Raw genomic sequence first — 72,089 nt, 5'->3', positions numbered from 1 at the left:
GGGCAGAACATCTTTTGATTTATTATGCTAATTAAGAAGACTGTTTGGGTCAAGAAGGAGCCTTTTTCAGATTCATTTTCCTCTTCTTTCATGTGTTTAGAATCAGGATGTTGTTGTTGGCATAAATATAAATGTGTTTTGTTTTGTGCATATTGATAACAAACAGTTTGTGACTAGTCTTGGTTATTCAAATATAATTTGTTGCCATGGTTAATTCATGAGCAGTTGCTGATTCGAAACCTTGTTAAACATCAGTTGCAAGCATTATTTGTATGGAAAGGAATGTGTATTCCTGTATGAGTGATTCAATTGCAATTAAGATTTAATATAGCCTTGTTCATATGTGAACCAGTAATTGATTCATTTGGACTTGGAATCCATATATGATGTTCAATCTCCTTTTGTTAGGCTCTTGCAAGATAGATTAGAATAGTAGGGACTAGCATAAGTAGTTAGAATTAGTGTAGATAGGATTTGATACATATAGGTTAGCTATTTCTTTTGTTGATTTAATTGAAGTCTTCCTCCAAGAAGCAATGTTTCAACACCTATAATAGTTTATGGGATCCTTTAAAACTTGTCGGAACTAGCCATTCCAAACGAAATCAAATCTAATTGGGGTCTGCAATCGGGTTAGTTCCCCTTGTTGGCATAGCGAACATTCGTTGCGTCAACAAATTGGCGCTAGAAGGAGGGCTTGAACTGCCATCCACAGTTTTTTATGATTTCATCTATAAATGTCGTGCATGGATTCGAAAAGATTAATGCATGGATCATAAAGGTCGAAAAGATCCTTCCTCCCATTTGGAAAAGCCTCATTTCGAAGAAACAGAGATCCCTCTAAGTCTTGTATTTGGGTCACCCAAAGAAGAGATATTGTGGGAGTATCCTGTCACTCAGGAAAAACCAGTCAGAGTACTTACTCAATTTTACGCTCGTTCCCTCTCTCAACTCCCCATCTTTCACTCTTTACCTCCAACAAATAAAAGAAAGCCAAGGATCTGTCCCATAAATGAAGAGACATCTGCAGCCCCTTCTCTTGAAGATATGGTGCTAGAATCCTTGCAAAGTATTGACACCCCTTGGGAAGAAATTCCTAAGGATCCACTCTCTAAAGGTAATCCCTGGCCCAATTTGGGAAATCCTAATAAAGAACGCCTCGAAGAAACCTTCAACTAGAACCTCCCTATCCATAATATGGCTAACTTTCCTCTTCGCTTCTACTAGGTGGGAACCAACCCCCACCTCCTCCGGGAGCACTCCTTCCCTAGCTCGCTCAGGATGTCGTAGTGGTACCTGGGCAGCAACATCCCTTACCCAAGAATGCATAAAGAGTACTGCCTAAATTCGACCCTGAGCGGGGAGACACTGCTGATAACCATATTCACTCTTTCTTCCTGGTCGTGTGCATGTTGGGGGTAGCCGATGAAGATGTAGTATGTTACCTATTCCCTTTTACTTTGATTGGTGTGGCCTCCACATGGTACATTATCTTGAGAATAGGATCGATCACCTCATGGGTTGCCTTTCAAGAGGCCTTTTTAGACAAGTTTGGTGATGACAAAACACCTGCGGCCTTAGTTTTAGAACTATCTCATTTGAAAATGGAAACCAAAGAAAAGGTCAAGGATTTTAACATCTGGTTCAACACTTTGTTCAACAAAATCTCAACTAACGCTAGACCTACTAAGGAGGTGCTCATGGAATTCTACATCACTGCTCTCCCTGTCCCTACTGCGATGTGGGTCAAAAGCAGTAACACACAAACCTTACAGGGTCCTATCAATGAAGCAGTCAAAGTTGAGAATGAAATGATCAGTCTCACAGCATGTCATCATACAACCAAAGAAAAGAAAGCCTCTCAATCATCCAAGAATAATAATGAGAGTAGTAACAAAGGGGTTGAAATCAAAGAAAAGGATACCACAGATGTGGAAGGTTTGCACCGGATCAATAAGAAATTGACAAACACAGTCATTGATATGAAAAGGAATTCTGGAGAGAGTACAAGTGGTAATGGAGGAGATTATAACAACATAAAATCTTTCAAACCTTTCTATCATAAGAAGACAGAAGGTGGTCATGGTCAACTTGCATTGCGTGCTCCACCCAATGAAGGGAATTTAAATATGGAAGAGCTGGCTCTTATCAGATCGCTCCTTAACAAGGAAGAACCTATAGTGGAGTTGGAGCCAAAACAAGAAAATAAGAAAGAATACCAAGTAGAAGAGCCCTTGCACGAAGAATCTCAAATCAATGTACTGTGGGATTTCTATACAAATGAGAAAAGTGATGACGAAGGAGATAGTATGACAGAAATCCACACTAATGAAATCCACACACGAAGTAAAGGGCCACTTGTAGGCATGATGAAGCCTGTAGACCAGACAAAGAAAGATGTTCGCCCTTTGAAGGCATCCGCCCCCAAAGTTCCTGTTGAGAATGGTAGACCTAGTGGTGATTCCAAGAGTACTCTAGTTGCAAACTATCCAAAGAAAGATAATACACCTCCAACTGCAATGAAGGTGACTCAAAATGGTAAACTCCCACCTAAGAACAGAAAAACTGGCATGTTTACTCTACCCTACCCTGTTTATAACATTGACTACAACATTCTGGATGATCTTAAGAAATCTCAAGCTAATATCACATACTTTGATTTGCTAAAATTAACGCAGCAAAGAGATCTGCTCTTGAAAGCTATGAATGAATGGAATTGTAAATCTCCCACCATTCCGAGCAACCAAACCAAGAAGTTAGCATCCAGACCTGTTAATACCCCTAGTACAACCCAAACACCATCGGCTATGGAAGCCACTTTGTCTAAATTGAATCGAACCCCCCAAGATGTCAATGCATCCATGATAGGAAGGAAATCAAAATCCATGACTCCACCTTTCCTTATCACATTTGAGATCTTCAACATGAACGTACACAATTTCCTGGTAGATTCTGGTGCCTCGTCCACTGTTATGCCTTATGTTGTTGCTAAAAGACTTCATGCGATACCCGAGAAAACTGGAACTCGAATTATGCAATTGGACAGAACAAATGTGAAAGTAATTGGGGAATTGAAATATGTGTTGGTTCATATGGCTACCAAACCACAGTACGCACAAGTCATTGACATAGTGGTAGTCGACATACCCGAGGCTTATGGAATGCTGCTTAGTAGGGACTGGTCAGCAAAACTGAATGGATATTTCTCAACTGACTGGTCCCATCTATTGTTGCCTTAGAAGGGAAAAGGTGATATGTTGAGGGTTGATCGAGAAATATACATGAAGTATGTGGTGACAGAACTAAATGGCCCCAATGAACCTATAATGTTTACCAACTCTATCCTTGGGAATTATAGTTTCTACATTTGTGCCATAGAAACCTATTTCGAAGAATTCCATGCAGAGACAGTTGAAGAAACTGTGACAAACACACAGTTGGAAGCTCTCCCCTGCAATCCAACTAATGAATTATCCTGTATTATAGTAGATGATAGGACTAATTTCGTAGAAAGCAGTTCAATTGATGTAACATTAGATTCTATATTTTGGACACTCTATTTTGATGGCTCTAACTGCTTTGAAGGTGTAGGTGCTGGGAGCATTCTCATTAACCCGCAAGGGAACCAACATTTGATGGCCAGCCGGTTGGAGTTCGCGTGCACCAACAACACGGCAGAATATAAAGGCTTGTTGCAGGGCCTGAAGAAAGCCATTGATATGAAGGTGAAAAATCTTAAAGTTTTTGGTGACTCACATATAATTGTTGACTAGGTCAGGAAAAGCATACATTGCAATTCGCCACACCTAGTAAGATACCAACATGAGGTATGGAGCTTAATTGACAATTTTGATTCTTTTAATATCACATACATACCTCGAGGGCAAAACCGAGATGTCGATCTGATGGCTAGTATGGCTTCAAAACTTTTGCCTGATCTTAGATTAAACAAGAATAAATATTATGTTGAATTGATTTTCAGACCATCCGTGCTTGATAACATCTCAAATTGGCAGGTGTTCGAAGATGACGAGAAAATCCTTGAGTTCCTGTACTACGAGAAGACATTTAAAAATGCATTCATTGATGAAAAAGAGCATGATAGTCTTATGAATGAGAGGGAAGATGAGGAAAAATATCAGTCCAATATAATTCCCAATTTAGTTGTCAAGATGCACTTGTATGATCTGCATGATAAATTCAAGAAGACGATTAATTGCAAAACGCATAGCTCATCCATGAAGTATGAATCGGTCAACCTTGGAACCAAAGAAGACCCAAAAATTGTTAATTTGGGCTTAGGATGCTCTCCACAAGAAAGGGTTGTGTTTGTTAAGCTGTTTAAAGAGTACAAGGATGTCTTTGCATGGACATATGGTGACTTAAAAACCTTTGATACCAGCGTTATGCAGCATGTGATTCCGTTGGAGAAGGATGTTAGGCCATACCAACAAAAGCTTCGCAAGATACATCCAAGCCTAGAACCATTGGTGAAGAAAGAATTAAACAAAATGCTAGACGCCAAAATCATTTTCCTTGTCAGGCACACCCGCTGGGTAGCCAATCTCGTGCCAGTAAGAAAGAAAAATGGAGACATCAAGTTATGTATCAATTTCAGAAACCTGAACAAAGCATCGCAGAAAGATAATTATCTTGTCCCTTCTATGGAAAACTTTCTTCAATGTGTTTATGGGTCTGAAATGTTGTCCTTATTGGATGGTTTTTCGAGATATAATCAAGTGTTGGTGGCGAATGGAGATCAGCTCAAGACAACCTTCAACAATAAATGGGGCACTTATGCATATCGTAAAATGCCTTTTGGACTTATTAATGCGGGCACCACATTCCAGAGAGCTACGAACATAGCTTTCCAAGGATCGATTAACAGATCAGTAGTAGTGTACATGGACGACATTACTGTGTATTCGTATCACAAAAGGGATCATATCTATCACCAGAAACAAATTTTCAAAAGATGTCGAAGGTATGGAATATCGTTGAATCCCAAGAAGAGCATTTTCGCAGTTACAAAAGGGAAAATACTGGGTCACATCCTCCTAAAGAAGGGATTGTTATTGATCCCGAAAGAATAGAGACCATCATGAGAATACAACCACCTCCAAATAAAAAGGCAATGCAATCTTTCTTCGGGAAAATTAATTTCGTTAGGAAATTCGTTTCAGGTTTCGCCAAAATAGTGTGTACCATCCAGCTAATGATGAAGAAAGACGTTGTGTATAGGAGGAGCGATGAAGCTAAGAAATCGTTTCAACGAATTAAGGAGGCCATCGCAGAAGCTCTTGCGTTGGTTAGCCCCAATTTCGACAAGGAATTCTTATTGTACACTTTCACTTCTCATGTTTCATATGCCGCAATCCTCACCCAAAAAAATGATGATGGCAATGAAGTACCTATCTCTTAGATGAGCTCCAATCTTCAAGGAGCAGAACTGAACTACCCAGATGTGGAGAAACAAGGTTTTGCAGTTTTTAAAGCCGTAAAACATTTCCGCCCTTATCTATTAAAGGCCAAGACTAAAGTAATCATTCCCCACCCTATTGTAAGATCCCTTTTCGTGCAGAAATAAATGGGTGAACGGAGAGGGAATTGGATAACCCCCCTTCAGGAATACAACCTCGAGATTAAGCCAGCGAAGATAGTTCGAGGGCAGGGATTGTGTGAGCTCGCGGCAGAAGCCTTGGCGGATAAAGAAGGGGCGTCCGAAGAACCAGAAGCGCAGAGCATACAGAATGCACAAGTAGACTTCAGGGAGGAGCCCCTGTGGATTAATGAGATGCTGATGTGTGAGCACGAAACGTCGGAAGTCTTTTTGGATCCTGAGTCGTGGTATTACGACATACACTTTTATCTAACATGAGGATCATGTCCTGAACACATGGATGCATCACGAAGGAGAGCGCTAAGATTGAAATCTAATCAGTATCACTTAGCCAATGACACATTATACATAAAAATTTATGATGGAATCTGACTAAGGTGTTTGGAAAAGGATTATGTTGATCATATCTTGAAAGAAATGCACGACGGCCTAGCAGGTGGTCACTATGGCGGAGAGACCACTGCTCACAATATATTAAGAGTTGGATATTATTAGCCCATAGTGTTCAGAGACTCACATGCCTACGCTCGGAAATGCAAGTTATGTCAAACTTCCACAAGACAAGAAAGAAAGCCAGCCGTTCCCCTCAGGCCCGTTATGATTTATCACCCGTTCCAGCAATGGGGCCTAGATGTCATAGGCGAGATCACTCTGAACTCTTCACAGCAGCATAAGTATATACTCACGGCAACTGAAGACTTCACCAGATGGAACGAAGCCATCCCGCTTCGGAAGGTAAACAAAGACGAGGTAATATCATTTATTGAGAAATTTATTATCAGCAGGTTTGGCATCCCTGACACTCTCATATTTGACAATGCTTCTCACTTTTCATCACTGAAATTGACTGAATTTTCTATTGGTAAATCAATTCACATAAGGTATGCATCAAACTATTACCCCCGGGAAAATGGAGTTGCAGAGTCCTCAAGTAAAAACCTCATCCACATAATCCGTAAATCTGTCGCCGACAACCATAGGAATTGGCACAATGCTCTAACAAACACCCTTTGGGCCGATAGGGTCACCCCAAAAGTAGCATTAGGAAACTCCCCATACTTCCTCGTCTATGGAAAGGAAGCCATCCTACCTCCCAAAATTACCCTTCCCTTTACAGCTCTACCAAGCTTCAAGAGGGACCCCTTCAGCCTTACTTCAAAAAAGGATCAACCAACTGGTGGGGTTGGAGAAATTGAGAGATAAATCCAGAAATAAATTTAGAAATCACCAAATGATTGTGAAGAGATGGTTTGATCACCATCTAGCAGGAGATAAAGATTACCAAGTAGGAGAGCTAGTCCTGAAATGGGACCAGTTGAGTGAGCCAAAAGGTAAGCACACGAAATTCCAAAACTTATGGTTGTGCCCGTTCCGAGTTGAGGAAAAAATTGGTCAGGGAACTTACAGATTGAAAACTTTACAGGGAGAAACTAAAAAACTCCATGTTAATGGCAAACATCTTAAGAGATACTTCTGGTAGAGACCACATGGTGGTTACCTCCTAAGTAGGTTAGGATTCATTTTTTTTATTTTTTTTGTTAGCATAGTTATATTTGCATCCTATCCGTTCTTGTTTTTTCCGCAAAGTTTATTTTCCTTCTGTTTTGAATTTCAGTCCTTTTCAGTCAATTGATTCTGGTCCTTCAGTCTCGTCTTCATCTTTATAACTCTCTTCAGATCGCCCTCATTCGCCACCTTCAGCTTTTGCCTCCCTCATTAACTTGTTGATGAGTCTGCCAATCCTAAATTCATCGTTACCATGCAAATCAAGCAAACTTTCAATGAGCCTATGAGAACTGGAAAATCAGTGGTGGAATTTAAATCGAAGCCACTCATTAGCATCTGTTGGGAACTAGGTAGGATCTGTTAATAACCTGGATACCTGAAGCATGTAGGGGCATCTTTATAAAACAAAAAAATGTGTAACCACAGCTGGACTGGCATGGCAGAACGCTGCATTTTTTAAATCCCACTCAAACCTAGCCTATACTTGCCTGTAAGGTTTGCAGTTATTCTCCATTGGTCCCGTCCACCACACTAATTTTTCCAATACCTGTCATCTACAAGTAAACCTCCTTTCATGGGCTAAGCTCACTGTCATATACCCTATGGCAAATCCAATTGTGCTCTAGTCCTTGTGCCTGAAACTGGAAGGACTTATGTAAGAGAAAATGAAATGTTGAGTCCTTGTACCAATCTGGAAGGGCAGGTTGTTTGGGAAGCCAGTTAGAGTAGGGACTATTGCTGGACTCAGAGTACCGGCTGACACAGCAAACCCAACCTTGCTTAAGCGGTTTAAAAATATGGCATGATCCATGACAGCGCCCCATTCAATCCACAAAAGTATAACACTAAAGTTCTTACATAAAGTGCGGATAAACATATCTACATCAAGTTTGATGAGAAATAAAGAGCTGAGGTACACACCTAAACAGGTATTGGCAGACCGGTGATGGCCCTGAAAGGATTTTGAAAGTAGAAAACAGGTAAAGGAAGGTCAATAAATCCCCATAATATGACCATTGGAGAATGCCTGACAAAACCCTATCAGTAAGTAGAAGCTATTTGTCTTTATTCCACCTAAAGCTATTAAATGCTGAAGTGGAACCCATGCCTATCCGTCTATACAGTTTGCATTTCAAGTTTATCTTAACACCCTAATGTTCTATTGATCCAAAGTTTATTTGGTAATAGAGATAACTGGTTCGCCCAGCGGTTCGCCATTTGTTGTGGCCACAACCACCACCCTATTAAAACCTGCTATGGCAGCAAATTTGAATGGGTCCCCTAGAAGTTTGTTCTTTCATTTCTCTGAATGATTTGGTTTCATCCCAGGGATTTCAACTCTGTGCCAAGTCAAATATTCAATTCTTAATGGTTAAGATGCTTTGCATGATTCATTTATAACCCAGTCTAGCCCTTCATTCATATCCTTCATTGGGACTTTTTCAATCCTCATAAACCTTCATGGTGCCCTATGCCCACACATATAACCACCCCCACTCTTTACCCCTCAAAACCTTCCATCGCATCCTCATTCCTATTATAAATCTTTTATAATAGAAATGCTTTGCAAAGCACGCATGACTTAACATCTCCGCACATCCTCGTTGCATACCTTTATTGTATATCGCAGGTCGCATTGATCAAAGGGCAAGGCCTATCTCTCATGAATAAATGCGATGCGATCAGGCCTCCAATCACAAATCGCAATCACACTTTACTAAGACCCAAAGCCTTCAACATTCTGCAAATGGCAGACTTGCCAGGATTATCAAGCATAATACATATATTTTTGGGTCTGCTTCCCCAATCGCGTATCGCAATCGGTGGAACCCAAGGTTTATATATAAGGCACACCGCGATATACCGAACCCGCCGAAACTATTAAACGTAGCATATATATTTTCGGGTCCAGCTTGTCGTATATCGCAATCGGTGGAGCCCGAGGCTTATACATAAGGCGCGATGTGATTAGCGGACTTGACGATAACTATAGACTTAGGTGCATAATATTTGAAGTCCGGCCTTATGGTCCAGCCACGGGTTTTCCCGTGTTTCCCCGTGTATTCCGATAAAATGTTATGGTCCAGTTTTTTTAAAGGAAAATCCCATATGGTGGACCCACCGGCATTATTAACCGCAACGCATATATTTTTCAGGTCCGGCCTATCGCATATCGCAATCGGCAGAACCCAAGGCCCATACATAAGGTGCTCCGTGATCTGGCAGACCCACCAAGATTATTAAGCACAACATAATATGATTTCGGGTCTGCTTCCTCCATCGCAATATCGGACTTCGGCAGTTCAATAAGCCCGGTTCCTCTCCACTGAAACGATGCGATGTGACAATGTTTCGCGGACCCGATAGGGTATGGGTTCCCATCTATAATATTTCAAGTCCGGATTTCGGATCTGGTTCTATGTTATGCACCGATTTTCAATGTAAATCGGATTTATGCTTGCGGGACTTAATCAATGCATGAATTAAAAACCCAGGGTTGACCCGCTGTTAACACAACTTAAGAAATAAAAGGAAACATGCCAAATCTATTAAAACTCAGAGATTTCAAAGGCAAACTGATGTTCCTCTAATACACAACGCGATGCAATATGGCGGACCCGCAGGGATTATTAAATGCAATACATACATTTTCGGGTCCGGCCAATCGCAAATCGCAATCAACGGGACGAGGGGGATGTTGCCTATGACTACCTGCTGCGATGTGCGATTGCAACTTGATCGCATCGCAACCTTGGCTGAACCAGGGGCCGATTCTTTCACACTTGTTCCTTTTGATTTTATAAAAGTGTTATTGAGAGCAAGATTTGTGTTTTTAGGCATGCTTGTCATATTTCTCTTAATCATAAGCTAATATGAACTATTTCGACAGGCGAGGACCAAGAGAAGAGAGGCGCGTTCGAGTGGACCGGTAACAGATGAATGTGATTTATATCAATACGACACCTCTGCACCACCGATGTTGATATTGCAAAAACATACTCTGCAAGGAAGGGATACGAAGCGCCATAGTGCATAATGGAGGCACGCTCTATGTTCAGTGGAAGCACTCATGATAGCGCTAATCCATCAAGATGTCATTACCTCCATATACACCTTAAAACATGCCAAATGTGGGATGATGAGCGCAGTGTCTTTAGTTTCCTTCAGGAAATGATAGGGAATAATGTTCGCTCCATACAGGTGCAGAGAGATGACAAACAATCACACTCTCTTAATCGACATCCTTTCATTTTCCCCAGAAAATAAAACGCCCCAACAAATGTAGCCTCAAGGTGTCAGCAGTTGGATGGCCATTCTACATCCATATGTTTAATTTGTATATTGAATAATCCGGGAAGATGGAGGGTCAGGGGGAGACAGAGAGTCAGTTCCTTCTGCATAAGTATTACCTCCAGAGATGAGGGGAGGACTTTTTTTGTTTGGCAGAACAGCTTTTGATTTATTGTTCTAATAAAGAAGACTGTTTGGGTCAAGAAGGAGCCTTTTTCATATTCATTTTCCTCTTCTTTCATGTGTTTAGAATCAGGATGTTGTTGTTGGCATAAATATAAATGTGTTTTGTTTTGTGCATATTGACAACAGACAGTTTATGACTAGTCTTGGTTATTCAAATATAATTTGTTACGATGGTTAATTCATGAGCGGTTGCTGATTCGAAACCTTGTTAAACATCAGTTGCAAGCTTTATTTGTATGGAAAGGAATGTGTATTCCTGTATGAGTGATTAGATTGCAATTAAGATTTAATATAGCCTTGTTCATCTGTGAACCAGTAATTGATTCATTTGGACTTGGAATCTATATATGATGTTTAATCTCCTTTTGTTATGCTCTTGCAGGATAGATTAGAATAATTAGGACTAGCATAAGTAGTTAGAATTAGTGTAGATAGGATTTTATACATATAGGTTAGCTATTTCTTTTGTTGATTTAATTGAAGTCTTCCTCCAAGAAGCAATATTTCAACACCTAACATTTTACGAGATCCTTTAAAACCCGTCGGAACTAGCCATTCCAAACGACAACAGATCTAATTGGGGTCTGCAATCAGGTTAGTTCCCCTTATTGGCATAGGAACATTCGTCGCGTCAACAGATCCTTGAAGTTTGGCTCCCCATGATCTGGATAACAGCATGCCATACTTTGGTGGGATGTCAACAACCACAATATCCATGAGGATGCTTTTGGCATGATATTGGACTAAAGTGACACATAGGTCTTTAATCAATCCTAGACATTGTACCTGACTGGAGTCAAATGAGAATAAGTCTTTGTAAGGCCTTGTAATGTCTAGGTTTAATTTCTCCATCACTGATTTGGGCATTAAGTTGTGATAGGCCCCAGAATCAAACATTGCATTGTGTAGAATTTTATCATGGATGCTAAGGCTGATATAAAAAGGTGGAACTCCTCCTTCTAATGGTCTGCCATTAACATCTGGACCAAATATGAGTTCTGGTTGGGCATCAAACAAGTTGACAGAATCCTCATTTTCAGCAGTTTAAGGTCTGGTTTATCTGTGATTTGTATGTTTCATTCTTGATTAGTTCTGGTGAAGGAACTGAAATCTTTAGTTTTTCTATCTCTACTCCTAGATTGAATGGCAAAGAGACTTTTTATGTTTGAAGGTTTTGAATTTTTGCGGCAGGGACTTGAGTAGACTTATCTTCTTTTCCTTTATTGGGGATCTCCTTATGTGGATTTTCAGATATGATGTTTTGAGCTTTGTCCACTAGTTCCTTAGGTGGAATTGAAGTGGATGGCAGATCAACAAAAGGTTGATCAGAGGTTATATCTACAATGGTGGGGCCAGAAGGATTTGGGTTCTGCCTAGAGAGAATTCGGAGGATTTTTGAAACATGGGCTTCTTTTATTTTCTTGGGTTGAATTTGTACTGTTTTCTTGGTTTGGTCAGGGACATCAACATTCTTTTTGCTTCTTAGATTATACTGTTTATGTACTTCAAAAATGGCAGAATCATATCCTTGTTTGTAATCAAATGATTCTCCAGACTGTATTTGTAATTGTTGCAGCATATGCAGTTCCTACTCATCTTGGTTTAGAAAAACAGTGTCCTCATCATTTATCCCCATTAGGTTAATTTGTGTATCTTGTTCTGAATCTTCAGGATGGAATGCCTCTGCATAATTTTCTTGAAAATGCGACCTAATGTTCTGATCCAATCCATTTTTCTCAATGTTTTGGTTTTGGATTTTTCTAAAATTTGGGTTTCTAACTGGAGGTGCTTGTTGGTTATCCCACTGGGGTTTCCTTTCTATGTTATCTATTCTATCCATTAGTTTTTCCATACTTTTGGCTAAGTTATCTATTTTAATGTCAGAGGGTGAAGCTTCTTCCTTTGCAGTTCCTCTTCTTTCATTTCTGACTCTAGCCCTTTTAGCTAATAAATTAGCTTCAACACTAACAGCTACACTTTGCATTTCTTATAATGTTGTGGGATTTCTTTCCCTAAGTTGGTATGTCATATCTATGTCAAAACCATCAGGGAAATTTATTAATGCTAAGTCAGGTGGGGGTCTAAGATTAATTGGGATGGCGTTATATATATTATTGAATCTGGTGCAGTAATCTTGAACAATTTCATTAGGTCCTCTTCTAATATTCTCATATTCTGAAAGGATTTGTAGGGGGTTCTTTTTCTTTTCCCATTTGTTCAAAAATTTCTGATGAAGTGCATCTAAACTATCAATACTATTAACAGGCAATGCTCTAAACCATTTCTTAACATCACCAGCTAAAGTCTAGGTAAAGAGTCTTATTTGAACATTATCTATGTCAATTTCGTGCAACTCCAAGTAATCTGTTATCTTGTTGACATGTTGTTGTGTAGTGTAATTTCCTGTGCCAACAAATTGAACAATTTTGCTTTGGTAGTCTGCTGGCATAGCACCAAGTTGGGCAAGTAAAAAAGAGGAGAATATCTATTTACCATTGCTCTAAGTTGGGAAGGGCTAAGAGGTGGGGTTGAGGTACTCGGAGATGATGCAGTAGTGGATGAAGAACTAGGACTAGTAAGTGATGAATGGGTAATGATAGGTTGGTGAGGGAGAGTAGGTATAAATGGTGGTGAAGAATGGACTTCAGAAGGTATTATCGATGAAGTTGAAGGGATAAAGGTGAACTCAAAGTAATGGATGATTGTTCAGAAAGCTCAGGGGTTGTGGCAGTATTAATGGATGATTGAGGATATTTCAGAATGTATTCATCAAGGTCTGCAATAAAATGAGGATCTAGAACAGTTTCACTGAGTGCATTTTCGGATTTTGTTCTAAATAATGAAAGATCAAAGGGCACATCAAAGGGAAGTTCTTCTAAAGATAACCACTCATCAGGACATGAATTAGCGTTAACTAATGGTATCTGGCTAACTAAACTTTATTTTTTTGGATTTTATTGAAATTAGGTTGGGTTTATCAACTACTGGGGCAGGGTTTGGGTCTGGATTAGCCCTAGTAAAATGAGTCTTCCTGGAAGCCAAAATTTCAATTTTTTTAGTTGTTTTTATGAGATTTTTCAAGATAACTTCTAACAAATGACTTTAAGAGGCTCAAAATGAAGATTTAGAATTTTCTTAAAGCTTTATTAGGACTGAGGATTCGATGTCCCGAGTATGGTCTCCACTATGTTATCACTCAGAATTTTCTCTAAAAGTTATCAGAAGAAAGAAAATGACTGAGGTAACCAGAAACCAACTTTTAAGCATAGGCTCTAGCTAACCTATGGCTCAGAGAAGGCTCTCTCTATATGATTTAGCTTTATTTGTTGGGATTTCAGGTTAGTTTTGAATGTTCAGGGGGTTTTTTATTTATATTTAAGATTGGATGGTGGAATCCTTAAAACAGATGGATAGAATGATGCCTTTAGACCATTGGGCTACGGAGTCAACAGAAGGGCAGCAGAACTGGAATTAACTCACTAAAGGGAATGTTCAAAGGGAAAGATAACATAGTAGTGCAGATCTTTGGGCCAGAGGGGTGAAATGGTTTGAATCAAGGTGAGAGAGCAATCAAGAATTCTCAGACCGGGACTTAGACGAGGAACAGAGGGTAATCAGAAAGAAAGGGCAATTAAGAATCCTTTGCTATAGATTATAAAGAGACAACCGAAACTAAGGAGAAATTAAGAATTCCTTAACTTAGATATAAGTAGAAAACATTCAAATGCATAACAGTTAAAACAGAGTGCAATTAAGCAAATTTTGAGATATCATTCCATGTTATAGCATTCAAATTCAGATATACATTGTGGAAAACTTTTAAGAAAGAAAACAACAACGTGAAAAAATACTTGTCTGCACTTCGCTTTACACATGAATCCTATGAAATATCTTGTCTTTATTCATCAATCCAGCTTGCTGGCCCAATCAGTGATACAATAGCTTTACAATCTTTTGATCAAGAAGTCTATAGAAATGTCTAGGAATCCACCTACATACTTCGAATTGTGAAGTATTTATACTAAATTTTTATTACAAAATATCTCAAACTAACTTGAGATTTAATCTAGGAAATACAAATATCTTCTTGCGGGACAATAGAAACAGCTAGTAAACTACTTTCATGTTGTCCCTTTTATTGTGGTACTATTGGCCTTTATGGTTTGGTTTTATCCCTTTATGCTCTTTGCTATTTGAACTTTCACGCTGGAGGCTTTAGTTACCTTTTGCTTTCATCTGACACTCTTTTACACTGATACTCTTTGACTTTGATGACGTGTCTTTATCCTTTACTGTGTTTTTCCTTTTGCCGTACATTTTAACTGTTTATTGTGTGTTTCAAAAGTAAATTCTTCAGTTTTTATGTGTATCAGCATCTGGTAAGGGATATTGGTCAAGTTTCTGTGTGTTTTATCTGTTTGTCTTCTAACTGTATACTCTGTCTGGTCCCTCTGTTTTGACAGTCAAGGCTTCTGTGTGAATGTTTTCTTCTCGGCTATGTGTGTAATTATGTTCTTCTATGTTCTTTGTATAATTGTCTTTTTCTTCTCAATATAGGTTTTTGAATAGGTTTCATGTCGAGTCTTGAAGTAAACAAGTTTTATGACTAGTATCAGAGTTGTTCATCCAAGCTCTGGTCTTCGACTAATTACCTGCAAAATGCAACAATTATTAAGAAAACACAGGTTCGCAGGAAAGGAAATTGATGGCTTTTTTGCACAGGGATGTCTGGGAAAGGAATTGTGGCAGTGTTTTGAACGTAATTGGAGGTTGAATTACGTCGTGGAGGTTCAAGGTGGTGCTGAAAGGTTTAATGGGTTTAACTGTGAAACGAGGCGAAAAGCATGAAAACGAGGGTTTTCATGGTTTTAAGTCATAACGAGTAACTTTTTAAATACGACACTGAAATTCATATGTACGGATAATAGGTGGTTTATCAGGTTGGCAGGGAGGTGGTATTGGAGGTCGTCGCAGCACTTATGAGGCGAAGGTAGTATTTAGGGAGGGGTCACCCGATATAATCCAAAGCATGACACGTAACAAAGGAGGGGTCAAGCAAAACCACTTTATCGGGCAGGTAATGTTCGTCCATCAAGCGCGGCCGATATGGCTGTGGACCGTTGGATGAGCGGGAAGTTGATCTAACGGCAGTCGGGTGACAAACTTGCGTGGAGGAAATGAACCGGAGTTTGGGGGGGGCCAGGGGCCTTAATCACGGCGATTTGTGATTAACGTGGGGTTAATCACAAGGTTAGGGGATCGAGTGGAATTAAATACGGGGTTTAACTGAGGTTTACCAAGATTTGGTAAATTAAGTGGGTTTTGTCGAGATATGGGGTAAATGTATTAGCTTTTATTAAAACTAAGGGTTGGGGGTATTTACATAGGGATTTAGTTAATATACAGGAAAAGGGTTTCATAAGGGAGTTACATAATAAAGCTAATAATTAATATGAAATGTGGCAGAGTGGGTTTTTCCTTAAAAAAGGTAAAATGTATTTTTAGCGCACATGTGCTCAATACTTAGGATAAAAGGTTTTTTGTGGGTTTTTTGGAGAAAAGGGATTTACATGGAGTTGTTTTTACTTTTCCTAGGCAAAAGAGTTTAACCATAGGAAAAGGGGGTTTTATTAGGGAAATGAAGGGGGAATGGATTTTATGAAGGGGATTCTAGCACTTGTGTCCATAAGTCATTAAGCCGAGGGTCCAGTCCCACCAAAAGTCAAAGAAATGCTCCGAGCCTCTTTGGCTTGTACGATTTAAAGTAATAGAACATACTTGCGGATAGGAAATTAGTAAGTAAATGGGAAAATTGAATAAGGGGAGTTAATCACATTAACCTGCAAACCTTTGTTTTTGCTTTCACAGTTGATCATACATATTGAAATATGAGTGTAAGCATGATGCATGTATTTTGATCCAATTAACTTTATACTTCAGCAACCTTTCTTCTACTTACCCATTTCTTACCCTAACATTTTTTCTTCATTTATTTGGGTGCATTTAGGCTAGCAAACCCTTATTCTATCTTTTCTTTGATAAAACAAACTATTTATTTCTAATCTTATATCATCCAAGGGCTCAGATTAAATTCATGAGCTCCTTTTATTTTCCCTACCTATCTAAGATCTGCCAAGATTAAACTATTTGGTCAGATTTTATTCTCTAACTATAAACATAAAATTCAAAGCATGATATAATCAAGATTAAACAGTTTGATTACCATGGATTGTGGCATGAATAACAAGTTGCACACAATCATTATTATGCATAAAAGTAAATAGTAATGGCATTTAGACTTGCTTACTTTCATGGTCTCTTTTTGTTTTTTGGGGTTCATATATTTTGATTTTTTGACCTTTTCTCATTCTTTTTTGTCTTTTGATTATTCTTTTAGGACATACCCTCTTTACATTTTTATTTTTACTTTTTTTTAATATGGAAAACATTTGCAGAAAGCAAAGGTATGTACAATATTACAAGGCTTATCCTTAGTCATTCAATATTATGACTCCTATTGGTATAGGAACCTAACAACTGGTGTATTTCAGATTTTAGGTTTCTGCGATCTTCAGATTTGTGTACATCTTCTTCCGGATTCATCTCGCATTAGGTTTGTAGTTGTGATCGACGTTTCGAACCATCAACTGGTGTATTGATCTGTGATCTGTTTGTGAGCGGTGTCCTTTGGTGTTCTATTTGAGGAACTTACCCTATAAATTCCTACATGGTATTAGAGCTATTTGAGGGTCGCATCTGTTGGTGATACAATCTGAAGCTAGTACAAGTGCATGTGATTGTTGTTACCTAAATCTATTGTTTTTTACTACTTCTAAGCCGAGAGGATTGCTCTATTGTGTTAGGAGCATCTGTTCCATGAGGAACCCCTTTTGTTTCACACGAAAATGTTTCTGGTAGCCCTAATTACATCATTTTTAAGATCTGGAGGTTTATTTGCAGTTTTAGTTATTCATCTCTATGTCTATTTCGATTTATTTAGCTCTCTGTTTTTTTTATTACCGAATCTATAACTTTAATTTCTGCGTATGCTCTTTGGCCTGCGAGTTTGTGCGATATGGGAAAATCAGAAACAGAAAGGAAGGATTTTTCTCATGCGTATGCGCCTTTCTGTCGTGCCTTAGTGTGATCTCAGAAAATCAGAAACATGGAGGAAAATATTTAGTTTCTAATGAAAGCTAACTTCAAGCCATAAGGTTTGGTTTTTTTTGTATGTTCGTGTTGGGTTGTGTGGTTTTTTTGTTTTGTAGGTGAAAAGGGATTTTTCAAGTAGGCACGCACCCCAAAGCTTTAGTGACTAAAAAAAACCCTTTCTCTTTGCCAAAAATTACTAACCTTTTAAATTAACTCACTTGGTCCAAAGTTTCTTTATGAGAATAGAGGTCTTGAGTTCAAGTCTTTCTTTTTGTTGAGTTAATTTTTTTCAAAAAACACATGTAACTTATGTTTTAAAGTTACTTTACGTAAAAGTGCCCTCACCCATTATAAAAAGTGAGTCACTTATAATTCTAAAGTCTCTTTATCTTTTATTTAAGTTACAATTTAGTGGGTAACTCATAAAGTACCATTATAAAAGTGACTTTCACTTATTTATAAAAATGGGTCACATATATATATATATTTTTTTTAAGTGAGCTAATTATATTAAGTTTGGAAAGGGGGGAGAGGGGCGTAGGGGGTTTAAATATAACATTGTCATTCACTTCCGCACATTCACACACTTCGTCGACATCTTCAACAACTTTTCTTCAAAAAGCCATAACTTCTTCATCCGGAAGTCGTTTTCAGGCCCGGTTTTTTTTTAATTGGCCTAATTTTTCGAGATCTTTCCATTGAAACACTTAGTTAAAATGGAAAGTCTATGCCAAGTTATTCTTAACAGCACCAACTACTTCCAATGGCGCTCCTACATTGTGGATTTATTTAGAAGTAAAGGTCTTTACAGAATAGCCTTAGGCCAAGAAACCAAACCTAAAGATGAAGATAAGGTAGCCAAATGGGAAAATAGGCAAGATCAAGCATGTGGGTTGATATGGATGTCTATTTCTCCAGACCTTAGATTCCATATCTCAGAACTTGATACCCGAAGCAATGAAACAACTCACTAAATTTTTTGGAATTAAAAATTAAATTAGAGTCCATCAACTCGAAAATGAGTTGTTTACATTGGACCCTAATAATTTTTCTTCCATTGAAGATTTTTTGTCCAAGTTCAAGACCCTTAGACTTCTCTTGGAAGGTGTTAAGGTTAAGAAAGAATATGGTAGCCTTATCTATTCCATTCTTACTAAGTTGGGACCAGCCTACTCTGTGTTTGTTTCCACCTTCCATTCTTCTAGAGAAGTCTTTATTTCTCAAGGGCAAGACTACAAGTCCCCCTCTTTTGATGCCTTTTATGATTCTTTAATAAGAGAACAAGAAAAGCTCTTACATCTTGGTCTTCTTAATCTTGGAAACCCTTCTATGAAAGCCTTAGTCGTCCAACAATAACCAAATTCAAAAATCCTAAGAAGCAATATCCTAAAAAGAATGGTCCTAAATCAAACAAGGGTCCTAAGCAATTTCAGTCTCAAAATGAAAAATCAATTCAACAAAATGATAAGGCAAATAAAAACAAAGGGAAGAATACCGACACACATTTCAACTTTTGAAATTGAGATGGCCACTTAGAATCCAAATGCTTTAAGAAGATGGAAGCAGCAATGAAGAAGCATAACATCCATTTGAGCACTCTTCAAATTCAACTTCATCTTCAGGAATAACACTTTCTACATGTGGTTGTCAAGCATATCGGTATGGTTATGCACTAAATGTATCTTCTTCTTCTCATTCTAATGAGTGGCTCATTAATTCTGGAGCTTCTTATCACATGGCCAAAAACAAAGCAATGTTTTCTTCTTTAAATGATTGTAACACCAAAAATATATATGTTGGTGATGATAGATCTCTTAGTGTTGTAGGGATTGGAACTATTCATCTAGACAATGGTCAATTTAATGATGTATTATGTGTTCCAACCTTATCCTGCAACCTTCTATATGTATATCAATTAACTCATTCAGGTGAAGGTAAAACTGTTGAATTTTCACCTCACGATGTTGTAATTAAGGACCTAAGTGATCCTACACAGATTTTAGCTATTGACATTGTTGATGATTCTACAAGGTTGTATAAGTTTAACAACTTTGGGTCATCAAGTCTTCCCTCGGTGTTTGTTGCTCATAATGATGAAGTGAGAAAACTTTGGCATGAGCGATTTGGTCACTTAAACTATCGCTCCCTTCAAAATCTATGTAAAGAAAATATGGTGACAGGTCTTCCTATGGTATCTTTCAGAGATGGTGTTTGTTCTGGATGTGTACTCAGAAAACACCATCGAGATAGTTTTGAAAAACGTGCCTCTTGGCACGCCTCAGCCCCTTTACAGCTTGTGCATAGTGATTTATGTGGTCCACTTCCAGTTGTTTCATTCTCTGGATACAAGTATTTCTTAACTTTCATTGATGATTTCTCCAGACGCACTTGGGTATACTTGTTAAAACTCAAGAGTGAAGTATTTAACATGTTCTTGGCCTTTAAGACCTTTGTTGAAAAACAATCTAGACATCAAATCCTTAAGCTAAGATCTGATAATGGTGTAGAATATGTTAACAACAAATTCATCAACTTTTACACTAAGCATGGGATTCAAATGTAACATATTGTTCCATATACTCCACAAAAGAATGGTGTAGCAAAAAGGAAGAATCGCACCTTAAAGGAAATGGCTAATTGTATGCTTCATTCTAAAGGACTTAGTCTTAATTTTTGGGTGGAAGCAATTAATTGTGCAAATTACATAGTAAATCGCACTCCTACTAAGGTTTTAAAGAATATCACTCCAGAAGAAGCATGGAGCTCAATTAAACCAGATGTCGGCCACTTTCATGTTTTTGGAAGTGAATCATGGGCCCATATTCCAGATGAGAAACATAAAGCCTTAGAACCTAAGAGTGAAAAATGTATTTTTGTTGGATATTCTGAAGATGTCAAAGGATATAGACTTATTCCACTTAAGTCCAAAAACGTTATCACTAGAAGAGATGTAAAGTTTGTTGAAAATATATCGGCCTACGAGCCTAGTTCGGTGGATGTGCCACCTCTTTCTATCCCCTCTACTTCTGAAAATATTTCTTCTTCAAATGATGAAAGCGAGGATGACAATCCTCCCCCACCTTCTCAGGATCCTCCTTTAGCTCCTCATCTTCCAAAATGGGTTTGTGCTACTCGGGATGCAGCATCTACTCTTCCAGGTGATCCTATAGATCATCGATGTACATGTTCTCAATTCGATAGAGCCTCTTCTTTACTGGCTCAAGCTTCAACGAATTATGATCCTGACACCTTTGCAAAAGCTTTAGGCTATCCAGACTGGCACGCAACTGTCAATGAAGAATATCGTTCATTATTGGCAAATGATACATGGGATCTTGTTCCTCTTCCGAAGGGACGAAAACTTGTTAGATGCAAATGGGTTTACAGAACCAAGTTTGGACCAAATGAAAAAGTTGATAAACATAAAGCTCGTCTTGTTGCTAAGGTTTTTTCACAAGTTGAAGGCATTGACTATACTGAAACCTTCTCCCCTGTTGCCAAAATGAACTCTATCCGCCTTGTTCTTTCCCTTGTTGCCTCTTTCAAATGGGAAGTCCATCAGATGGATGTTAAATTTGCCTTCTTGCATGGGTTCTTGCATGGGTCCTTGCATGAAGAAATCTATATGGAACAACCTCCTCGCTTTATAAAAATAGACTCCAGCCTTGTATGTCAGCTTAAGAAATCCTTTTATGGTCCTCAAGCAAGCCCCTCAGGCTTGGTATGCCAAAATGGATAGCTTTCTTTTAGATATCGGCTTTTCTAGGTGTCATTATGATAATATTGTCTACACCAAGAAAGTGGGTAAGTCTCTTATCATTCTTGTTCTTTATGTTGATGATATTATCCTTACTAGTAGTGATCCCAACCTTATAAACCATGTGAAGTCCAGCCTTAAAAATCAGTTTGAAATGATCGACTTAGGACACTTACATTATTTTCTTGGTCTTCAAGTCTTGCAATCCAAGGAAGGTATTTCCCTTTCCCAGTCCAAGTATGCCTGTGATCTTCTACGCCACTTTCACATGGAAGACTGTAAGCCAGCCCCTTCTCCCTTTCAGTCTGGAGCCAAACTTTCATTCACTTGTACTTCCCTTGAAGCTGATGCTACCTTATACTGTCAACTTGTAGGAAAACTTTTGTATCTAACCCATACTCATCCTAGCCTTTCCTTTGTTGCTGGCCTTATTTCGTGGTTTATGCAAAACCCACATGAAAGTCATTGGAAAGCAACTAAAAGAATACTTTTTTATGTTCGAGGTACAATTCAATTTGGGATTCATTACAGTGTAGAAGCACCTCCTCTATTGGTTGGTTTCACTGATTCTGATTGGGCTGGTGACCCTGATGATCAAAAGTCTACTGCAGGTTATGTATTCACTCTTGGTTTTGGACCTATTACATGGACTTGTAAGAAACAAAGTGCCATTTCTCTTTCTTCAGCAGAAGCAGAGTATTGTGGCACCGTAGAAGCTAGTAAGGAAGCCCTATGGCTTCGTTAGATCCTATCAAATTTTGGCTTTCAGCAGCAGCATCCGACTACACTTTGGTGTGATAATCAAATTGCCATTCAACTATGAAAACATCTAGTCCAACATCAGCGCAACAAACACATTGAACTACACATGCACTTCATCAGAAAGCTCATTCATGACCATGTTCTTGAAGTGAATTATTGTTCAAATGATGATCAAGTTGCAGATATATTTACAAAGGATATCACAGAGGCGAAGTTTACTAAACTTCGATTTATGGTTGGAGTTCAGGAAGTTGTCACTAAGGAGGGATCAGCTCTAATGCTTCCTTCCTTCTCCTATTGTGTCATATTTGTACATTCTTCAATCCTGTCCCAAGTTGTTCTTAAGGGGGGATGTTAGGATATTCCGACATATAGGCAATAGTTAAGTATAACTTGGTCTAGTGTAGAGTTAGGTAAAGTGTGTTTCTTTACTATATACGTTTTTAACTTACAATCTAATAGTCATGATGGGTTCTAGACATTAAGTGATCTGATGGTTCATTCTCTCCTCGGTATTACGACACTTGATCTGTGGCTTGACACTCGATTGGTCCATGATCTCTATTTAAAGAGCATGGAGGGTCATTTGTAGGGTGACTCTTCATGAGAGAAGCTTATGTAAATTTTCTTTCTTTTATTAATAAATTGCCTAAAGTGGTCGTGTTGGCTCAGGAGGTGGACTGTTTCCCTCTTTGAGGGTTTTAACCACGTCAAGAATACTGGTGTATTAATTTGTGATCTATTGTGAGCGGTGTCCTTTGGTGTTCTATCTGAGGAACTTACCCTGTAAATTCCTACACTGTGAGTCTAGAGGAAGTTTTCTAGATCCTAAGAGTCAGAAATAGAAGGCTGATATTTTTCTAAGAGTCAGAAATAGAAGGCTGATATTTTCTATAGCCAAGCAACGCAATCACTGTGCAATTTCTTCAGAAGAGCAATTTGATCTAGCTGAAGAGGAAGAGGTATCTAGTTCTAAAGGTCAAGAAGAGGTTCCAGAGGATCGGAAAAGAATTTTTCTAGTCAGCAACAGGCATGATGACTAAATTGGCAGTTGATTCAGGCATAATGTTTGAGGGATTGCGCTAGGGTGATGCAAGGCCTGCACAAATCTGATTGGTCGGCTAGATTTTCAGAGGCAGTCAAGTGTTGAGATTTCTTGGAGAGAGCATAAATTCCCTAAAAAAAATGCCAGTATTTCTCTTGGATACGTTCACTAGTTTGATGATGTTTATTGTATTGAGAATTTCTCACTGCTGCCTAATAATAGAAACCCTCAACTGCTGCACCGATTTTCCCACATTGGGTTTTTCCAGGGACTTTTTTCCAAAAATAATTGTGTCATATTTCATTTATGTGTGCTAGTATTTCCTCATTTTCTAGTTTAACTTCTACAATATTTTATTGGTGAAGGTTGTAGTGTGATTTCTTCGATATTTGTCGTAGCAAATAAACTGTTAATTAATTTATAGTTAGAATCAGTAATTCCAGTTATTGTAATAGGATTTTAATGGAGAATTTTTCACATCCACCCAGTGAAGTAAATCCAAAGTCTACTGAGAACTGAGGTACTAGAAAGGAAGACTAGTCCAGGGATTTTGAATATCTCCTACCTCCACCCACTAGCCAATGAGGGACTCTAAAAGCAAGGACCTCTGCCCTCAATCAATTTAACATAGTAGTCCCACTTAAAGACCACAAGCTAGAATATTGATCTTTAGGACCAATCGTTTAACTATTCCACTAATCTGACCAACACTTCTTCCACTACGCTAGTATATGTAATAACATTTGATTATTGCACTACTTTGACCAGTGTGGCATTCCACCTCTGCGTTGGCACTTCTCAGTTTGTCTAAACTCTTCTTAGTTGTTTCTCTTCATATTTTCTCTCTATAATAATATTGCACGGGTCTACACTGCATTCCTCACATACTGGGCACACAATCAGGTACCTCATACCTCTCTCTAGTTGCAAATACACTCCTCATTCTACTTTTCGAGTGCCTTCCTTCTTCTCCTATTTGGTTTCCTCTGTCTTCCTCGATTTTTTTGGCTTCTTGTTTTTTTCGTGCCCTCTCTCAGCTCGATTTCCCACCTCATTTATACTATCGAACTCCGCATGAGGTTAGTTAGGGCCTAATCTGTCCCAACTCCTCTGTACCAACAAAAAGTGCCCCACCTATCCTTAGTCTTCATATTTTATGGTGATTGGCCCTGACATTCATGTAGACCAATCAACCTCATGTCATTTGGCCTTTTGCCACATTTTCCTTCCATCTTTCAACCTTCAATGCTTGTCCTAAAACAAATGAATATGGCTATGTAGAAAAAAAATATTCTCAACCCTAGAATTAATTATCCCTTTTCCCTTAGCCCATGTGCCTATATTATTCTTTCAAAATATTTACCACATTTATGAAGGAGAATGGTAACCAGGGTGTCACAATGTGGGTCACAATCATAATTGTGCCAAAGAAGGATGAGGCTTGGAAAATTTACATTGATTATAGGGTGTTAAACAAAAGTATGCTCAAGAACAAGTACCCCTTATCGAGGACCTTTTGGACCAATTGCAACAACAAAATTACGCCATCAATATGATCATGAAATAGGGGTATCACCAAGTTTGAGTGAGACAAGAAGATACTTAGAAAACCACCTTAAATAACAAACAAGGCTTGTATGAGTGGTTAGTCATGTCATTTAGTCCATGTAATGCGCCAAATACATTCATAATATTTAATACACCCTTTTGTAGGTTCATTTTCTATTGTTTATTTGGATGATATATTTTTATATAATGCTACTTGGAAGGAGCACATCTCACACTTGATGCAGGTGCTAGAGACATTGAATAATCACCAACTGTTGGAAAATCTCAAGAAATGTGAGTTTGCACAAACATCGTTAGTGTATTTAGAATATGTGATTGGTGGAGGAGAGTTCAATATAGATCCTTGATGGTGGGCATCATGTAGTGGCCAGTGCCTACAAATGTTTATGAGGTAAGGAGTTTCGTTAGGGCAACATAGTACCCTAGGAAATTCATAGCCTCATTTTCTATAGTAGCATAACCACTCCACGCCATAACAACTAGTGGCAAGAGTTTTGGGAAAGGTTCAACAAAAGGCCTTTGAGGAATTGAAGATGAAACTTACTTTAGATATTTGTTATGTTCACCTTTGGATATTGCATATGGACAACAAGGTAGACTTGAGGGAGGATGTCATAAGGGATGCTTTAAGGAAGAACTTTTTTCTCTAAAGATCAGGTAGATCCAACTATGGGAGACACTAAAGAAGTCACAAGAAAAATACAAGGTTAGGCATGATAAAAAAAACAAGTTATTCAAAGTGGGAGAAAAAATATGGTTATAGTTGAACAAGGAGAGGTTACAAGGTCCTAGTAAGAAATTCATGGCCTTGTGATATGGTCCTTTCAAGATACTAGAAAAGGTGGGAAACAATGCCTAGAAACTCAGTGGTGAATGGAGAAAATTCTAAAATTTATGAGCTTTCTATGTTGGATTAAGAAGAGGACTAGGCCATACCTTCCAGAGAGGATTTAGCACCAATTTCTTAGTTAGAATTGATGGAGGATCCAATTTTACAGAAGAAGTCCAGAACTGCAAGACGGGGGCAACACGATCTTTGGTAGATTAGGTTGAAAGGGTAATTTCTAGGCCATGTTAAATGGTTCTCTAGGGAGAACATATAGGAAAAACTCCCTTGCCTCATTTAGTAAAAGCTTTAAGGGAGAAAAATCCTCCCAAAATAGGGAAGTATGATTCAAATTTGATCATTACTTTGTTTGTCATCCATCTTGATGCTTTAAGTGTGGGAAAATTTGATCTAAGTGGATATTGGTGGCCACCCACCTATTCCACCGAGACCTCCAACTGGTTTGATGAGTTTCCTTGATTATAGCATAATTTACTATTTTTAGTAGCTTTTCGAGTCTTGGAATTATGGATTTGTTTTGACCCCCCTAAACGATGTTCTTTTGAGGTCCGCAGCAAACCCATAGCCAACTACAGTCCCTACCGCAAATGTTGTAGTACTCAAAGATATCTTTCTAACAAGGTACCATACGCACCAAAAGAAGATCATATAACCAAGTTACGACCTCAGGAAGTTGGTTGTCCAACTAACCCCAACAGGGCCCCGAAAATCTTGGCATTCCATCTCCTAGGGTTAGGCTTTTGGTTGTTTAGGGTTTCCCTTTGTTGTTCAATAATAAAAATGCCCTTAAGCCTCATTGTAACACAGTTCAGAGGTATGTGGCCACCACATCTCTTCTCAGAGATAAGCTACCATCATCCGAGCTAGTTTATTTCCATTCTATATGTAAGCATATTTCAGTTCTTTGATATTAATGAAATGAAGATTTATTTCTGTTGCATCTATATGTTTATGTTTATTTCGGTATTTCATTTCGTTCCTTTATAAATCTGGATCAATGGTATCAGAGCAGTCTGCTCTTTCTCTATTTTTCTGTGCATGTCCCTGTTGGAAATAATACTAAGAGGGGAGGTGAATCAGTATTATCAACTTACTAACTTTTTATTTTCATAATCAAATTTATATACGCTACTTCAGTGAAGGGAACTCACGTGTGCATGCAACTGTTCTTAAGGCAACCAACGTATATCCACTGAACTTATGATTCAGTTAATTCGTCATCTGTTGATCTTTAATCAGTGCATCAATACTTAATTAACCATTTAAACAGTAACCATCTGCAGTAATAATAGAATAAGAAATCACACATAATAAACACACATGAACACCAAGATTTAAGGTGGAAACCCAATGCGGGGGAAAAACCACCTGCTGTTGTCGTCCCTATCTTCTTTTAATATAAGAAAAACTTGTTTACAATCTTGTAGTGGTGCAGAATCATACCAGTACGCAGGAACCCACCTGCAGAAGGCTACAACCTTCTCTCATTCTCCAACTTCTACTAGAAGGGAGCTACAACCCCCTGGCTCTTGTACTGGTCGATAGGTTTACCAGTACGTAAGCTCCGACCTATAAAAGTCTCCAACCTTCACTCGTTTTCCAGCTACTACTAGAAGGGAGCTCCAACCCCCTGGCTCTTGTACTGGCCGACATATTTACCAGTGCGTAGGCGCTGACCTACAGAAGGCTACGACCTTCTCTCTTCCTCTAGGGACCATGTTTCATAAATTTTCAGACTGGATACTCCTGGTACACAACAACACAATATGAAGGCCACGTTTCATCCAATTTTCATATTGGACCCATCAGCAACATTGAAGCTCAAAATCAATCACCACTGCAATACAACCAATCACTGAAAACCCATCATCACTGAAGCAAATCACAATCAATCAACCTAAAGATTCAGAACACTATCACCAGAGCACAGTCACTAGAACACAGAGCAAAACCCAGAACTCTGCATCAAAAACCAGAACCAACTGCAACTTCAAACATCATATTTCATAATGTATACGCTACTTCGAAGTACCGAACCAGCGTGTATACATGCCTTCACCAAGGCAAACCAACGTATAGATCTGCAAATACTAACTTAAAACTTCATAGTTGTTCCAAACTTCAGTCATACCCAGATCATAACATTTACAGAATAAAACATGCGTTAGCAATCAGATCTAGCCCAACCAATATTAGATCATTCAATGACAAGTCATTTCAAGTCTCATGATCCTGATCCAACATTGAATTCAAGGTGCACAAAATATTTCAGATCATATCATAATCATAGCCCTTGCAACATAAAATATACTTCATATAGAAGTATTCCTGAGAAACCCTTACACTTGCACACCTGGCCCTTTGATCTTCTCCTCCTTATACAGTTTTTGGCCTTTCTCAATACCTCGCACCAAAACAACACTTAGAACATGTGGTATTCTTGGATGGGATCAAATAGTTGTTACTCCGCTCAATATTGTGGGCTAATACCATGGTATTGACCCTTGGTATTCTTTCCTCTTAATTTTCCTTGATTTTCCAACTCATACGTGCTTTTCCTCTTGTGAAAGTGTGTGCATACGTATACATGCCTTTTGTTCTGTGGACCCGCATGTATAGGCTACTTGGACAAAGTAAAACAACGTATACTTCTTAAACCATTCTCTTTCTTCAATCTCTGGAGTTTTATCTGTAATCCTTTGTTGTCAACCTGTTGCACTGTGAACTAGCATCTATGTGAGTTGCCATCAAGGAAAACACCTGTATCATAATGCCAACAATCTCCCCCTTTGGACTTGATGGCAACCACAACACCAAGATACTCTCCCCCTTTGACATCAAGGGCAAAGGGCAGACCAAGATATTCTCCCCAGTAGGGATTCTCTGCACATGCTGAATTCTCTAATCATGCTCCCCCTGAGATTTTACTGGAATCTCTGATGGATGTGAAATGAAGTACATGACTCTATCACTCAAATAAGTGAGTATGACCTTCCTATCATCAATGACTCATACATACATCAATCACCCAACCAAGTGGGGATATACCAAATGTTCATACATGATTAAAAAATTTGCAATTATTACATCATCCTTCCCATGCATAGTGGGGTTACATCATAGGTCTTTACATGACCTTTACATCAAATGATATACATGACATTTATAACAAGGACTAACAATCTAAACAAGACCATGATAGTCATCAGCAACTATCATACACCATATATGATCTGCACCATAAGCATCTGTCAGCAACATCAAGATCAACAACCTGTAAATGTCCATCATCAAAAGAGTCATCTGAATCAAAACAACTATGTGGATCAAGCAATATAAGCATCATCATGTACCAAGGTCTTCTAATATAATGCCAACAATGCATTATTAGAAGCATATGCTCCCCCTAAGCCTGTGCCAGTCGTTCACTATCAGAGTTGATCATTGCATTTGTTAGTAAGAATCATCAAGGCATCATCATCAACCAATTATTCATCAAATTATTAACAACTTATGAGGGCCAAAAACACTTCCACATATCATCAACAGACTGTAATCATCATCAATCAGAACAGAACAAATAATTGATAATTGACTAAATCATATCAGACCCCTTTTCCTGAGTCTGTCCCACATCTTTTTCCTCAAAACACCATATACGTGACTGTGCAACTTCTAACTCGCGTATATACATGACTTGTCTTCATAATAACTGCATATGAGAATTGGAATACTGAAGTTTTACACTTTCAACTCCCCCTGGGTCTGTTATGTCTATATACTGAGCTATGCCACATCTTTCTGACAACAATTCCTTCTTCTTCAATACCTTGGATTGTGATGATGTTTGCTCCTTTTGGTATGGTGGCCGAAATTTGCTCCTGCATTCCTTTGCTATATGTCCAAACTTGTTACATGCATAACATCTTACATGTTTCATATTCCTTCTATCGCAATCAATAGCTTTGTGACCAAACATATTGCAAGAAAAACAATATCCCTTAAAGTACCTGGAAACTGATGATCTTTCTGTGTGATGGTCTTGAACCATTCTACTTCTGCATCTAGCTGCAACATGTCCAAAATTATGAAATTTAAAACATTCAATGTTATTTGTCAGAGGAAAGAACCGATTATCCCTTCCATAGTTAGGAGGAAATGATTTTCTTTGAAGTCTTTCTTTCCTTGGTTGTTGATGGGGCTGACCTCTTATCTCCTTGTTGAGAATTTCATAATTTGCATTAAAGTTCCTTGCCTCATCTTGTGATATAGATTCACCTTCAACAGTTTCATGAAAACCAAGACCAGTCTTTATAAGAGGAGAATGCTGAACTTTGATGATTTCATCTAACGTTTCCGATCCTTTAGCAAATCTAAGATTCAGAGTTTTTGTCTTCTCAAGTTCTTTTCTTAGACTTACTACTTCACATTCTGACACTTCATTGTGCTTGTACTTTTCAGTGAGTTGATGTGTCACTGTGTTTATGATTGTATCCTTTCTGCCAAACAGATTTTGAGTTGAGTGATTTCTTTAATGAAATCTTCCTTTTCTAAGGTATCAGTTTCATATGTCATGAGTAGTTTAATATCTTGATCATCTTCATCACTATTAGACACACCATCACTATCTTCATGAATATAATAACTTATATTACCTTCTGCATAAATATTTCCTTTGTCATGAGGGCATTTAGCAGCGTAATGACCAACTCTTCCACAAGCAAAACATTTGAAGGGAAGCTTACCTCTGGATCTTCCGAAACCCCGCTGAAGTTTCTTCACAAAGTTTACCTCTTATTCTTCTGATATATATCCTGATTCTTTGTTAATTTTAGGTATGTTCTATGCTTGAGCAATTTATTTCAATTTCTTTTCCACATTAGCAATCACATCATCATAAAGTAAACTGTAGATAGAACATAAATATAAATCGCAGAAGACAAGCCAAGATGAGAGGACACAAGATGTGGTGCTAGCTAGGGACAAACCCCACAATGTGGGGAAACCCTTGATCAATTCTTCTTTTATGTTCTTCAAGTTCAGTAGAGAAAGTGAGAGAGATAGTACATTTACAATAGAAGTCAATCACTTTGACTTTCGATATTGGCTTGAGATCATTTGAAGACATATTTCTTCAACTGATTCTCTAAGGTGACTCGTTCACCTATCATAGTGTTGCATCTCATCTATTTGATGCACATTACCGTGTGACACCTTGCTGTACTGTGACATGTGTTGAACCTTGATGACTGCGCTGCTCTCATCTTCATGCTGCTCATCATGTTGCATCTTCCATGGTATTATTCATCATCAAGTTGCCCATGCTCATGATCTCATTCATCATTATGCTGCCCATGCTCATATCATCATGCATCATTATGTTGCCCATGCTCATATCATCATGCCGCTTATTATGCTGCCCATGATCTCATATATCATGATGCCCATACTCATATCATCATGCATCATTATGCTACCCATGCTCATATCATCATGCTGCTTATTATGTTGCCCATGATCTCATACATCATGTTGCCTTCCTTTGGAGATAGATGCTCCGGCTGTTTCGGCAATTCCCGGTAGTTCCGGCATTTCCAGCAGTTCCAACAGTTCCAGCATTTTTGGTTTTCCCAGATTTTCCGGCATTTCCGGCTTTTCCGGTAGTTTTGGTTTTTTCGATAGTTCTGGCTTTTCCGGCAGTTCCGACTTTTCCGGCTTTCCGACAATCTGGCTTTTCCAGCAGTTTTGGATTTTTCGAGTTTTCCGGATTTTCCGGCAGTTCCAACTTTTCTGGAACTGCTGGAAAAGAAATTGAAATAAATTTCTCAAGCATAGAACATACCTAAAATTAACATTCTTTGAGATCTCCCTTCTCTTTTCCTTTTGCAGAAGCTTTGAAAGCGACTTCTCTGATTTCTGATGGACCTCCTTTCCTCATTTCAAAGGTAGTTAAAATTCCACGAAGTTAAACAATAGTAACATATTGTAGATCTTGCTTTTCTTCAATGGAAGATACTTTTGACTCAAATTTAGAAGACAAAGATCTCAACGTTTTCTCAACTATAGTAGCCTCCTTTATTTCTTCACCCATATTTCTCATATGATTTACAATCCCATCTACTCGTAAGAAATAACTAGAAATACTTTCATCACTATGCATCTTGAGAGTTTCGTACTGTATTATGAGAGTTTTGAGTTTAACATGTTTTACCTGCGGGTATCCTTTGTAGCTTTGAATGATTCTGTCCCACATTTCCTTGGCTATGTTGAATTGCATGACTTTGACGAATTCTGATTCTGATAGACTTCCTAATAAAGCATTCACGGCTTTGGCATTGATTTCATATGATTTTTTTTTTTTTTGGATCCTTGGGGACTGCTGCTGGATATTGGTATCCTCTTTACACAATTGCCCAAACATCAACTCCAAGTGAGTGAAGATAAGCTCTAGTTCGTGTTTTCTAATATACCAAGCTGTTCCCATTGAAGATTGGTGGTCTGATAGATCCCACGCCTTCGTGATTATTCATCTTGAAAGATCTCCCTTCAAGCGGTCAAGCTTCTTCTTAAGGACCTGCTCTGATACTAATTGTTGGAAATAGTACTGGGGGGGATGAATCAGTATTATCAACTTACTAACTTTTCCTTTTCATAATAAAATTTATATACGCTACTTCAGTGAAGGGAACTCGGGTGTGCACGCAACTGTTCTTAAGGAAACCATCGTATATCTAGTGAACTTATGATTCAGTTAATTCATCATTTCTTGATCTTTAATCAATGCATCAGTACTTAATTAACCATTTAAACAGTAACCATGTGCAGTAATAATAGAATAAGTAATCACACATAAGCAACACACATGAACACCAAGATTTAAGGTGGAAACCCAATGGAGGAGAAAAACCACCTGCTGTTGTCGTCTCTGTCTTCTTTTAATATAAGAAAAACCTGTTTACAATATTGTACTGGTGCAGACTCATACCAGTACACAAGCACCCACCTGCAGAAGGATACAACCTTCCCTTGTTCTCCAGCTTCTACTGGAAGGGAGCTACAACCACCTGGCTCTTGTACTAGATGATATGTTTACCAGTACGTAGGCGCCGACCTACATAAGGCTCCAACCTTCACTCGTTTTCCAGCTGCTATTAGAAGGGAGCTCCAACCCCCTGGATCTTGTACTGGTCGATATGTTTACCAGTACGTAGGCGCTAGCCTATAGAAGGCTACGACCTTCTCTCTTCCTCTAGGGACCACGTTTCATAAATTTTGAGACAGGATACTCCTAGTACACAACAACACAATATGAAGGCCACATTTCATCCAATTTTCATACTAGACCCATCAACAACATTGAAGCTCAAAATCAATCACCACTGAAATAAAACCAATCACTGAAAACCCATCATCACTGAAGCAAATCATAATCAATCAATCTGAACATTCAAAACACTATCACCAGAACACAGTCACCAGAACATAAAGCAAAACCCAGAACTCTGCATCAACAACCAGAACCAACTGCAACTTCAAACATCATATTTCATAATGTATACGCTACTTCGAAGTACCAAACCAGCATGTATACGTGCCTTCACCAAGGCGAACCAACGTATAGATATGAAAATACTAACTTAAAACTTCACAGTTGTTCCAGACTTCAGTCATACCCAGATCATAACATTTACAGAATAAAACATGCGTTAGCAATCAGATCTAGCCCAACCAATATCAGATCATTCAATGACAAGTCATTTCAGGTCTCATGATCCTAATCCAACATTGAATTCAAGGTGCACAAAATATTTCAAATCATATCATAATCATAGGCCCTACAACATAAAACATACTTCAGATAGAAGTATTCCCGAGAAACCCTTACACTTTCACACCTGGCCTTTTGATCTTCTCCTCCTTATATAGTTTTTGGCCTTTCTCAATACCTCGGACCAAAACAACACTTAGAACCTGTGGTATTCTTGGATGGGATCAAATAGTCGTTACTCCGCTCAATATTGTGGGCTAATACTATGGTATTGACCCTTGATATTCTTTCCTCTTAAATTTCCTTGATTTTCCAACTCATACGCGCTTTTCCTCTTGTGAAAGTGCATGCATACGTATACGTGCCTTTTGTTCTGTGGACCCATGTGTATAGGCTACTTGGACAAAGTGAAACAATGTATACTTCTTAAACCATTTTCTTTCTTCAATCTCTGGAGTCTGATCTGTAATCCTTTGTTGTCAACCTGTTGCACTGTGAACTAGCATCTATGTGAGTTGCCATCAAGGACAACACCTTTATCATAATGCCAACAATCCCTTATGAGGTCAGGGTATAAGGAGTTAAGGATTGAATTGGTTGAAACTTTGCAAGACCAACCTTGCCGACCCGATGACCTCCCATGGCGAAAGAAAAGAAAGACGAGGGAGCGAGAGATACTTTCAAAATATTACTCATGGAAGACCTCAAGCAACAAAGGAATGTGATGATGGACAACTTTGCCCAAATCCTTTTGCGGATACCCATAAGAAATGCATCTTCATCCAACAACCACCCTGGATATGCCACTCCCTTTAAGGTATGAGTCAACTTTGACATTCCCTTATTTGAAGGCCAGATAGATGCATATGTCATAGATAAATTGGTTAAATATGTTGGAAGGATATTTTTCGATTCATGAATTTTCCAATAGGGAGAAGATTACTTTTGCACTCCTCAAAGCCACCTCCCACGTCAAGGACTGGTGGGAAACCTACTATGAGCAGAGGGACGAGAGGGAACCCTTTTTGTTTTTAGCTGCACCCACTTGGAATGCTTTTCGAGACACCATCAAGGAATAATATTACCATATTGGGAGCTAAGGCGACAAGTACATACAATGGACTACACTGCAACAACAAAGGGATCAAGATGTGCATGAGCTGATGAATCTTTTCCATACCTTGCGCAAAAAGTTGGGTATCAAAGATTATGAGAAACATCTGGTGCTCAAGTACCGCAGTTGTTTGCACAAATACATTCAGGAGGAAATGGAGTTCCTGGACATCTCCTCACTTGGTGCAACATACCGATATGCTTCCAAGATTGAGCATAAATTCAAGCAGAAGAAGCAATATTTTGGATCTATGAACCCAAAGCAGAGCAAAGGTGCTCCCAAGCCACAAAGAAGAGGACAGAGCCAGGCCATGAACCCCCAAGACAACTCCTCAAAGACACAAGCCAAGAATAACATGAAGGCGAAGAAGGACATTGGTAAGTGGTATGAGTTCCATAAAACTCCCACTCACAACACGAACGAATGTCACACAAATCAGGCGCTAGTGGCTAAGCTAAAAGACTCAAAGACAGATGCATGCTCTAATTCTAAGCCGGAATGTGACAGGAGAACTGACAAGGGAAAGAAGATCATTGACGCAGAAACCATTACGATGGTAGCCACCACCAAGATCCAAAAGGTGGAATTTGAGGATCCAGAGGAGGGGGAGTGCCTCTTCCACTCATATACGTGGGTAAAGGATTTTCCAGTGCAGTTCATCATTAACAGTGGGAGCCGGAAGACTTTGATCTCAGCCGAGGTCGTTAAGAGATTGAAGCTTCCAACGACACCGCACCCAAAACCATACACCATCAGGTGGCTCCACCAAGGGCGAGATTTCTATGTTAGCCAACAGTGTCACTTGCCTTATATCATTAAGCTCATTAAATATGAGGTATTGTTCGATGTTCCCCCTCTAGAAATTTATGATGTTTTATTAGCTCAACCATACTTATGGAAGCGTCAAGCTGCATATGAATCTAAGCCTCATTTTGTTATTATTACTTTGTGTTAGAAATTGTACAAGATACTAGAGGTAGAGCCACCTATCACATTTTCTTTGATATCTGCTAAACAATGCAATAAGAACATTTCCCAGACAGGGAAAGTTGTCTTCCTTATGATTCGCCCTCAAAGCAAGAGGAAGATTGTGACCACATCCATAACCTCCAGACTAGGATCCTTCGCATGACAACAACATATGGATAAGATCATGGAGGAGTACAGGGACATCTTTACCTCACCCACAGGGGTACCCCTACACTGTCATGTCAAGCGCTCCATCGATCTGACCCATGGCATGCCGCTACCCAATGGGCCGATCTATTGAAGCTCTGTTTTGGAGAACGATGAAATCAAGAGGTAGATTTAGGAGCTGTTGTAGAAAGGGCACATTGGGTCAAGTTCATCACCTAGTGGGAGCCCATTCGTGTTGGTACAAAAGAAGGACAGAACCTGGATGCTTTGAATTGACTATCGGGCGCTAAATAAGATCACTGTATGGAATAGGTATCCAATCCAAAGGATTGATGACCTTTTGGACCAGCTCAAGGGGGCCAAATATTTCAACAAGATTGACTTGAAGTCTGGTTATCACCAAGTACCAATTAAACCCTCCAATGTGTGGAATATTGCCTTCAAATCTAAGGAGGGCCTTTTCAAATGGTTGGTCATGATTTTCGGGTTGACGAATGGCCCTGCAACCTTCATGAGGCTGATGGACGACATTTTGCGGCCCTTCACTAACTCGTTCATGGTTGTGTATTTGGATGACATCCCGATCTTCAACCACACTTGGGAAGAGCACCTACACCATATTCGACATGCCCTCCAAACCTTGCGACAACGCAGATTGTGTACCAATTTGGAGAAATGAACTTTTGGTATGACCCAGGTTTAATATGTCGGGTACATCATTGATGAGCGGGGTGTACATGTGGACCCAACCAAGATATAAGTAGTTCAGGATTGGCCAGCCCCAACCACTCTAACAATGCTCCACAACTTGTTAGATCTTGCCAATTTTGATCGTAGGTTCATGTTGGGATTCTCTCATATCACTTGGCCTTTGATTCAAGTCACTGAGGGCGGAGCGAAAGCAAATTAATTTTAGTTTGAATCCCAACAGAAGACGTTTTCCAAGTTGAAGCATCGACTCTGCTCTACACCAATGCTCACATTACCAGACATGCAACAACCATTTGAAATTGGGACAGATGCCTCTGACTATGCTATTGGTGCAGTTCTTATTAAGTAGGGGCATTTGATGGCATATCACAGTGAGACACTTTCAGATATAGTCCAAAAGTATCCCACCTGTGACAAATAGATATATTCCATTGTGCAAGCTTGTCGACAATGGAAGCATTACAATATGGGGAAGGAAACAGTCACCCACACAGACCACTAACCCCTGCAGTTCATACAAACAAAAGTAAAGTTGAAAAACAATCGCCATCAGAAATGGTCCACATATCTGCAACAGTTCCATCTGAACATTAAGTACAAGAAGGGAAATACCAATAATGTTACATATTGCCTTAGTCGACTGCCGGTTATGGCATTGACCACTGTGCTCGACTCTTGTGGACACGAGACTTTGGGATGGCCGCATCTTTACAAGAGTGATTCAGAATTCAACATCGCATACCAGATGCTCCTGGAAGGCAACGAAGTTCTAGAATTTCACCTCCAGGATGCACTGTTATGCCACTTGGGACACCTTTGTCTTCCTTCAAGCGAGCGTGCTAAGATGATTTGGGAGGTGCACTATCATTGGGTCATTGGACATTTTGGAGTAGAAAAAATAGTGACAGTGTTGCAGAAGTATTTTTATTGGTCGAAACTTCGATAATATGTTGGGAAGTACATCAAATCCTACACTACCTGTGCCATTGCCAAACCTACAATCAAGAAGCAAGGCATGTATACTCCTCTGCCTGCTCCTAGCTAGCCCTAGGAATCTATCTCCATGGATTACATGTCGGTCCTTCCTTATATCAAGCATGGAAATGATTGTGTTTTCATGGTCGTTGACAGATTCTCTAAGATGGCTATTCTGGTGGCCTGCAATAAGAGTATCACAAAAAAATCCATTGCCAAACTCTTCTTTGAACGAGTATGGGTACACTTTTGGATCCCATAGTCCATTATCTTAGATTGAGACAACAGGTTCCTAATACATTATGGTCAAACTTTTGGTCGTTGTTGGATACCAAGCTCACTAAGTCCACGATCTTCCACCCCCAAACGGATGGCTAAACAGAGGTCGTCAACAGGATGATCATGCACATCCTGCACATGTACAACTCAAAGCATCCACACACATAGGATGAAAGCCTCCCTTGTGTCCAACACAACTACAACAAAGCTCTCCACATCTCAACTGGACACAACCCCTTTCAGGTGGGGTTGGGATTCCAGCCACTATGTCCAATTGATGTTGCCATACTGCTTGCAGCTACTTAGGTGAATTTGACTCATGTCTAGTCTGAAGCTAACAAAGCTATCAACTTCATTGAACACATTCAACACATCCACCAACAAGTCCATGACATATTGGATAGAGCAAATGCTAAGTACAAACAACGTCATGATCAATATCAGTTGCCACACAAGTTCCAGCTGGGCGACAAAATTTGGTTACATTTGCAGAAGGAGCGGCTCACTAGGATCCACCGCAAGCTTCACCTGCTCCGATATGGGCCTTACATCATCACTAAGGTTGTAGGAGACAATGTTTTGAGCTCAACATTCTAGTGTTCCTTGTCCTACACCCAATATTCAATGTGTAGTACTCGAAGAAAACTTTCTAACAAGGTATCGTAGGTGCCAAACATAGATCATATGACTAAGTAATGACGCCATGAAGTTGGCTGTCCAACTAACCCCAATGGGGCACACAAACTCTTAGAGTTCCATCTCCTAGGGTTAGGGTTTTGGTTGTTTAAGATTTCCCTTTTTTGTTCAATAATAAAAAGGCATTTGAGCCTCATTGTAACATAGTTCAGAGGCATTTAGCTGCCACATCTCTTCTCAGAGATAAGCTACCATCGTCTGACTAGTTTATTTCCATTCTATATGTAAGCATCTTTCAATTATTTGATATTAATGAAATGAGGATTTATTTCTACTGCATATTTGTGTTTATGTTTATATTTATATTTCATTTCCTTCCTTCATAATTTTGGATCAAAATTGGAGGAATTAGCTTGCAAAGTCATTTTTACCAGTGGTACTAGAATGGAAAATTGGGGGTGAAAAAACTTTGAGAGCCATTTTGAGGACTTAAATGACTATTTTTTGTGGTTTGGAACTTACTATGGACCTAGATTCCATAATTTTACATTGATATCTTTCCAACAACACAAGAATTGCCCGAATCAGAGTTCATATGAAAAAGTTATGCTTCCTAGAAGTTGACCTATTATGATCGACCACCATAAAAGGGCTAGCCACGTGGGATAATGAAGTAGACGCTAGAAGGGTGGAGTTACAACTCATGTTGAGGGTTGAAGGGGTCAAATTTAACCCTTAGTTGGCTATCAAATTGTGTTATAACTAGGTCACTAGGAGGAACAAGGGTTTCATTCTATTTGCTTGCATTTTTTTACATAGTAGAATGGGATAGCTAAGTGTTGATAAATAAGAGTATAACATAGGGGTTTGCTTTTGTAACAATCCATGGGCCACAAATGTTAGGAAATTACATAGAGAGTGCCTTTGGTCAAATTTAATGCCTAGTTGGCTATCGCACTATGTTATAACTAGTTGAAAAGGGGTTCCATTCTTGTTGCTTGTAGTTTTTTCCATAGTAGAATATGGTAGCTAAGTGTGGATAGAGAAGATCATAATAGAGGGGGTTTGCGTTCTATAATAGCCCATGGGCCACAGATCTTACAAAACTCCATTGAGAGTGCCTTCTCCTTTGTACTTGCATAATTTCCTTCAGATGAAAGGCAGTAGAGCAACCACACCTTATTGCTGGGTTTTCTCTCGAAAGGGTTTCCTCGATCATATCTTAGTGTTTATTGTGATTAGTGTGTGTTAGTATTTCATTGCTATCTATTTCTTCCATTTTATCTATTGCATGTATAAGAAGAAAGACAATAATTAATAAATCCAAAAATCTAAGGAAAATTAATAGATTTCAGTCTATTTTTATTAGATATGTTGTGATGAACTATTCAGTGGAATATCCACAATAGTTTATAAATCAAGCTAAGAAAGCATCATGAAAACATTAATAATAGGGGGAGCAACCATAAAGCACACATGCATGTCTAAGTGACTTTAGAAATAGAGACTATAACTAGTGTATTACGAGGATACATCTAGTTAAAATTAAATATTACAAACCTGCAAATATATAACTAGCTTACTATTTTTTTTTTTTGGGAAGTTCAATTTATTGCACGTTGAATGCTCCTTACCTTTGAGATCATATGCTTTTCTTGAGCAAGTAAATGACATTTTAGTGAAGGTATACCCTTTTCAATAAATAAATGTTGGCTTTTGTTTATTATGAGATAAATGCTTTTTATCGTAATCATTGAGAAGTCCTTAGGGAATTCCTTTTAATGCTTATAAAGTTTCCGACTTGCGTGTTACTCAGGTAAAAGATACTATGGTTTGCTTTTTTCCTATGCAATTCTAGGCATAATCATCTGATTCGTGTTAGTGTTCGAATTCGACTTTAATGGAATTCAACAATTTTTTTTTGTAAAGATAAAATCAAATTCGATGATATTTTTACTATCATCACAACATCAACTATCAACTATACTGTTACGTATGGTAAGTTTAAAGTGAAGTACAAGAAGGCGCCAATGCTTTATGGGTCGTTTTTAAAGGGCTTCCGTGACATCTACGAAGGGTTTACACTTTCCCTTCCAAATTCCAGTCGAACCCACAAGGCGTCCTGCCTCAGGTTGTTTAGTGAATTTCAGTTTTGGCTTGAAAGTAACGGCGACTTGGGGAACTTCCAGCGACGACAAAGTCATGGCAACACTGAAAACTCTTAAGATCAAGACAGGCACCTGTAAGCGAGTTCTCAAAGAGCTCCATTCATATGAAAAAGAGGTTGACAGGGAAGCTGCAAAGACTGCTGACATGAAAGAGAAGGGTGCTGATCCATATGACCTTAAACAACAGGTACATAGTCTTGTGCTGGGCTTTTAGTGCTGCATATGCCATTTGTTGCGAAATTGTTGGATCCCATGTGGAGAGTTCCACCTTTCATTTGGCTTTTGTGGAGGTATTAAAACTGACGGCTGATGTAAAGGCACACATATAAACTTTTGGGTTATAATTGGGTAATGTGTGTTCTTCCATTACTACCTTCTTTTATAGGTGCGTGGTGATATTTATGTAAATATATTACATTGATCCATTTTACATTGATCATTAAGGGTCAATATACTGTAATGTCCTAGGGAGATTTTGTTTTGCCCCTAGGGCACTAATGCTGACTAGGGTTTTCCAAATAAATCAGAGAAGATTATGTAACAGCAGCACACATTCATATAACAGTGGATTTTCTTCTATGCAATGCACACATATAGAGATTTTTAACAGCAATATGGTTTTGTAACAAACATCATAAAAACAGGGCTGTCTGCCCAATGAACATCAACTTATACAACCAATAATCTCCCAATATAGTATTGTTTTGTAATGTCAGTAATTTATTCCACTGTAACTTATGCTAGTATTAACCACATCCTAGTGTTACTATACTAATTAATTCACTGTTCTGTTCTGAGCTAACTGCAACAGAAGTCTTCTTCTTCTTCTTGGTAGGTAGCAGCAGCCCTTAAATACCCGTGTAAGATGCCTTGCCTCCAAACCTTCACGTTAACCCTAGGCAGATAATCTTCGCTGCTTGACCCAGTCTTGGTGGCTGGACAGATGATAAAAACTTCGCTGGTCTGCTTTGGTGATGTGGACAAGAACCCTGATTTTTCCTTCAACAACTTCACTGTCACAAAGATGTTATCTTTCAATGATTCACTGGCGTGCCTATGCAATTCTCCTCAAGCTCTGTGGCCACTCAAAAAAACTCAAATGCATGTCTGCTGTTCACCTTAAAACCTTGTTAATCCACTTCAGACATGCCTTAAAACAGACTATTCTTGATCTATGTTAGTACCAAAAACGAGAAATGGGAACCGAAACGAGAAACGACAACAGGATGAGATGAGAAACGGGGTTTGGGAGTTTCACATTCAAGAAATAAGGAGAGAGAAAAATATACGAAAAGCATAAAACAAAGCATTCATCATCAACATTCATTGTTTACATAGGTAAAATTGTAATGATCACATTTAGCCTTAGTGGATTAGTGAAGGAAAATAGTATAATATTTCCTTTGCTATTACATTGAAAGTAGATCCAAACATTTGATACTATTTTCCTTTGCTATTACATTGAAAGTAGATCCAAACATTTAGTCAATTAATGATGTGAGAACACAAACAAACATTTATAAGAATAAGAGTTTTGCAATACTAACAATTACATGTATTCTTATAACTATATAGTATAAACATATCTCAAAAGCCACTTCTACTAAATTCTATGCAAAATGCAAATAAAACTAATAATCTAGATTTTCAGGCTCATTTTCCAGAATGGTTGTCGAACTTGAGCCAATTCTAAAGCCATTGCTTTGGTTAGTGGGCTATGTGTTGTTATAAAGTATGTCTTCAACATTGTCTTGCAACACCCAAGTCGAAGCTCAACATCTCCATCATTTTGTGAACCACCATATTTCCGTTGAGAAACCTAACTAGTTTCGGTCTTCATAATTGTTATTGTACTAATTTCAATATGTATCTTGTGTAACAAACCAAAAAAGAAAAAGTTATTATTACTAAAGCATGGGTTTCATGCTCATTATTGATGGTCTTCTAGGTAAAAGCATGTTCTTGCTTCTAGGGTTTGTTAGGTCTTAGGATTTATTGTCATGAGTCAATGGAGTCAACATCATGTTTATAAGGCCTTTTCGGGCAATTTGTAATTGTAAAAAGAATTGTTTTTGAGTCTAGAAAGCCCTGGAATCTCCAAGAGTACAAGTCGACCTAAAGGAGGGAATTTGACCACTTGAGAAGGCTATATAAAGGAGCAGTTTGACTTCATTTAAAACTCACTCACAAGTTCAATCTATCAAGAAAGGGTTCGATTTGTAGCTAGGAAGCAAGAAGAAGAAGAAGAGTGAAAGTCAAGAAGAAGCTGGAAGGACGAAATCTGTTGTTTCTGGGCTCTATCTCTCTCACATATGCGAAATGCTAGAGTTTCTGCGCTGCAAGAAGAGGCCGAAGTTGCAAGTCTGAGTTGTAGGAAATTGAAGTACAACATCTTGTAGCTGGAAGGAAGGATACTTGATCTATACCTCATCAACCTTAGGAGGAGCTATCTTGCTCCAAGAAGGTCTCAAGAGGAGGCTGATCTAGGGTTTCCTTGGAAGTTGCAAGACCGAAATTGTAGGGTTGAAGTTGCAAGTCGAGTACCAGTATTGTAGCTAGCAAGTCAAAGTTGCAGTGTGTAGTAGTTTGGTGTAGAATCAAGGAAGGACTTGAGGAAGGGCCGGCTTGGTACTAGGAGAAGGATTTGGTCTAGGGATTGGGTCTTTGTATTTCATTTGAAGCAGATTTTAAAAAGAGAAGAGTTTTCTGGGTTTTCCCCTTGGAGGGCTTTTGTTCGCTGAGAGCCTATATCCGTGTCCTCTTTCACAGTTATTGTTCTTGATAGTGTTTGATGAAAGACCTAACTAAAGAAGATAAATAAGATAACTAAAGATTCAAAAACACTATTAAGGTCAAGGAAAATAAGATATAATAGCTACCACTATTGATTTTCTAACAAATTCCACATCCTAGTGGGTCCTGACTCCTGATTGATACTCTAGTTGTTGTCGAGATAGAAGACATAGGTTTGAGTGTACAAACACCAAATCTTGTGCCTTTTGTGTGCCTAGTTGATTTTTCTTTGTTGAATGGATACAAGCATATTTACTCTAGTTTCTTTTATATGCAGATGAACTTGTCACCTAGAAAGGAAAATTAACATTATGCAAATAAAATCTAATAATGGATATTTGAAAACATGAAGGAAAAAATCCAAAATGGAAACAAAAATATAAAATACATTAAAAGTATTAGTTATTGAGCATACTTGTGAAAACAAATAAATAACCAACTAATGCAGTTAGTTTGTTAAAATTGGCAACTAGGGCCAAACTCCATGTGGGTCATTTTATTAACGGAAGCTGATATTTTTCTTGGATCCCTCTCATCGAGAGGTGTAGGATTGATCTAAATATCATCCGATTCCGATAAGTATTCATGGAGATATGAATTTATTTATGTTATGGGACAATTCGTCAAGGTCGGCGAGCAACCAAATAAACCCCACTTGTGTTCAACGTTTTAGTATAAATAGAGGTGGCCTTCAAGTCATTTCAACACACTTGGGATCTCTTCCTCTCTACTTGTCTTTGGGTTTTAGTAGGAGGAGAGGTCCTAAGCGATAACGCTGCCCTAATTCAGAGGGCAAAAGCGGGAACTGCAGGAATTGCCAGGAACTGCAGGAATTGCTCGGAACTGCCGGGAACTCTTGGGAACTGCCGGAACTGCAAGAATTGCCCGGAACTGCAAGAATTGCCCGGAATTGTCGAGAACTGCGGGAACTGTCGAAACTCTCGGGAACTGCTGGAACTCTCGGGAACTGTTGGGAATTGCCGGGAACTGCCGGAACTGTCTGGAATTGCCGGAATTCTCGGGAACTATCGGAACAGCCGGGAACTGTCGGAACAACCGGAACTGCCGGAACAGCCAGGAACTGTCGGAACTGTCGTGAACTGTCGAGAACTATCGTATTTGCTAGAATTGCCGGAACTGTCGGGAACTGCTGGAACTGCCGGGAACAGCCGGTACTGTCGGAACTGCGGGAACCGTCGGGAACTGTTGGGAACTGTTGGAAATAACCGGAACTGTCGTGAACAGTCGGAACTGCAAGAACTGCTAGAACTGTCGGAGCATCTGTCTCCGAAGGAGAGCAACATGCAAGGGACAACTAACTAACATTGGGATAGTTGTATGGTATTTAGCAGCAAATACACCAAGCATGCAATGTTACAACTAGCATGTAAGGGATAGCTAACATGCAACAACAAGCATGCTAGGGGCAACAAGCAAGCAAGGGACAACAAGCAAGCAAGGTGCAGCCAGAGCATGGGTCAGTATGGCAACATGGTGTAGCAATGGCACATAATGCAGTACAATGATGGGTACAGTCATGATTAATGAAGCGTGATGAGATGCAACATAGTGATGATGGGCGCAACATGGTGCAGCGCGGTGAGGTGCAACATGATGACGAAATGCAGCACAACAATAGGTGAAGGAGTCACCTTGGAGAACTAGTTGAAGCAACATGTCTTCAATTGATCTCATGTATCATCTTCTTAGAGATGATCTATGCTCTTATCTAGATAAGTCAAAGTGTTGACTTCTCTTGTAAACGTCTATCTCTCTCTCTCTGCTGAACTATTGAAGAACATATAAGAAGAATTGATCAAGGGTTTCCCCACATTGGGGTTTGTCCCTGGCTAACACCACATCTTGTGTCCTCTTGTCTTGGCTTGTCTTCTGCAATTTATGTTTATGTTCTATTTGCAGTTTACTTTAATGTTGATGTGATTGCTAAGCTGGAAAATATATTGAGCTAATTGAAAATTGAAGTAAATTGCTCTAAGCATAGAACATACCTAAAATTAACATGGTATCAGAGCTGAGGTGAAGACAATGCCCAAGCAAGAGTGAAAGAGCAATCACCGAAGACAATTGGGAAAGGACAAAAGGATCAGTGGATTCCTCATCCCTCTTCAAATTCACCGAGGGTGAAGTCGAAGCAGAGAATATTATCAGAATGGCGCAACGAAAGTTTCTGATGGCGTACCTAAAGATCACTTCATTGGGAAGTCCGGATCTAAGGGTGGAAGGAAAGACAGATGCCTTGGTTGCAATAAGTTCGACCATTATGTGAAGGAGTGTCTGAATGGCAGAGACACATCTCTTGATGAAGATAACAATCATTCCAAGGACATCTTCAATGATCAAAGGAATGACAGGTAATGTAGGTCATCAAGGAAATGGCCGACTCTTCAAAGAAAGCAAGGAATTCTAGATTCTTTGGGAATCTGGCTTATTGATTGTAGTGCTTCAAGGCACTTCATCGGATAGAAGGGTGCACTCCCTAATTTGGTAGAGATGGAAACAATCGTGGGATTATACTTGGAGCTGATGCCACCTATCCCGGAAAGGGTGTAGGGAATGTTAACCCTCAATTGAATGAGGGTAACTCGATTCATTTATAGAATCTCTTTTATGTACCTGATCGCAAGAAGAACCTAGTGTCCATTTCAGCAATGGAAGTCAAAGGTTACAGTGTGTTACTCATCGATGGAAAGGTACGTGTTTGAAAATAGAATTTTCAAAGATGTTTTTGAGTTCAGGGTTGTATCAAGTTGCAGGAAGTCCACTGGGGACCATGTCCATTGACATAGCATCGGAGGTCTGTGAGTCAAATGGTGACAGGGATGCCTGAATTCAAAAAGAGCATGAAAGTACATGTCTGAGATGTATCAAGGGAAAATCTTACAAGGTGACCATTCCCCTCATGTAGCAGGTCCACATGTTTGGAACAACATGAGGGGTTTGAGATTCATGATCAGGAATCTCAATTATGCAGGCGGAAGAAAGCCCTCTATGGCTTGAAGCAAAATTCCTCGGGTGTAGTATGAGAGGATTGATAGCTGTCAGATGAAGCTGAGATTCACTAAGAGTGAAGCCGATCCAAACCATTGTTTGAAGGTTGTGGATGATAAACCTCTCATACCAACACCTTCTGAGGACGACCTATTTCAAACAGGTGCAGACCCTCTCACTTGCAGAAGTAAGAGGGAGTTGGATGCCGAATGTGGAATGGTAAACTGCAAGCTCGTGAATACCTCGAGGATCTTAACTTTCAGAAGTTATATGGTGATGATGTCGGACTAGATTTGGGAAATGCCTTTGAGTTTCATAAACTCATTTGCATTGATGTTCTCGGTGAACTTTCGTCTGGACATATGTTTTGCAATTAGCATGGTGAGCTCATATTTGGTTGAGCCTCATTGGATTGGTGCCAAGAATCTTCTGAGATATCTTCAGGGCACAATCTCTCATGGATTGAGATACACTGCCGGAAATATGAAGCTACATGATTATTCGAATGCTGACTGGGTAGGTAGTGTGGAGGACCACTAGAGCACTTCTCAGCGCTGGTTCTCTTTGGGTTCTGCTTCGATATCATGGATGAGCAGGAAGCAGAAGTCGGTTGCTATAAGCATCGCTGAGACCGAATACATAGCTACGAGTATGATCTCGTATGAAGCTGCCTAGTTGTGGAAGCTCTTCAGTGAGCTGTTTGTACACATGATGAATACCACTATGATTCTTTTTGACAACTAGAGGGGGGATTCGATTATTGAGGAATCCCGTATTCGATGATTGTTCCAACAGATAGACATCAGATACTGCCTTATCTGGGATATGGTAAGTCGATGAGCGAGGAGGCTCCATCGCATTGAGACTGATGTACAGCTTGTAGACATTTTTTCAAAGCCTCGGGAAAGGTCAAATCTGTGACTTTCTCGAACGACTTGGAGTCGTTGAAAGACCTTCTTATAAGGGTCTTGCATGTTGCATGCATTGAGCTCTGGGAGCTCTGAGGGGCTTGGGGTACTTATTGGAGCAACATACAACCACAGGGCGACCCACCCTCCCCTGGTGGTGCGCTATGTACAGGATGATAGGTTCAACCTTCCCCTGTGATACCTCGTGGCGACTGTGGAACAGGATGATTAGTTCTCCTGTGGGCTGAGATGATTAGTTCTCCCATGGAAACTGTGGAACATGATGATTAGTTCTCTTGTGGGCCGGGATGATTAGTTCTCCCGTGGCAACTATGAAACAGGATGATTAGTTCTCCCGTGGCGACTGTGGGGCAGGATGATGTGTTCTCCTGTGGATAGGATGATTAGTTCTCTTGTCGAGGCATCCTACCCATACAGTCTGGGACTCATGGGAAGTACCTCTCACCTGATCAATAAGCAGGGAAATGGGGTTAGGGACCATAGTAGTACTATCAATGGATGCATCATTGTCTCTACCGTACTCCCTATGCTAGGATGACCTCTATTGATCTGGGATCAATGAAACTGATCTGGGATTAGTATGAGTGGTTTGAGACACTCTCTTGTGATATTGATCTGGGATCAATAAAACTGACTTCGGGTCAGTAAGAGTGATGTGACACACTCTCTTCAGATGAAACTGACTTCGGGTTAGTAGAGAATGGTATGAGACATTCTCGATCAATTTTTCTTCTTCCTGGTTCAGCAGAGCAAAGCAGAGCTCAGCAGAGCAGGGCAGAGATAGTACAGTCGAACATATGGATCAACGGATGGAGTTCTCCCTAGTTGAGAGGGAGTGTTAAAATTGGCAACTAGGGCCAAACTCCATGTGGGTTATCTTATTAATGGAAATTGATATTTTTCTTGGGTCTTTCTCATCGAGAGGTGTAGGATTGATCTAAAAATTATCCGATTCCAATAAGTATTCATGGATATATGAATTTATTTATGTTATGGGACAATTCGTCAAGGTCGGCGAGCAACCAAATAAACCCCATTTGTGCTCAACGTTTTAGTATAAATAGAGGTGGCCTTCAAGTAATTTCAACACACTTGGGATCTCTTCCTCTCTACTTGTCTTTGGGTTTTAGTAGGAGGAGAGATCCTAATTGTTAACACTGCCCTAATCCAGAGGGCAGAAGTCGGAACTGCCGGGAACTGTCGGAACTGCTGGGAACTGCTGGAACTGTTGGAACTGTCGGGAACAGCCGGATCTGTCGGAATTGTCGGGAACTGTGAGAACTGTCGGGAATTGCGGGAACAGCTGGGAACAACCAGAACTGCCGGGAACGACTGGGAACTGCGAGAACAACCGGGAATTGCCGAAGCATCTGTCTCCGAGGGAGAGCAGCATGCAAGGGACAACTAACTAACATTGGGAAAGTTGTATGGTACTTAGTAGCAAATACACCAAGCATGCAATGTTACAGCTAGCATGCAAGGGACAACTAACATGCAACAAGAAGCATGCTAAGGACAACAAGCATGCTAAGGACAACAAGCAAGCAAGGGACAACAAGCAAGCAAGGTGCAGCCACATCATAGGTCAGTACAACAACATGGTGTAGCAATGGCACATAATGCAGTACAGTGGTGGGTACAGTCATGATTAATGAAGCGTGATGAGATGCAGCATAGTGATGTGGGTGCAACATGGTGCAGCGCGGTGAGGTGTAGCATGATGACGAAATGCAGCACAATGATAGGTGAAGGAGTCACCTTGGAGAATCAATTGAAGCAACATGTCTTCAACTGATCTCATGTATCATCTTCTTAGAGATGATCTATGCGCTTATCTAGATAAGTCAAAGTGTTGACCTCTGTTGTAAATGTACTATCTCTCTCTTTGCTGAACTATTGAAGAACATATAAGAAGAATTGATCAAGGGTTTCCCCACATTGGGGTTTGTCCCTGGCTAGTGCCACATCTTGTGTCCTTTTGTCTTGGCTTGTCTTCTGCGATTTATGTTTATGTTATATCTGTAGTTTACTTTAATGTTGATGTGATTGCTAATTTAGAAAAGATATTGAGTTAACCGTGAAAATTGAAATAAATTGCTTTAAGCATAGAACATACCTAAAATTAACAGAGTTCCTGTGTCATAATGCATCTAGAAATCTAAAGGTCTAAGATGTTCTTTGTTACATGCATAATTTTGATCTGCAAAGTGATCCTCAGATTTCAAGTACTTTCCCAGCTCAAGACGTAAAGTAGTGTGATCATGACGATAATAACACCTACTTATAAAGGTGTTCCAATTCTGCGTCACCTCCATATTTGAAGATGGTTTATTGTGAAATCATTTAGGGTTGAGTAGGAATGAAATTGAATGAAGAGGGCAATGAAGCATTTTCGACCTTCTAAGATTAAGATCCCACACCTCATTTCTAGTGCCCCTATTGATTTTAGAATTTTAAACCTATGGCTATATTATTGCTATGCAGCTCATGGTAATTTTAAACTCTCAAAGTAAAAAGATAAAATGAAAGATAAAGGTTTATTTAAATTTTTAACATTACCATGAAATGACTCAGGATGTTTGAGAGTGGTTCCGACCTTATTGGATTTCATATGCAGAAAGTAGATTTTTAGATCTCACTCAAAATCCATTCGACTTAACAGTTTTTTAGGATTTAGGGATTGGGGGGATTTCAATGTTTAAATTGGATTTTTTCATGTATGAGGGTATCAAACTAGCATTTAATCAAAGAGCACCAATCCCTCTTTGTACCTTGATGTTAGTGGCATTGATTGTTGAACTCCTCTATCATGATCCTACTAAAAATGTACCCATCACTCAAACAAAATCTTGAATTGACATGGGGAGCATTTTTTATCTTATTTTAATGTTTAGAGGGTGATATTGATGATGATCCCAATATAGGCAAAGATTTTGATGATAAGTAGGTATTTGTTGGAGCATGGTTTTTTTTGGATGCTATAGGCCATCTAGGTCTTGTTTTATGATGTATTTTCGGTTCAAAGATGGATTGCACTCGGTGTTATTTTGGTTATGTGAACCCTTACATGCTCTACAAATGAAAACTTTTGCTTATTTGTATATAAAATGGTTTGGATTCATTTGGATGCACATGAATATATGTGGTTTTATTTAAAATCTGAATATTCTATGTGTTTTTGGTTGACTAGTTTTTTGGTCCAGTTTTTTTACCAATTCTGGTCCGGTTCTGACAGGTTCCCGGTTCCGGTGGTCTACCTGTTTGATGACTGGCCTGGTTCTGATAACATTGGTGTGAGCCCCCCTGTGGTTATTACATTTACCTTGGATCTCATTCTTTGTGATATTTCTTGACTCAAAATTTACAAAGTTTATGTTGCTTATGTTGCTTTGTTGTGTCCTTGTTTCACATTTTGCCAATAGATTTGGACAATGTTTAGTTGCATGACCTGTGGTCTTGTAGTGGTTGTATTGAACTTTTCTTGGTTGTGGACAAGTCCTAGAGATACGACCTATCCCATCATATTTATAAAACATCTTATAGGACCTGTTTGTTTGCCACCTTGTCCTCCATAGTAGCTTCCTTCATATCCCCCCTGATAGCCTTGACCATGCTCCACTTGGTCTCCTCCTTTACTGAGGTCTTAGAGCCACTCTAAAGGAATTTTGCTCAAAACACTCTGCAAGTGCTTGCAAAGCACAATAGTTTTCCATTTTGTGGGTATTTGTTTGACAAAAGTCACAGAACATTGTCATAGGGGCAGAAGTTTACTTTTGTAGCATCGAGCAAAGCTATGGGGGATTTTCATATGCTATGCACATCTCACAATATTCATTGGATGGATTACCCAAAAACCTAATGGTAGGCGGGGTCAGGTTAGGAGTTGCAAGTTCGGTTGTTAGTGAGGGGCAGTCATTAGTAGTATGTTGTTAATCTTGCACACACTGCATTGAACTTTCTCTCTCCCCACCTTTGTTTTATTCGTCTCCTAGATCTGTTTTGTCAAGATGAACAGTTGGGAGTGGAAGTCTACAAGTTCAAGAGTTGTGCTGATTGAGGGTATAGCCACAATGTTTGTTTCAGTAGTCCTAGTATACCATTCATGGACTCAGTCTTCATATTTTGGGCCAATGCTTTCTGTTGCGTGGCCCACTTTTGTTCCGTAAGTGACCCTTTGGTTAAGGGCAAGAGACGTGAATGAACTATTGTTTGTGTTGGGTTTTCGAATAGGATAAGATAGTTCACTGACCAGGTCATGAAATCACTAATCAGACTCCTAGAGTAGGTTGTGGAATCATTGATTGTACTCCTAAGCACTCTTACCAATTCTCTGTTTGATATCTGTCAGTTCAGGCAAAATTTATTGTTTTGAGTTAGGAATTTGGTTTCAGCTATAAATCCCGCCTTTACCTTGTCTAGGGTTTTCATAGTACTTTGGGGATTGGTCTGCACAAATTTCATGTACCATTAAAGATCTCTCCCCTGCAATGGGTTTGGATTCTGGAACTTTACCAACATAGCATTTAGAGCAGTGGTACTCTTTGCCTTCCATATCAATTCACATAGGAACCAGTTTTGTTCTACATCACGATTGCTCCAGCCATACTACTGGTTTGATTGTTCACAGGAATAAAACCTTGTAGGCCTGGTTGACTGACCAGAGTGGCCCCGCCACTCAAATTAGAATAAAAACCCATAATTGCATTTCCACTAACACCTCTATTTCCCACTGAACTTGGTTGTCCACCACAACCTTTCCATTAACTATTATCAAGTGGTGCAGTGTTGTCAAACTCTTTTCAGACTCCCAAGTCTTGTTGAGTCACCATTGAAAAGAGTAACTCCTAGAGACTCTTCTTTCTTTCTCCCCACTTGCCAAACTCCTCTGTAACTCTCTAGACTCTAGAACTGGCTAGAACATATTTTGAGTATTTTCTCTTTGTGGAGTCTGAAAGAGTCTGAAAAGAGTTTGGCAAGTCTTCCTAAGTCACATGCCAGCCAAGTCTTAAAAGAGCCTTGAGTCTGATAACATTTAAGGTGGTTCTTCCAAATCAAAGCGGAAGAAAACCTAGCAGTTGTTGTTTCAAAATGCACAGGAAGTGATGATTGTTGTCTCAGCTACTTCTCTTTCAAACAGTTGGAACACACTGGCAAGTGTCTCCCCATCTTGCAGTTGGATGATCATGTCCTCTCCTGTTGGCCGATCAAAATTATCTTTCAATGCAATCTCCTCTTGCACTGTCTCTGATCCACTAGTTTGAAAAATTGAATACATTTGCCTATCTGCTCTACTTCCCCTATTGTTCTCTCCACCTATTTGGAAATCTCGTTTCTCTCCATCCTCATTCTGGACTTTCTTCTGCTACGAACCCATGTTATCTTAAATCACTGATCAACCTTCTCTTCACTTTTCTGCATTTGCTCTAACTTCTGCTCTCTTTTCTTCATTGATATCTCGGTGAATATCTCATATCTTTCTTAGCCACCACTTTTCTGTTATTAAATCCTGCTTTAAATGGTTGCTTGAGCTTGTACCTCCTCCATGGTGCCTTCAACCTTTAACTATTGGTTCCATCTTAGGTCACCCTCATGTGTGAGTGTTTACACTACCGAAAGGGCATATAGTCCCCCCCAAACACATCTTCACCCAAGTTGCAATTTCCTTTACTAGCCTCCTGCAAGCTCCCTTCTTGAATTGTTCTTTTGCTTATGTAAAACATTGGTTGAACTCAATTGCAAATTCAACAATATAGCATTCTATCATTCTCTTAACCCAAAAGTCGACAGCACTTCAACTTCTTGAACAAATCTTTGGAATGCAATGAACTTTGTTTTGAACTTTCCATTGGACCTCCCTTCTTTTTCAACTAGTTTGCTGATTCTCCCCCACTCTACCTAGACATTCAAACAATACCTTTGGAAATTCTACTTAGGAAGTTTCATAATTTCATAGTTATTGTGGTCATTGTGTAGCAAAATGGATTGGCAGCTAGTGTTGTACTTGCTCCACAAAGAGGTCAACCTGTCTAAACCACCAGTGTTCCACATAACTTTGGGTTAATGTAACAGTCATACTGTTAAAATGCGACACCCATCATGATAGGGCCCTGGCAATGGAACTATTTGTTGTCTCAATTAGAGACCTAGGTTTGCATCAGTGTGCAACAAAGTGTCTACTACAGTCTAGGTGCTGGCGTTTTCAATCCTTGGAGAGTGGAAGGTCTCATCTGAAGTGCTGTGTTGATAGGTAAAGGAATATGCGGGGATGAAACAACGTGACTAATGCAACCATATCCCATCCTGATAACTATACTAAAAACTAGTTACTATTGCATGCCTCTTAACATTAGATTGCATTCACCTTCTATACATTCAACTATTGGACATTACCATCCAGATCATCATTCATCTATATTTAAGTATGCAACATTTGTGCAATCAGAAGCCAGTTGACATGATAGATAAAGAACAGAAGTAAAAGACATCATCACCATACAATATAAATGCAAATAGAAATTGAATGGTGGGCCTCATTTGATTAACCTCAGCGTGGTCCAATACATCATTACATAACAGTATTTCATTCTCCAGGATGCATCGGTACTATTATACTATATATCCAAAATATGACCCAATATCTAGCATCCATTATCCCACCAGTATATAACTAATATCCAACTAAAATCCAACCCTCAAATAGGCCAATGCCTTTACATTTTCTACAGCGATGGCTGGAAGTAAGAGGACTCTTTCAAACTCAGAAACATCAGTTTTTTTTTTAGTTCCTACTGAACCAGTTGATCTCTTTTCTAGTGTTTTTCAAGTGCCTTCAATCTTCTGCTGCTTTGCTCTTTAATCACCTGAAGTTGCCCTTTATATCCTGGTTTCTGTCTTCTACTATCTCTGATTACTGGCTAATGGCCTTCATTCAGGTGGTGCAACTTGTATCTCTCTGCCTACTTATTGGTGTCACTCTGTCCATTAAAACAAGGGTTGGACAACAATGTTTTAAGTTTTTAACTTTCATGATATTATCGGTATATGGTACAATGTTGTGAGGCATATTCTGGTGAGAAATCATCTTGCTAGGATTGAACATAAGCAGTGGCTGTTGCTATCATCCAGGATTCTTTTAGCAGTACTCCATGGGCTATATAGTTGTTGTTTATTTATTTTATATAGATGTATGCTAGTTATGTTTACATTTTATGTTATTCAGTCGACACATGTTAGTCCATTGATAATTGTCCTTCAATTACATAAGAGGTTTTAAATAAAGACCTGTAGTCTTAATTAATGTTGTCAGACACTGGCTCTTTAAAGACTCTGCTCGCCAGATTCTGGCTCTTTCAAGGTTCTTCCGCCCTGTGACTCGATAAGACTAGCTAGACTCTTTTCAGACACTTCTAGACTTAGCAAAGAGAAAAAATACTTAAAATTAAAAATATGCTCTGGCAAGTTTCAGAAGAATCTGGCATGTGGGGAGTATGACAGAAGAGTCTCAGCGAGACTCTGGAGTCTGAAAAGAGCCTGACAACACTGGTCCTAATTGCACCAATAGAAGTGAGGTGTTTTACAACCAGGGATTAGGGGAGATCCCTGTGTGTGTGCATGCGTGTGTGTTTTCATGCATGTATAACACTACTAAAATCATAAATGAAATGAAAAAAGAGCCTATGAATTTTTTATTCACCTTAACCTAGAAAAAATGTATTTTTGATCTTATGCTTTTCCAAGGAAAAACCTCGCAGGGAGACCCTCGAGCACTTGCTTGCATTTTATGGATAGTACCCAGAATCCAATGTAAACTGGTTGACACTGTATTCAGGACCTGAACTGTTAGGGACATCAAGTGAGGCATTGAACAGAGGTAGCCACCCAGGGAATCAACCCTGAGATCTCCTACGTGAAGCTTAGAGTACTCAATCACTTGAGCTAGCCCACTGGGCTAGTTGATTTTATTAGAGTACTCAATCACTCGAGCAAGTTCACTGGGTGGGCTAATTGATCTTATTTATCCCTACATTTGAACAACAATATAGTATAAACTAGTATAGAATCTAGATTCATCTTAACCTTGGATCTTTAACACATGGAGAGGGATCAAATAAGGTGAGGTGCAAACCCGTATAGTATCTAACAGTGCAAAAAGATTGAGGTTTACACCTTGAGTTTTTTGATGCCTCTTGGTTCTTAATAGAGCTGGGGTTATGATGGATCCATATACTGTAATATTTTTTTCGATAATCTGAATGTATGAATCTGAATCTGTTTGTCATGTTGTTTCTCCTGCATTCCCTCTGCAAGTTTTGTGTATTTGCATTGTTAAACGGTTCTTTATGTGGCTTCTGATATTGCTTATAGCATTCTTCAACATCAGTGCAATGAAGTGAATCAAACTCGCATATTTATCTTTAGTACAGGAAGAACTGATAAAACAATGACTTCACCCTTCACGTCAGTGGGATAGTCTGCCTTTCAGTACATTGAACAATTCATTGCTATGCCATAATATTGATGTTCATGATCAAGATGAGATTTTGTGGATGATTCAAGGTCAACAGGTAGCCTACATGTGTGGATTGAATGTTTCCTTCAATCCCATTTTGGATGGCGTAGAATGTGACATCATTCCAATGGATTGTTGTGTTTTTCTATTTGTCAAATCATCATCGTCACCATGATATTTAAGTTCAAATAAATATTATAAGTTCAACTTCTCTTTTTCAAGCAATTTGGAACTCTTTATCACAAGTCAACAAATCACCTTGTTTATGTTTTCTTTGAGATCAAAATCAATAAAGACCTGCTAATCCATCATTTGACTTGTCCAGCCAATCGACGTCTCTATCATTAATAAATAAATCAACTGGTTCAGGAACCTCTCTAGATCTCTATAAATGACATCTTTATCCAGATTACACGGGGCCATGAATAACACATCCTCCCGGCTCTAGTGCATATGCTCCAGGCCAAGACACTGGTTTGGAGAAAAGCATGTTGCCACTCAAGCAGGGATGAAATGATAAGGACAAAGTGATAATTTTAAATTTATTTTTTAATATTACGTGTTAATCACTTCGACATTGTATGCTAATCATGTTGACATTTTATGTTAATCATTTAGCACATTTTTGTGCTCCCATATATTTAGTATAATTTTTTTATTCCATTCATATTTGTCCTTCAGCCAGGTAAGATATTGTCCACTAATAAGAATATCTAGTCCTAGTTGCACTGAGAGAAGTGAGGTGCTCTACATTCTGGGGTTGGGGGAGATCCCTGTGTGTGTTGCGTGCATGTGTGCACATGTATAATGCTAATAAAATTAAATGAATAAAAGGGCTGACTTTTTATTTTCTTAATTATCTTAACCTAAAAACAAGCAGCTGCATTATTGATCTTATTAATTAAAATATATAAACAACTGTGAACTAGTACAGGCCCATCCTGACCTTGGATCTATTACACATGGAGAGGGATTAAATAAGGTCCATTTGGCTGTGGTTTAGTGGTTGAGACTAGGCGTCTCCGTGCTAAAGACCCAGGTTCAATCCCCAGTGGGCATAGAGTCCTGGAAATTAAGTCATGGGTCTAGTTTGAGGATAATATGCAGCATTCATTAAAGAAATAATTAAATTTGTGCATGGAGACTTGTAATAAATTATAAAATAAATTTTTGAATTTTTTGAGTGTCTTATTAATCCATGAAAAAAATAATAGGGCAATGGTTTGGTAAATCATATCGTGTACATAAAAGTTGGAGAACTTGGTCTGGCTTGATATTGTGTTTCTAGTTATTGTGGTTAAAAAGAACAGATTTCCCGATGCAAGCCAGCACTGAGATTGTGTTGTTGTTTGTTCTGTGTGTTGGCTCTAGATTGTTTTGTCTTAGTAAGTTTCTGAATTTTTTGAATGACTAATTTATCAGCCCATGTAAAAATTCACAGGGTAATGGTTTGGTAAATCTATCTTAAAATCGGCTGGAATTTGATATGTCTGCTTTCATATTACATTGCCTACCCTCATTTAGTCTATTTTAACAGATTTTATATCACTGAGTAGGCTTTCATTCTGTGGCTTAGGAGAATGTACTAGCAGAATCAAGGATGATGCTTCCTGATTGTCGGAAACGCCTTGAAGCTGCCCTTATTGACTTGCAGGGAATGCTGGTATGATTCAGTGCCCTTCTCTCTTTAAAGGAAGAAAAGATGCTCAGGCAGGTTCAGAAAACATTTTAAGCTTCATTTTGAATCATAAAGATATACTTTTACTGTTAAAAACACTTCTTAAAAATAGAGAATGAAAGTACATTTTTTGTCTCAATGCAGGCAGAGCTAGAGCAGTCAGGTCAGGAAGGCGATGAGATTCGTGAAGCCAAAACTGTAGTGAAAGATGTAGAAGCTTTGTTTGAGACTCCCGCATCATGAGGGCACTCAGTTTTTCTTTGAAAATAACGTACTGTATACAAAGTCGCTCTTAGAACTTTTACTGATTCTTGGAGCTCTGTTTGAGAACATAGCATTACTATGCCTTGCTGTTTGCTTGAAAACACTGCCTTCGAGCTTCTTTTTAGATGTTTACACTAAATCCCTCAAAAGAGCTATCGTGACTCTCTTGGTTGTTTAGGATGTGTGTTTTGACAATGTGGTGCATGATATCTATATCATCTGTTTCAGAAGTTCAACTACGGAGTACGGACTGCAAATGCTGATGTTTATCCTTAATAAGCCCATTGCTGAATTGTTTACTTGTGTTTTCTATGTTTTTCATTATTGCAGCTGAAATTGTAAATATATTTCCTGACTTACATTGACTGATGACAGAGTTTCCCATATTAGATTCAGGTTTAATGCACAATTTGAGATGAGGCATTGCCACATTAATGACCCAGGTTCAAACTCTGCGACCTTGGCAGGCATAAAAGCCTAGATTCAAATGCAGAATCAATTTAATGAAAACCTTACGTGTTTGTGTAGTCATGTATAGCAATTCCTTGAAGCCTAAGTTGTATTTCTACAAACAAAATCTAAATGTTGCTTGATGGGTTATGCTTATAATTATTCTTATAGTTTCTGCGACCTATTTTAGGCAATTTATATGTGAAATATAAGCCATCATGCTATAACACAAAAGCCTTTATTAAACACGGGCTGGCAGTCGCTTAGTCCATGCTTTTCTATGTGATGAGTTGAATAATAAACGGGTGCTGTAACTTTGACATTATATGAAATAAAAATTTGAATATGAACTCTGTAGATTCATGTAGTTTAAACCTGTCTTTGCATTTTTGTTTGTAAATAAAAAAACATATCAATTTATACCTTCAATGTTATCACTGTTGATATCGTGTAATTGACACACCGTGGCCATATATATATATATTTGGTTTGGCTGGTGAGACATCCACGGGATTGAACTTTCGATCAACTTTTGGGGGATTGAACTTTTGATCAACTTTTGATCACTTGGATACACAAGGGCATGACAACATAATTTTTGCCAATTGTGCTACCACCCGTGGTGTGGCCATATATTATATAAAGGAACACTTTCTTATTGTATTCATATTTTCTGGTGATATTTTCAAAACAAAAGAAACTAGGCCTTTAATTGTTGACTTGTTGTAATGTAAATTGTCAAAATTTTGGCAGATTGCACGGCGATGTGTTTGACAACGTTCCTCTTTTAGCTGTGGGTGTAATGTCGTCTATCGATATCAAAGATAAAGTTTGGTAGAGTTGAGGTTATATCAAAACTAATGGAGTGTGAGGTGTCGTAATCAGGATGAAGATAATGAGTTGGTAAATTGGAGGGATTGAAGTTGAAAATGTCTAGCAAAGGTAGTGACAAATATAAAATGCACCATTGCACAACATAAGTGTGCCATTAAGAATGATGTTAGCATGATTTCAAAATAATCCTCAATGGTAGGACAATCAGTAAGAAATTCACTCTATTCAATGGAGCTTTGAAAGTATGGATACGAACAACTCCAAAAATATAGTGAGTTGAAGTTCTAAATCAATGTCAACAATAAAATTGAAAATTGAATATAATATTATATCAATTGAATCTCAAAGAATGACAACTACCGAATTCCAATGCAAAACTATATCTTCAACACTAGAAAGTCTAGGTTCTAGAATAGATATAGTGTGTGCTCTCTTGAAAGATGTTTTGCGTTATAGTCTTCACTCCATGTGCAAAGTGTTCAGTTGTGGAAATTTTATGTGTTAAGGTCTCCATTAAAGGCCAAAGGCTTGGTTGCGACCAAAGTGTTATGTTATCAGACCAAGATCCATGTTTTGTGTATTTTTCCTTGTTTGGAACTAAGAAGCTATGGTGTAGGATCATTGTTGGTATATGCTATTTGTTTTTGGTTGGACATAAGAGGCCATATTTTCTTCTATGTAAGGGGCTATGGTGCATTTTTTAATCCTTGGTCGAATGCAAAAGGCTATGGTTTGTTCTTTTTTGAACATTAGAGGGTACTGCCGTTTGGAACTAAGCAGCTATAGTGCAGGATCATTGTTGGTCTATGCTATTTGTTTATGATTGGACATAAGAGGGCATATTTTCTTCATTTTTTATCCTCGGTTGAAAGCAAGAGGCCATAGTGCATTTTTTATCCTCGGTCAAATGCAAGAGGCTATGGTTTGTGTTATTTTTTGAACATTAAAGGGTACTGCTAGTGGTGGCAAGTGATAGGCAACTGTTTTGTATTTGAATGTGCCAAGACATCATTAGTTAGAAAGTTGTGGATATAGCAATGAGATTGAGTTAGATGTGCTATCTTGGTGAGATGCCATTGGATTCTTGACGTTATTACAATTCAACTATGGGAGGTTATGCAAGAAATCAATGAGAAGACTTGCAATGTACTACTTTTGTTGATTGTAACAGGACTAGAAATTACTTTGGTTTGCTAGATTATGATAGCCTATAGGTAATTAAAATCTAGGAGTTGGGGCTTTCAATGCCTCCAATTTTGGAGAATGACTCATTGCTTTTTTAATAATAATGGTTAAGATTTTTTAGATTAAAAGGCGATGACATTCTCTGTATTACAGGAAAGTTATTAGGGCATAGAAACTTCATCTAGTAGACTGTAGAATTGATCCCCCTTGTTAGGGAGGAATTTAACCCAACTATTATAAACTTTTCTCCTTGACATCTTTCTTTTCCAATAAGATAGGAATAGATTTTTATAGATCAGGTAAATAGTAATCAATGAAAACACAACATGCCTAGTCTCTTAGAAGTGTTCTTCCAACTTTAGAATTTGAAGGAAGTTCTTGTAGGAAGCCTTTTGCTAACAATTTCTTTGTAGTTGAAGAGTGAGCTATGGATTCCCATAGCGATGTCCCTTGCCACATCATTTACCTTGCGCTTTTGGTTGGATTTCATTCCTTGAGTGAGTGGAGACAATTTGAAGAAATGAGGGGGGTTGCTTGTTCAAGATCAAGGAGACACTTCCACATGAAGGATTAGCCCATTTTTGTTTACTTGTTAGTCTTATTTCTTTGTTGTTGTGGTAGTTTCTAGGTTTTCTGGCTCTACTTTGAGTGTTTGGAGTTCCTCCCTTTTTTTGTGTCGGATCATAGCTTGATTTCTTGTTGTTTGGCTTCTTTCAATTGGGCTATTTTGAGGAGTCATGTAGCATTCTAGCCCTTATTTCATCATTATTTGTAAACTGTCGTGGATATTCCACTGGACAGTTCATTACAACATATATGATAATATTGTATTAAAAATTTGAGATTCTACATTATTACAGTTTTATTTAATTTCTAGATCTGTAAAATTAACTGTAATTAGTGTATGCATGTAAAAGTAAATCAAAAAGAAAAGTAGAGAATGACAAAATAAACTTACACACACATAATACACAAGATATGCTCTATGGGAAACCCTTTCGGTAGAAAACCCAACTGGAAGGTGAGGTTGCTTCGCTCTCTTTCTCTGTCTGGAAAAATGGTTGCGGATACAAAGAAGTAATGTTTGTGGCCCGTGGGTTGCTATAGTGCACAAATATTCTCCGTGTGGTCTACTTCCTAGCTCTCCTGGCTATCTTTGCTCAACTATGGAACACAATGCTCTCGAAAGAAGGGAATGCCTCTTCCTCTTAGTGGCCCTGTTATAACACAACCGGATAGCTTACTAGTGGTTAAGTTTGACTTCATCAACTTCTAATTAAAGTTACAAAATAGACTCTTCTAGAGTCTTTTACATCAAAAACACGTGGCTAGCCCATTTTCCATGAATGATGGGGGTTGACGTGGCATCCTCCCGAACTATAGGTGTGAAAACATGAAGGTCAACTTATGAGTGGCATAACTTTTGCATACAAACTCTAATTGACGCGATTCTTGCGCAGTTGGAAAGTTGTCTGTGTAGAATAACATGAAAAGGGGTGGCGCTTATGTGGCAAAGTTTTACCCCAAAAAAATGTCGTTTGATGCCTCAAAACACTCCTGAAAGGTTTTGGACCCTGTTTCACCAAATTGGGTCCCACTGGTAAAAACGGTCCCGTGAGCTAATTCCTCCACTTTGTTCACTCCAAATGCATCGAGATGGATGAGAAAAAATTAAATGATCCAATTCGGATCACACCTCTCCATTTTGGGAGGCTTTTGGTCCCTAAAAGCTTTTACTGAATGAGGTGAGGAAATTTTTCCTCCACCTTCTCTTTGGTATACCATTTAGCTTTGCGTGGAAGTTGTCCCTTCAACCCAATCTGCCAAACGTCTTGTTGCCCTTGTCTTGTAGTTCTGGATCTATTCTGCAAAACTGTATCTTCTGTCAACTTTGCTTGAGCTTTTGGTGCCAAATCCTCCACAAAAGGTAGGACCCATTCCTCTTCCTGATTTATCATGGAAGGCTCATAGAGTCTCAAATTCTCTAAATTTACAACTGAGTAAATGCGCATATATGGTGGTAAACTGAGTCGATAGGCATTATCATCCACCTTTTCTAATATTTCAAAGGGAGCATACCTTAGAGCCTTGATTTTCTTACTAGGCCCCTGCAACCTCTCCTTGTTCAACTGTAGCCATACTTTGTCTCCCACCTTGAATGATTTCTTTGTTCTGTGTTGATCATGCCTGACCTTATACTTCACCTACGACTTCTGCAGTGTTTCCTGTACCAGTAGATGGATCTGCCTGATCTTCTCTATAAAATTTTCAACCCTCAAAGCATCTCTTGTAATGTCTTTCTTCACTCCTCCTTGCTGCCCATATGCAATATCCAAAGGTGAAGGTGGCAAATATCCCAAACAAGTTTCAAATGGGGAATTTCCTGTAGAAGTGTGGACCGTTTTATTATATGAATGTTGTATATATACAAAATTTTCATCCCAGGTCTTCATATGTTTTTGTTTGTAACCCCTTAGACGCTGCACCAAAGTCCTGTTGACTACTTCTGTTTGCCCATGGAATGCTGTAGATCTCTTCAACTTCATGTCCATCTTCTCCCACAATGTAGTCCAGAATGCACTGAGAAATTTTGTATCCATGTCTGAAATGTTGCTCCTTGGTATCCCATAGTGTACCTAGACCTGTCCAAAGAACAAGTTTGTTGCTTCTTGTCCGTTGATGGTCTTTTTACATGGCATTAGAACACACATCTCGCTGAACTTGTCAACTACCACAAACATGTAGACACGTCCCTTCCTAGTTGTGGGTAAACCTCCCACAAAGTCCATGGAAATGCTTTCCCAAGGATGAGTAGGTACAGGTAAGCGATGATACAAATCCTGTTCCCTGTTGCTAGGCTTGTTGGTAGAACAAAGCATGCATCCTCTTATGAACCGAGCTACTTGTTCTTGCATCTTGGGCCAATACATATACCTCTGCAAGTTAGCCACGGTCTTCCCTACACCAAAGTGCCCTGCAACCTTGGAGGTGTGAGCCTTTCTAATCAGCTGCAAACGCTCACCTTTAGGAACACATAGCTTATCCAACTTGTAGAGTAACCCATCATGGAGATGGTAGTCAACAGTGTTGTCACCATCGTGCACATGACTCTGACTCTGCAACTGTTGATACACCTCCTTGAAGTCTCGATCTTCTGAATATGCCTCTCTGTATGCATCATGGGTGAATGGCTCCATGTGCATAAGCGTCCCGAAAGTTGTAATCTTTGATGTGGGTGGCCTTGAAAGCATATCGTCCAACTTGTTTGTGCTGCCCTTCTTATACTTGATCACCAAATGAAACTGCTGTAAAAACTCCATCCACTTGTAATGCTTGGTTTGTTGTAGCTTATTCTGGGCTTGCAGGTACTATAACAGTTGGTGATCCGTGTGGATTATTGTCTCCTTTCCCATCAGATAGTGCTTCCACTTCTTCAAAACTTGCACCATGGCATAGAGCTCCTTATCGTAGGTAGGGTAGTTAAGAACTGCCCCATGAAATACTTCAGAATGGTAGCAAATGGGCTTTCCTCCTTGCATCAAGACAACTCCCATAACATACCCACTCGCATCTGTCTCCACTTCAAAGGGACATCGCAATTTTGGTAATGCCAGAATTGGTACTTCACTAATATTCTTGTTTAACTCATCAAAAGCCTTTTGCTGTCCTTTTCCCCACTGTAAACTCTTGCCACTAGTTGTTATGGCGTGGAGCGGTGCTAATACCGCTGAAAACGAGGCTATGAATTTCCTAAGGTACTGTGTTGCTCCAATGAAATTCCTAACCTCAGTAACATTAGTAGGCACCAACCATTTCATGATGGCCTCCATCTTGGAAGGATCTATCTTCAATTCTCCTCCACCAATCACATATCCCAAATACACCAAGGACAACTGTGCAAAATCACACTTCTTGAGATTTGCTAGCAGCTGGTGCTTCTTTAATGTTTCTAGCACCTGCGTTAAATGTGAAATATGCTCCTCCTAGGTAGCTATATACCAATGTATCATCCAAATAGACAATAACAAATGAATCTATAAAAGGGCACAATACATCATTCATTAATCTCATAAATGTAGCTGGTGCATTACATAGGCCAAATGGCATAACTAACCACTCATACAAACCTTGCTTGGTTTTGAAGGCGGTCTTCCATATATCTTCTTCTTTGACTCGAACCTGGTGATATCTAGACTTCAAGTCCAACTTGGTGAAATACTTTGCTTGTTGCCACTGATCTAGCAGATTGTCTATCCTGGGCAAGGGGTGTCTGTTCTTGAGCGTGATTTTATTCAACGCATTATAATCTATACACATCCGCCAAGTCCTACCCTTCTTTGGCACAATGATGATGGGTGACCCACATGGTGATGTACTCAGTCAAATGACATCCTGTTCCAGCAGCTGCTGCAACTGTTTCTTCACCTCACTTGCTTATATAACAGAATTCCTGTACAATTAACTCCTCTATAGACTGATTTTCTCCTAAAAACAATAAAACATACTTCTTGCTGGAATTGATCAATTTCTTGGCTTGGTTGGCACTTACTAGTGAAATTTTCGACTTGCCTTTGTGCGCGTTGATGATGAATGATTTTCCATTCTTGATGAGTTGGTATTGGTTAGCTTTCCTCATGAATATTGCATCACACACGTACATGTATGGACTCCCAAACACGACTCCACATACATCAAAGGGAACCACATCCAGATCTACTTCATCAATAAAATCAGCAGTGATAACAAATCTAATTTTACATTGTTTTGTTACCTTCAACTTTGTATCCTTATGTACCCATCCCAGTGGATATGGGTTTGGATGATTACAAACTTCCAGCCCCAACTTCTTGATTAGATCTGCTGCAATGAGATTTGCCTGCGATCCTGAGTCAAACAGAGCATCAATCTTCGTCTTCTTGACCTGTATCTTTACATGGAAGAGTTTAGTCATTTCTTAATCTTCTTTTTGTTGAAGGCTACCCAGATTCACCTCCTTTTGCACTGATGTACAGATGATCTTCTCATCCACGTTCGAGCTGATTTCAATTTGGTTGCTTGAATCAATGGCCATGAGATTCTTCTTCTTATTATCTTTCTTCTTGTTCTTTAGGTTTAGCTCTGGATGCAACTTCCAACACTTCTCCTTTGTATGGCCATCAATGTTGCAGTGGTTGCTAGGTTCTTTGCACTCGTGTGCTGTGGTTGCTATCTTTTTATCTTTTCCCCCGTTTTGCTTCTTCTTCCACTCCTTAGAAGCGTCTTGTTGCTTCTTTTTCTTCGATCCACTTGATTGCGCTCTTTTCAGGGCTATGTTCTCCAGGTATTGTGCCTGTACACAAGCCTCGTCCACCGTTTTGGGCTTGAACAACATCACTTGCTCACGCAAATGGCGGTACAGACCCCCCAAATACTTGAGGATTACATCTGGGTTCTTTGGAGAGATACCCGACATTATAGCTGTCTTTTTGAATTTTGTGGTGTACTCATGCACGCTTTGGTTCGACTTTTGCCTGAAGTAATGCCACCGGATCCACTAGTCTTCCATGTACCCAATGGGCTAAAACTGTGACTTAATGAGGGTTTTGAAATCTTGCCACTTAGTCACTGGAGATTCTCCCTCCAACCTCAGGGTTTCCGCGTGGCTCTCCCACCAAGTCTGTGCATGGCCCTCCAATTTTAGCCATGCGAATGAAATTTCTGCCCTTTCTCGATCTGATGGACATTGAAATAAACTTCCAATTGCTGCAACTAGTGGTTCAGCTTCAAAGCATTGATCTCGTCATGGTATGGCTTGATATCGACCTTTGCTTTCACTTTAATCAGGAATTGGTTCATGACACTTGAACTGGGTTGATCTTTTCTTGGTTCTTTCTTCAATTGTTATTCGTGTCTTCCCGATCTCCTGATCCCCCTTATAAATTGTCCTTTGCATTCGAACCCCCTTCTTCTCCAAATATCCCCACCTTATTGTTTAGGTCTGCCATGAGGAGGTTGAAATTGTGGTTTATATCTGCGACCTGTTCTTCGAGCTGCGAAAACCTCACCTCTGCAGGATCACGAGGTTTGTTTACAGATTCGTCACCCATGATTAGGGTTTAATGATTTTTGGCCTCGCTGATCTAGATTCATGCAATCTCCACAAAATACCCAAAGAAACCCGCTTTGATACCAAATGATCTGTAAACTGCGGTGGATATTACACTTGACAGTTCATCACAATAAATCTGATAATATTATATTAAAAATATGAGATTCTACACTATTACAATTTTATTTTATTTTTAGATTTGTAAAATTAACTGTAATTAGTGCATGCATGTAAAAGTAAATCAAGCAAAAAAGTAGAGAACGACAGAATAATCTCACACACACAATACACAAGATATGCTCTTTGTGAAACTCTTTCGGGAGAAAACCCAGCTGGAAGGTGAGGTTGGTTCACTTTCTTTCTCTATCTAGAAAAATCGCTGCAGATACAAAGAGGTAATGTTTATGGCCCGTGGGCTGCTATAGTGCACATATCCTCTCTGTGTGCTCTACCTCCTATCTCTCCTGACTATCTTTGCTGAAGTATGGAACAAAATGCTCTTGAAAGAATGAAATGCCTCTTCTTCCTGGTGGCCCGGTCATAACACAACCCGATAGCCCACTGGCGGTTAAGTTTGAATACATAAAATCTTAACTAGAGTTACACAATAGACTCTTCTAGAGTATTTTACATCACAAACACGTGGCTAGCCCATTTTTCATGAATAATGAGCACTGACGCGACATCCTCTCGAACTATAGGTGTGAAAACAAGAAGGTCAACTTATGAGTGACATAACTTTTGCATACGGGCTCCAATTGACGCGATTCTTGCGTTGTTGGAAATATTTCTATGAGTAGAATAACATGAAAAGATGCTACGTTAGAGTGGCAAAATTTGACCCCCAAAAAATGTCGTTTGATGTCTCAAAACATTCTTAGAAGGTTTCAGACCCCGTTTTGCCAAACTGGGTCTCGCTGGTAAAAACGGCCCCGTGCGTTGATTCCTCCATTTTTTCTACTCCAAATGCATCAAGATGGATGAAAAACAATATAATGATCCAATTCGGATCACATCAAATATTTCTCGATCCCCTAGAATTTGGAATTGATTGATACTATAGGGGTTGGCTTTGGAAGCTTTTTGGTTCTTTGGTTGGGAGGGTCGTTTTTATTTTCTATTGATCATCAACTTGAATTGGCTTTGATTGTCTTGAGTGCATTTCTCCTTTTTTTTTTTTTTAAATTTTACTCTCTATAGGTGCAAAGGGGCTTATTAAGGATTTGGTTTTAGAAGTGTAGATTATAGGTAGTGGCATGTAAAATTCCCATAGGCATTACATAAATAACATTTAAATGATAGTTGTTTATAATCCATCTCTTGGCAAAAACTTGCCTCACCCAACTAGATAGGCTTTTTTTTTCTCCCAAAGATGGATTACAAACAACTTCCCTTTAAATGTAGTTTGTGTTATGTTTATGGGCATTTTGCATGCCATTGCTTGTAATCTACTTGCATACTTCTCCAGTTGGGTGAAAGGTTTTTCGCCAAGAGATGGATTACAAACAACTGCCTTTTAAATGAAATTTGTGCCATGTCTATGGGAAATTTGCATGCCATTATCCTCAAGTTGTTCCTCTAGAACTAAATATTATATTGGTAGTTTGTAATCCATCTCTTGGCGAAAAAACCTATTACCTAGTTGGAGAAGGATGGCCCTTGAGACACCTTTTTCTAGTGCTACTTCAATGTAGACTCAAGCACAAGTGAATTGGCATCCATTTGTTTTTGTTGTTGCAATGAACTTTCCCAAGCTATCCCTGTTGTTCGTTAGGGTAGCCTTGTCCCAAAAAATTAATGACAAAAAAGGGAGGAAAACCCAATGGAAATTGTAGAAAGTATCTTTAGTGGTTAAAGTTTATGGTCTAAAGATTGAGGTATAACCCTTGTGAACCCATAAATTATGGGCCAAAACGAAATATTAGATCTTTGTCTTCTTTTGATTTGAACATGAAATTCAAAAACTTCTCCTACAAACAAAAATGAGATTTTTCCTTGCATTTTAGTGTTGATTTTTGTAGGCAGGGTAGGTACTTTTGCACATGCCTAAGTGTCTAGGTGCACAGAAGTCACCCAAAATCGCTTTAGGATACTTTCTCAAATATTGACTTAGTTGTTTTTGTAATTTAGCTTAAGTCTAACTAGTAAAAGCACATAATTAATTATGTTAACTATTAAGCTAAAGAAACTAAGGAATATCAAATGTATTTATTTTAGCGAATTACATATTAATCTTGAGTGAGGCGAGACCTAATCTTAGTTGTCAATCACTTTAGAGATTAGAGTTAGGGATTTAGCTCAATACAGAATTATAAAAGCAAGGCTAAGGAGAGGAGAAAGACCCACCATAAAGGGGCACATGATTTGAGCAAAGATCTCAGTGATTGAGTGGAGGAGGACTTCCATTTAAGTGTGTAAGGTCCAAGGAAAGTGCAAGGGTGTAGTGAGAAGATCTAGATCAACCAAGGTTAGGGCTTGATCAATTGGATCCAATGTATGCTTTATTTATAAATTCCTTAGTTGGGCCATTGTCCCAAGATGAGAGCCTAAGTAGGTTCAAATTATTATTAATGAAGAATTGATTTGATTGGGTAGAAATTTGTGTGTTTCTAACATGTGATTAATATTGGTTATCATTTTGCTTCCACCAAATGTTTATGTTAAGAATATAGTTGTTCTTCTATTTAGTAGATTTGTAATAATTTTCTAGGAATCAATGGCTAGGTTGCTTGGTTCAAAATTTAACATTTAGAAGACTAAGATTCCTAAAATCCACTTATCAACCAAAGCAGGACTAGGTCACAATCTAGTAAAATTTCTGATCAGAACTTGTTCTAGGAGAATGATGCCTTTCATTTGCCTTAGGATAGGAAAAGTTAGGGGGGCTATCTACCTTCTTCATTGATCTATTGATTAGGATCATTTTTTCTTTGAGAGAGGTTGTGAGTAGATATGTAAGGGCCAAGGAAACCATAGGTTAGGCTAACACTTGAAGGAGCAACTGTGGACTAGGGTATATTGTGCACAACCACTATTGTGTGATCAAATTGGCCAAATGAGCAGCATGGACATGTGCTAGATTGGGCTTGTGAGTAGGTCGATTAGGGCATCTTCTAAGTCAAGATCTATAGTTAGGAGTTGTGACAACTACGAAAAAAATCCCTAGCAGCAATAGATAAGAGCAAGGCTTGATTCATTTCTCAAATTCCAACTATTAAGAAGGATATGGTGATGGCACTTATTAGGTACTAAAACATGAATAATTTGAGCTACAAAGAAATCAAGCACTTAATTCAAACATAAAAGTAAGATCAAGACATTTCCATGGCCATTAGCTCATCGAAATTTATTTGTAATTCATGTAAGAGTCGGTTGTCATCATTTTGAGGTTGTAAGGGATCTTTTATATTGTGCTAGTTTGTGTAGTTAGAATTTTGGTGTAAAATTCATAGATCAATTTTCTCACTTTTAGGACACTATACTATCAATTTTGTTTTTTTGTTTTGGCTTAATTTAAGTTGTATGAATTATTTTTCATTTTTCAAGCCTTATGTCATTTTGATATATGTTGTTATGTGATTCAATGGCATACTATTGTGGGGAAGTTAGCTAGTGGGTCACATGCATTTGCTTGTTATTTTGTGTAATTAAAGGCCATGGTCGAACAAACACTTGCTTATTGAAGCTTGATATGGTCGAACAAACACTTGCTTATTGAAGCTTGATATTAACTCTAGGAGTAAGTCGTATGAAGTTGTTAAATATTTGATATTGGGCTCATTCATTATCATTGCCTCTAAGTACTTAAGAGGTTTGTGGATGACAAGGGATTGTTATTTCAATTATTTTGTGATAGATATTACTTCTTGATCACATGTAGAAATATTACTCAATAAGCACATGCTAGGATCCCATGTTTAAGAAATTGCATAAATGAATACACACGGTAGATGTTTTTCCGAAAGAAAAGAAATTGTGTGGAATAATGAAGCACTCATTATTAGCCATGGAATGCACAACCAATCAACATTTCACACTTGAGAAGAAATCATGAAATTTTCTAGAACTTATAGATAACTCATATGCCTGTCTAGGTCTTATAGGCAATATCCATAGGTCTAAAAATGAGCCTACTTGTTATTCTTATACCTAATATTGATTCACACACTTTGTCCCTATTGTTATAGCGAAACCATGACAACCAAGATTTTGGTCTAAAGTTAGATTTCCTCATAGCCTAATCTTATTATTAACCTAACTCACATACCAAGCTCATAAATGTAGTTCTCAAGCATATTATATATGAAATTGGCAATTGTTGTTGCCTACAATGGGTCTTGAATCTTAACCTGAGTTGTTCCTTATGCCACTTGTTACCTCTTTAGACTCGTGCTCAAAGATAATCAAACTCCAAAACCAACTACAACCATAAAGGCACTTAGGAAGGTTTCCCTCTCAGTTTAGGTTGACTATTCTTTGATGTAAGGGGGGGAACCCTAGAAAAAGAAATTTACGATATTCCTAGAATTAATGGGATGTTGGATTTCTAATATTAATGCCTTTCCAATGGGGATGAAGTTAGGATTAAAAATTTTGAGGGTTTGAACTTGTATGGAAGAATGTGTAGCTAGGATGTTATAAACATGCTTCAACCGTCCACATGGATTCACTTCAATATCAAAAAATTGAAGGAGGGCCTTTTCAAAAGTGTTGTTCAAAATAAGTAAAAAATCACTCAGGTGATAATGTACAAGCATCAATAATTAAAAGACAACCACAAACGAAACCATAAAGTACGATTTCACCAACATATCAAGAGCCTAGATGTGCCGCACTTAACCTTGAAACCCTAACTAGGGGAGTCCTCAAAATGAAGTGAACAACCATAATTGAGACATTACATAAGATTTTTTTTTCAATAAACCCAATGATTGAAGCGAGATGAAGGGAAGGTTTCACCTAAACCTAAATGCCCTTGTATTGGAACAAAAAAACCCTTCTATAATGATTATTCTAGCAGATTTGTGCTAGTAATTTCCAGCCATAAAATCAACCCAAGAAAACATAAAAAGATGAAGAAGATCACATTAATTGCTCCTTAACTTCTTCCTTCCAATATATCTTCAACTAGGCTTGGAGGGGATCTCTTAGCTAATGAATCTTTCCTCTAGTTATACCTTTTCCATCAAATTTACTGCATCTTCCATCTAGGGTTTAAAGAGGTGAAATTAGGATTCTATTCCATATAACATGCCATCCTACTTAGGGTTAATCTCCCTAGGTATTCTTTATAGTGATTTATGGCCTTGTAAACTGTAGCACTCTCCTTCTAGCATGTAAGCGATGTAATAATGATGTTCGATTTTAGCACTTCTTGGCTTATAGGTCAAATTAATCTCAGGACCATTGCATAGGTCCATGTGCCACTTGTTTTCATTCTACTCTTTCATAGAGTATTCATTAATTATTTGCTTAGGGGATTAAACAATGTCCACCATGCCACACTGTGCTTCCTTATGTTGAAGAATATAATTAGTGTCGGTCTTCATAATTGTATTTGAGTCATGATGTAATGTATTTGTCAAAAGAAAGAAAGAAAAAATCTATTATAAAAGAAATTGACTTATTAAAGCATGGGTTTCATACTTGGGTCAATGTTTTTTAGGTCAAAGCCTCCATTGTATGCTTCTAGGGTTTATGACAAGTGTCCTTGTCCATTCCATAATGTAATAGACCCATCCCAGGTTTTATCTATCAAAGAAGAAATTTATTTAATGTAAATTAAGTCTTCTATGCCTCCTCCACCAAGTCGGCCTCAACCTAGACA

At 38.7% G+C, this 72,089-nt stretch overlaps 1 protein-coding gene across 1 annotated transcript; it reads left to right on the top strand.

The window, feature by feature from the left end:
- The first annotated feature begins 40,341 nt into the window (after positions 1-40,341).
- LOC149221869 (tubulin-folding cofactor A-like) lies at positions 40,342-58,004 on the top strand. Its single transcript, XM_089385257.1, has 3 exons — positions 40,342-40,710; positions 57,340-57,426; positions 57,586-58,004. Exons 1-3 carry the CDS (start codon positions 40,558-40,560, stop codon positions 57,682-57,684), a joined length of 339 nt encoding a protein of 112 aa, XP_089241383.1. The 5' UTR covers positions 40,342-40,557; the 3' UTR covers positions 57,685-58,004.
- The last annotated feature ends 14,085 nt before the right edge of the window (positions 58,005-72,089 follow it).

This window comes from Pinus tabuliformis, chromosome Q (assembly GCF_031772625.1).
Source record: "Pinus tabuliformis cultivar Carrire ecotype Pingquan chromosome Q, CPIR1, whole genome shotgun sequence".
NCBI classification, from domain to species: Eukaryota; Viridiplantae; Streptophyta; class Pinopsida; order Pinales; family Pinaceae; genus Pinus; species Pinus tabuliformis.
This window is presented reverse-complemented; position numbering and strand designations above follow the sequence as displayed.

Excerpts from the sequence above, each read along its gene's own strand:
- LOC149221869 (XM_089385257.1), top strand. The coding sequence starts at position 40,558 with ATGGCAACACTGAAAACTCTTAAGATCAAGACAGGCACCTGTAAGCGA. Across the intron at positions 40,711-57,339 it reads CATATGACCTTAAACAACAG|GAGAATGTACTAGCAGAATC; the intron begins GTACATAGTCTT and ends TCTGTGGCTTAG. Across the intron at positions 57,427-57,585 it reads TTGACTTGCAGGGAATGCTG|GCAGAGCTAGAGCAGTCAGG; the intron begins GTATGATTCAGT and ends GTCTCAATGCAG.